Genomic DNA, 72,089 nt, shown 5'->3' on the forward strand with positions numbered 1-72,089 from the left:
ATCAACATTTTGTCAAGATATGTTGACAAAATGGTTTTATCAAATCTTTTAATATTTACATTTGAACCCCTCAATAAAAGCTCCAGACTGGAACTTGTCAGCTAGTTTAGTTCCTGGCTGTGCCACAAACCTCCTGCTTGCTCTTGGGAGTGTTCCTCAGCAGCACCCTCTCAGTTCTCTAGTGGTGATAACAAGACTATATTTTTCTTGTGTTCTGTATTTTTGTTTGTTTTGATTGCAGCTTCTCAAGAAGTTACTTTGCAAAATCCTACAATAGATTTCTCATTGCATCTGCAGCTGAAAGTGTGTGAAACAATGTCATGTAGTTTCTGTCGCAGTGGTCCCATGGAGCTGATTCAGTTTCTTGAATCTTTTTAAACTGAAGAGATGTGTAATTCTTCTTGCTTTTTCAGAAGTGCTACAGCTGCCAGACCTTAGGATTTTATGCTGTAGACAGTGTGAACAAATGAATCTATTCCCAAAATTTTAAATAGGAAATCAAAATGTTCCTTTTCAGGGGAAGCCTTTCATCTCCGTGTGTTTTCCATTTCCAACTCTAAAATCTGGACAGTGCAATTTCTTTGCCCTCTTGAGGGTCCTGAGAGGTAGTCAGGTGTTTGGTGTAGAGTGCTCCAGGTTCAGATACTACTCACGCTCTTTGTTTGTATGTGTGATTGAGGTGACGCTTGAAATGTTATTCTGAGCAGTTCTCATCAATTTGGTAATGTTATGACCTGAATACCTAGTAGTGTTTGGATCTGGCAGGCATAGAGTTAAGGGTTTTAACTTCCTCTGCCTCTAGACTACTAGATGCTCTTCAATGTGCTAACAAGGATGGGTGGATTAGCAGGTGCCTCATGCAGAAAGGCTAATGAGGTTCATTGGCAGTTGGGGATATGAAACAGCAGGGGAGGAGTAGGAGAGATTGGGATCTGGAAAAGAGATGGTGGTCTTTTCGACTGAATAAGACTGCTCAGTCTATACTACAGCTGCCTGTTCCTGTTATTTAACAGAAACCTTTTCGTTTGTGTGCTGTCTGTGACAAATATCGTGGAATTCTTTCTCATGCTTGTAAATGCTAGTGTTTGGATTAATTGCTTTGTCATCCCTTGACTGCAATTCTTACTATTTGATTGCAGCTGTTGGTAATTGTATTGCCCATGCTTATTCTGTGCACACTTCCGTAGTAGCTTTGTCCTAAGAGATTGTGCCTTAGACTGCAAATGCCTCACCTTAATGGGGTGGACTACAGATGGTGGAAGCTTCCTTTCCAAAGTTTCTCTGCTTCAGCTGGAATGTCAGTGTGTATTAACTAGATGAATTTGGTCAGTGCAGCTGAATCGATTATGTTGTACAAACACTGGTAGAAGGTACCACACAGGTGCCAAAACCCAAACTGTTCAGAATCTACATCTCTGACTCAAGAAATAAAAGCTTTAAAACTTTTTACTTTCTGAAGTTGTTTTATTTGTCTGGAGTCAAGTGCAACTTTTTTCATTTTATTCCTCACGTGTTAAACCAGTTCTTGCAAAACCCCATGTAGATGCAGGAGCTTTACTTCCATATAGGTAGAAAATTTAATGATAAGTTCTCTATTCAAGGCATTGTGCAACTGAGCAAATATTGAGTGGCAGTGGGCCAACTAACTTGTCAGTAGTATTCACGACTTTCTTTCCAGTTCGTGGTACTTAGATCTAAAATGACTTATTTTAGATCTATAGACAGTTAAGACTGAGGTGGGAGTGGAGAAAATGATATAGATTAATTTTGTATTTCAAGTGTTTCCTTAGGTCTAGGGATGAAAAGGCTCATAGGCCTTCCTCGTCACTGAGTAAACTAGTTTGTTTTTAGGTTATTCTTTTCCAATCATGGAATTGAGGTGGACAGAGTTATGTAGGCTAGGACTTTTGTATAGATAGTTTCTTTTGGAATGGGTGTTTCTCAGGAGTTTGAACAGTCTGAGATGACACAGGAGGCCAGAGTGTTCAACATGAAGAAAGTAAAGATGGCATTTGTGAACCAACTGGTTTGCCTAACCTCTGTACTATATGACAAGAAATGCCTGAATATTAGAAACTAGGTCTACTTACACAAAGAGATGATGCTAGTGAACAGCAGTGGTTGTACATCTCCAGTGCCAAGTACACTGCTGTACAAATCGGTCCCTTGTATTGCATTTTTCACTTAAATTTGTTTGGAAAGGGATTTGTTAGTTGACACAGTATCCTTACTGCTGTCCTCTTCACAGCATGGCTGTAGAAATATGATAGGGTGTACTTAAGAGCAGGAAAGAGATTTCTAGGGGACAAAAGGTACTCTATGATCCATCTATTGCAGATTTTAGAATAGATCCTAGGAGCAACTCAAATTTACAGCTGAGAAGGGAAAAAGTGAAGTCTTGTTGTTTTCTCTCCCTGCCCCCGGACCAACACCTCGCACAATTCTTCCTAATATATGCTACTCAAGAAAATACATTCTTGTAAGGAGAAGTTTTTAGGCTGTTTCTAAATAATTCTCTATCCTTAGGAGTCTTTTCCTTGTTGATGTGTACTGCTGTAAACTCAAAATTGCAGACCACTAACTCTCCTTTTAATATTATTTTTTTTCCCAGCAGATTTTGGGCGGTTAATGTGAGAAGCCAGGCATCTGAATACAAAGGAAGTTATGTCTAATAGTTGTGTTTGAAGCACAGCTCATGGTTTAAACTTACTGCGTTCCAATTCTGTGGGGCAAAAAGAACAATAACTTTCATATTGGAAAGATTTCTTATTCAAGATCTCCAAGACCTATCAAGTCCTTTCAGATGCTGAGCATTTGCTGAAAGTACATATGTTGTTCAGACTCAGGCAGCTAACTGAGATGCACTGACATTGAAGAAGAAAGGGTTTGCATTTATGTTCATGGCTTGAGTCACTCTGCTAATTCTGCCATGGACTCCTAGATGTGCAGCAAATCATGTGACCCTTCCAGTGCCCTCATCTACTTGATAGAGGGCTTTTGGGGAACTGTTTTTTGGGGGCAGAGCGCAGCTCTGTTGACTAATGCTTGTGGAAACCTTTGGGACATGCTGAATAATTAGTATATATGCTTGCTTGCTGGTGTATCTCAATGAAAAGTAGTACCCATAACCTCTTTCCTTGCAGCACTTTTTTTTGGTGGAATGCTTATGTTTTCCACTGAAGAAAATAAAAACATCCTCAGGATAAGGGTGTGAGCCTAGGTTGTAGATAGCTGCTGTTCCCTTAGAAAGGGGAGTATGGGTAGGTATGAACCTGACTCTGCAGTGATGGTACCCTTGATCTTGTGGAACTGAATAGTAGACTTGATAAGGTAAAAAGGAAGCTTTTTCTCCTTAGTCTGCATTTGAAAATATATCCATACTACTTGCAGCACTGAAGCCTTGCAGATCATTTACAGAACGGGATGAGAAGTGGGTGGATTTGCGCCCTAGGCAACAACACCCTCTAGGTTTGTGCAGCCTAGTGGGTAACTAAACAGGAGCTTGTGCTCCAGAGTTGAGCTAACTGTGTTGGTAGGACTTCAGAGGTGTTTGTCAATAGAGATTGGCTGTTACATGTATGGTATAGCTTTATGTTCTGCCAATTGCAGCATTTTATGTAAAGTATATACATCTTTAAATTACTTTGATTAACAACATCAGTGCCCGTATATCCTCCAGCAGTTTTTTCTTATTCCTGCCTTTTCAGCTGGCTCCATCTGTCCTACTTAACGTGTCCCTTTCTGACTTTGTTCAGTAAACAAGTGAGGAGATGAAATTGAGTTACCTAGAGGTTACATTCAGCCATCTGTTCAAGTGGATCTTTGGCTCACTGTGTTACTCTTCATTTGTGTGTTTTCTCCCTTCTAAAAAAAAAATAAAAATACTAATTCACATAGAATCCACGATTCTATGATTGATTTATTTTTTTCCAATAAACTTCTTGTCTGTTAACAGAGATTTTGGAAATACTTTCTCAAATCTTTCCATATTCTTAGAACTCAGAGGGAGCTGTATGTTAACAAATGAAAGAGAGTTGAGGCAGCACATGAAACAGCTGTAAGAGTTTAAGATATACAGAAGCGTGGGAAAAGCTGACAGGATTTCCCCACAGGTAGATGGAAAAATGACTGGGGAAAGGGGAAGAGAGTTACATTCTTCAGCTATAATCCTCAGCTGGACTCCTTAGTGCTGAGATCAGTGGTACTCCTTACGCAGGAAAGCACTTCAGTTTAAGCCTCATTATATTCAATTGCTGCTGGCTGCAGAGAGCAGAGCAGAGGTAACCTGCCAGCTTTGAATGAGATACCTCAATTGCTTCTAACACCTGAGCTGTAGAAGTACAGAGCATCATCTGACCTGCTGAGACCAACCTTGTTTCTGGAAATAAACTGGTGCATAGCATTTTAAATACAAGGTCAGGTATTTCCACACCCTGGGCAGTCAGTAGTTTAGACTAATCCTCAAATACATGTTTAAGTACACGGCGGCAAGCAGCATGATAAGCAGTGTAGACGAAAGGACAGAACTTTAGAGCAATTTACATCATTTGGTGACCTGTGTCTATTCAAATATTTTTTTTACACTGCCCATGGCAAGGTTAGACATCTGGGGCAAACAAACTCACGGTTTCCTAATTGCCAGCTGTATCTTAGACATCAGTGGCTCCCGGTGGCTGTAGCAGATTAGTGACTTGGTGTGATCTCCAAGTGCATTGCAGTGGCAAAAAGACAGAATTGAATGTCGGAGTCAAACAGGAGTAGCAGTTAGGGATGACATTACACCTTTGTGCACAACTTGGTACAGAATTCCAGGCCCATACCGGGATTCTCTGTGCTTGTTCCACGCTTCCAACAAAACACTGGAATAAAAAGGGAGTGTAGAAAAGAACCACAATGCACTTGAGATCTGTTCTTCAGTGATGGGTTTAAGAATAGCATGTTTAGCTCGTCAGCAGGATTAACCAGCATCTTGGTGGTTATGTTGGTACCTTTACTTGGAGGAAGTTCTAGAATATTCAGTATCTGTTTCTTCTGATGGGGAAAACATGATAAACACAGCTATCTGCAAGCTGAAGCTTTTAAATTAAAGTGAAATATGAAACAAAGTTTAGCTAGGTGAAGTTGATTAGCTGTTGGACTGAAGTGTCAAGAGAACTGTGGAGTATGTTTCTATTAATTCCCTCAGATAATGACTACCAAGTATAATTTGATCACAAGAAATTTTGGCCTTAAACATGTAGGTAATTAGTTAAGATTTTAAGTGTTATCTTGAGCAGGAAATTAAAGAATGCCATTACAGGGTAATATAATTTTCATATGTCTGATCAATTTTGTGGGGGAAAAAACCCAACAATTTTCTATGTCACTGAAAAATTATATTTCATTGGAGATTGGCCTAGAGATGAAAAATGCCATTAATTTTTTATTTTTCTTAAAGAAAACTGAATTTGTTTATGCAAGGCATTCCTATTAATTGAAAATTAACATCAATAGAAAGTGTCTTCTGTGTGATTGTAATGTTTATTTTGAAAATGCATTTCAAGAAACCATGGTGGTGAATTGTTGCATATTTGATAGCTCAAGATCAGGAAGAGAGGACTGGAGGTCCTTAGAGAAAGGTGCATGGTGTTTGTTTACCACTACTGCTGTTCTTTTGAAACGCGTCTGTGAGCAGAATATTCTCAAGGGATGCTTATAAAATAAGCCAGAAGCCTGTCAGCCACTCAGCATTTTCACTGCATTCTGGTAAGTTATATTTCCTCTGTGTCTTCCTATCCCTCTTGTAAGACAAAAATAATCTGAAATCCACAGCAATGCAGACAATTATCTGGCAGCAGGGGGCCTGGCAGCTCAAGTGTCCTTTTATGAAGAGAATTAGTCCTGGCAGTATCTTCACAGACTGGGGAGTTCTGTTCATGCTGTCTGGCTGGAGTACTAGGAGCTTCTTTCATGCTTTCATCATGCAACTCCTAGATAACGATTGCTCATTATTACAGACGGTTTCCTTAAGCCCTCACCTTATTGCAGAGTTTTGTGAATGTTTTACCATGTTGGCCATAGAGGTGTTTTTTGACTTTGGGGAACCGTGCAATTAGTAAACTACTTGCACTTGTGTGTGATATGTTCTGTGCCAGTGCTGCTTTCAGGAACTTTTTTGTTGAGTTTCCAACTATAGTCCCTATTCTAATGATCAACAGTGGCATTTCTTCAGCAGAAATGGAAAAACAATCATCTTCCAAATGATTCCAAACCCAAAACAGGGCAAAACAAACAACTAACTAACAACTAACAACAGAAAAAACGAGAACTCCCTAACAATCTGATAGCCATAGCCAACTTTCATGGCATTATCTGCCTGAAAAAAAACCTACACCATTAGTATCTGGAACTGCATTAGAACTTCAGCATAAGACTTTAGATGTCTCCTTTCAATTCTGTGCTTAGTGAGAAATAGGCTATGTAACTGTTTTAAGTTGAATTTCATTCTGTTAGTCAATTTCTACTTGAAAATTTTACCACTAAAAAGATTTTCATGTAAAATGTATGTTACACTTAAAGAAAAACAAAAGGAGAACTTATTACATTTTCCTATGCTGCTCTGACAGTGTTTAGTTTTAATTAAGTAAATTGGAGACGACGTATAGATGTAATATTTCTCAGTGAGAAGTTCATTCAAGCTTCTTGGCCTTTCTTTTAAAGATCCCGTTTTGAAAAATTTCAGTGAATGCTATCTAACTATGATAATGTGAGGATCTTAGTGCCTTTTTCAGAAGGCACTAGGAAATACCAGATCACTGGAGGTGTCTTGCATGTTGCCCTAGGCTTCAAGGTTGTTAAAACTTGATATAGAAATGTATAATAGCTGAAACAGGAGTGGTGGTGACTTGGGCGTGGGTGAAACGAGATCCAAAATAAGAGTGGAATTTCAGTTGCTCTAAGTCTGACTAAACCAGATTTGAAGTCAGTTGAAAGTCTGCTTCTGGAAATTTTGTGTGCTCTGTAAAATTCTGGAAGTTGTTAATGGCCAGTCTTTAACAAATGAAGACAACAAATGAAAAGCAACAACAAAAACACCCCTCAGAAACCTAAAAGAAACTCCTCAGACTCACTGAATTTTGTAGTAGTGTCAGATCAGTAGTGTATTGATCTATGTGAAATAAAGCACAAGTGTGTATATTCCTTAAGCCTTTGGGGCATTTTTCTGGCGTCTCCCTGGGCTATGCTTTGCTGTGGTCGTGGTGAGGGTGGAACCATGTCTGTGTTTTTACGGTGCAAAAGGGTACCTCATCCATATAGCAAGGAGCTGCAAGTGCCCTCTCCTGGGGGCCTAGACCCACAGGCCCTGAGTGCAGCAAGCAGATCTGCATGCTGGTGATGGTATTCATTGACAGACTCAGACAAGTTGAGCCAGCTATAGGGACCTCCAGTGAGGAGGGAGGCAGTATGCCAGAGCTGGGTCTGAAATGAGCTACAGAGGATGGATGAAGGGCCATTCAGTGGACTCCCATCTGGAAGCTGTTGTACTGCAGGGTAACTTGGGCAGGGAGGGGAAGCCTGGACCTGTCCTGAAATGGGCCCTGGGGCCACAGTGAGCCCTTGATGAGGTGGACCAGATCAGACAAAGGCTGTTGGTGCTCCGGGAGCCTGACAGTTGGTATTTTTCTGAGTAGAACAAGCTTTTCCACAGGATTTTCTGTCTAAATGGAAGTTTGATAATGATTATCTCTTCTGCCCGAAGGGAAGAATTGATGCATCTCCCTGCTTCTCCCCTCAGGACAAGATGGTGCCTGTCCCAGCGGTAGCAGCAGGCAGACTGCTGCCCAGCTGGGGCTGTGGTGGGGCTGTTATATTTTCCACCATGAGATCTGTACCTGGCCTCACCACCTTCTTTCTGAAACTGTCTGCGCTGATCCCTGGGTGTCCATTGATCTCGCAGTGAGGTTGAAGAGCAGGCTCTCTAAGGGCTTGTAACACCTACTGGGTGTGGTGGCTTACAGCCAGTGGCCTATGCCTTCACTGTGTCACTCCTCTCTCACTTGGTCACCTGGGATCTTGAGCTGTTGTGTATCTGAGGTATGTTTTTATTGCCACTTTACTGAGAGGATAATCTATAATTTTACACTGCTCCCTTATGAGCAAATCTTAGTATTAGCCTCAGGTTAGCCAGGCTCTGGTGTTGCTTCACAGACATGAGCTGTAATAATATCCTGTAGCGAGTCCTCAGTGGTACTGGTAACCCCACAGCGCAAGTTCTCCTATTGGCGTATGAGAGTCAAAGTTTCTGGGACCTTGAAAAGGTTTGGGCAAAACAAACTTCTATTCCAGATGTGGAGCAGTGGGCCTTGCTGTTTTATGGCCTCTATATGTACCTGCTTTGAAGCCTTGTTTGTACACGAAGAAGCTCCAAACAGAGTAACTGCATAGGTTTGTACAGACAGTGATTCATCAGAAAACTAATGATCACAGACATTTTCCAGGAGAAAATTTGGTACTCAGATTGCTAAATTAATTTAGCTTCAGGAGCTTTCTCATGTGTAGGATTGAAAGATTTTGTGTTCTGTGAGCAAAAGAACATGTATCATTCTTATTTAGAGGTGCTGCCTGAACTGAGGAATCAAATCTGAGTTGCGGTGTCTGTTTATCATGCTTTGAACTAAGAAGGTACTAAAGATATTACACAAACACATTTCCTAGGTAACAATCAGTTTTAATATATAGTTGCAGTCTATTATGTTGCTTCAGTTGAAGAAGGTGCTTTACACGACGCTTAAAGTTGCATCTGGTTGTCAGCAAGTTGTTTCATTTAGTTGGAAATTTTCGTAAAAAAGACTTCCAGGTTTTCACAGTTGTATTTGGCACATGTTATAGAGACTTCTATTTTCTACTTAACTGGGGAAATTGTATCAAAATAGCAAAAAATTACAAGTTCTTCCAGGCTTGAATTTTGATGAAGACTTTGAAGAAGCCTTTTTTCTGTACTATAGCATATTGATGCTCATAATTAAATATGATCTTCATGAAGCATAAGACCATAATCTTTCTTGTCTTGCTGCTCTAATATCTACCTAAAAGTGGTGGTACTAGAAAAGGTGGTTACTCCTGAGCTTCAGTCCTTACCAAACATGTCTACTTTGTAAATCAGGTGCATCTACTACTACAATTTCTGCAGCAATATTTGTATATAAATATCATGATGGAATTAGCTTGACATACCTGAGAAACTATGGTGAGAGTATTCACAGCAGATAGAGTTCCTGTATTTAAGAAAGGAGCTGAAGGTATTAAAACATCTTGTTGCCTTCAGTTCGTGTCTGCTTTCCTTGCTGTGCTTGCTACTGTCAAGAGCACCAAGCATCCACTTTATTATTGCCTCTTGACATACATTACTGTTCAAGATGAGTATGAGAATTTAGTTTTTGTTCCCAAAGAAATAATTTAACCCAAGCACCTGAAAATACATGTTAACTTTTGGCTGCTGTGTGAGACATGGAAGGGGTTAAATCTCTCCTTAGGACAGAATGCTGTGTAGTGACTAGCAAATGTTCCAAGGTTTCCTTTGGTCAAGGGGAAATGCCTTGTGCATGTGGATAAGCAGAATTTCATTTTTGCCTCCAGGCCCTGTGTGTTTAACAGTGTTCCTGGCTACGGCACAGTCAGGCCACCATCTTTGAGGTTATCTGATCGTCCTGTTCTAAGTGTTCCAGCCCAGTGTACGAGATGGCTTTGCAAATTAGAGGGCAGATTGTCTTGCTCAGAATTGCTTCTCATGCACACAATGGAGGTCTCAGGGCTCCGTGGAGCAGGACCAACTCCATGTACTCCTGCTGGCTGCAAGAGTCCTCACTGCACAGAGGCGACTGTGCTCGTGACCGAGGCCCAGATGGAGAGCTGAGGGGCAGAAGATACTGGTGCAGCTGATGTAAATACAAGCTCTAGGAATCCAGGGAGTATAAAAATTGAATATTTTGGCATAGCAGTGATGATGGCGTGGAACAGAGTGGACAGTGCTAATACTAGCAGATTCTTGGATTCTTGACACAGAGGCTATATAGTACTGCTGAGCTATTTTGATAGCTGGATTAATTCAAGGGAGTGTGAAACAGTCTTTAACCTCCCTCTGATCAGAGGAGTACTTCTACTGAGTACAGCTGAGATTGGAGAAGATTCCAGGAGGTGGAAGTAGGAGGGCAGGGTCATTCTCTGCACCCTAGGCTCTGAGATAAAGCATCCATGTTTCTGCACTTAGGAATTGTGGGTACTTTGGAGATGCTTCACTCTTTCACTCTTTTTTTTTTTTTACTTGGCAGTGTTTCTCTGTGGTTTGGATATAACATGCAGGTTAGTCCGAGTGGGGTAATTAAAAAAAAATCTAAGAAACAACAAAATTTGATGAACTACTATTGCCTGTCTCTTAGAATAGTGCCATGTAATAGGTGATTCTTGATTAAATCCCTTAAATTTTGTGGAATAGGAATGTAAAATCGTATTTACTTCGCAGATGGACAAGCTGAACCAGAGAGCATATTGGTTTCAAAAATCTGCTATGATATAAAGGCTTAGCTCTCAATTTTAAACAATAATTTAGTAACTTCTGTTGTATTGAAACTGTAAGGTCTTCGGCTTGAAAGAAATTTGAGTAATTCAACCTGTTCATTTTTGAATAGTAGTTCACTGCCTACTACCCAGAGTAATATGAAGTTTGTGAACTCATGCTTGCCTCACTGAATCCTTTAGGAGGGGATCTCTGACTACTGATTCCTAATTCAATTTTCTAAGAGCCTTGTGGTAATATATTGAGCTAAGTGTGTTATTTGATGTTATCAGAAATGGAGACTATTCTAATTAGCTGGTCTTGTCCCTTATCTAACTTATTTCATGTTTCACATAGCTAAGAACAGTGTTTCTATGTGCACTAGTGCTTTTGGATGAGGGATGAGAGATTTGTTTCTACAATGCTTAAATGCGGTTTTGCTGATATTTATTTCTCTTTTTGATGCAACTCTATCACTGCTGTTACCAGTATATATACTTCATGTCAAATTGTCCAAGAGAGAAATCTGAGTAAAAATAAAGCGGGATGAGGAAATTAATCCTACTCCTGCTTAGTACTTGTAGTTAAGTGCAGCTTGACAATACCTTAGGTTGCTGCTACTACAATTTATCATTTGTTCTGCAGGCTGTATTGCAGGTGTATGTCACTTGAGGATTGTTCTGTTGGATGATTTGACATTAAAACTATCGTAGAGGTATCAGGACAATAACTGGAGAGGAAAAAATCATACGTAAACTTAGTAACTTTATTGTATTTGCAAGTTACACATATTTATACATAGAATCTCCATAAAATCATGCGGTAAGAAAGAGATGAACAGGAGAAAATGTATCTGCTCAACGTAATATAAAGCTACCTCTTTGATCAATAGTCACTTCAACAGTGTTTGACTAATCTTTTCCTTACGTTCTATGCATCAAGGATATTAGACAAGTTTTCACCCAGTGCCAAAGGTGATGGGAGAAGATATCACTTGCAGTAAGAAATAGTGCCAGAGTGCTGAAAAGACAGTAGCTGTTTTCTGATTAAATTACATTTGTCTCCCCATCCTCCACTACATGGCAGTTGATTTTTTTTATGCATTTCCCGATGCTGTTTTTCAGCCAAAGGCTAAAAGGGAATGTAGGTACACTGCATACCTGTAAGAGAAGCAAGAGACTAGAATGTTCCATCTCAAAAATAGCATCTGTATTATAAAGACAAGATCCTACATCTTCTGGCCCCAGTGTCCTTGTTATTTGCATCAAGGCACCAGCATGAATCAGTTCACTGCGGCAGCAGTCCAGCTGCTGTGACTTGCATTATTATCAGGTACCTGATTGCAGTCTCTGGATGGATGGAGGGCTGGATGTGACTAGCATACCAATGTGCGCTGCCGCTGTCTGACAGTCATCTGTGATAAGAACAGAAGCCCACCCAGCCCTGCAGAAAAGTCATTTAAGGATACAAAGAAACCATTTAGTGATATCTGATCAGTCAGTATGATTTTGTGCTGTTTTGACTCCCACTAGTCCACAATATGCTTTGGCAAACGTGTTTGGGCTGTGTAGAAGAAAGATGATACAAGGCTTCAGTTCTGAAATTGCAAATGTTTTCTTCTGACAAAATTACTTTGAAAGCTGAGATACATTTGTGTGGGTCCGAGGCTATAGTGGTCCAAGTGATGGATTCCAACACGATACATTGTGATTTGCCTTTCTGTTTTGTTTTTGTTTTGTTTTTCTGTTTCCTGGCAGTGTAGCTATGTCACTTAATATAATTTTGAGATCATGCTTATGATCATGCTTTTTATATGCTCTGTTAAGTGGTTGAAACACAGGGTCTTGACTTGTCTGTTGATCACAAATTTAAGTAATGTAACTACTTCTGGTTGCCTTCAACAGAGCAATTCCTGACATGCACTGGTTGCAGACTGTATAATGTGCTATTTAAACAATACCATTCTGATCTGAATCTGATTACCAAAGCAAATACATATATATATATATATATATTTTTTTTTTTTTTTTGAGGAGTTAGGAGAAGAAAAAGCCCAGTGTATATCCTTTTCCGTGACATTTTTTCTGGAAATGAAGACTACTTGATACCAAAAGGAAACTGTCATGCAAAAGTGATGGAAAAAAAATATGTGCTGTAAGTATTAAGATGAGTGGGACATAAATAGGATCTTGTTGCTTAGTGGCTAACACACCTGGAATTTAAAGGTCATAAACTGCTTCTGCCTCTAGTTTCCACAGATATTTCCATGATTCTCACTTGTGTTCTCTTCCCTGGCTTTCTTGGGTATGTGCACTCAAGAAAACACCCAAATGCTGTATTTAGAATTGAGCAGTGTGTGTCACCCAATGAGAGCAGTTAGCACTAACCAGCATGGTGTGTCCGAACAGACCTCTGAAATCTGAACTCAGTGTTTTTTATTTGATACTACTGCATTTTTTTTGTTGTTGTTTGAGAGCTTGCCATATTCAAAGGCTTTTGAGAAGAGTCCTTGTTGTAAGACTCACTGCATATTTTGTAGGACTGCATAGTATATGGATTTGTACGTGAACAAAAAAATGTAGATTCCAAATTCCAGTTAAGACTGAAAGCATTCAATTTCAGATTGGGCTTTGAGTACAGGTTCTGTAAGACCATGCTGGTTATATTTTTCAACTTTTCCAATTACTATTCATGCTGTATTTTGAATAGTTAAGTGAAAATCTAAACTTTTTTTAGTGCTCTTTTAAACAGAAGTAAAACCATTGCTGCACCTTTTGCACCAATGAAAGTACACTGTATTGCAGTGAGCTCTCAGTTTCATCCATTCTCTGAACTACTCTTTGTTAACTACCTTCTGAATCTTCACTGAATCATATCTTTCTTTCAGCATCCCCCTTAGATGACGTACTGGGAACTCCAGGACTTCTCCAATCACATTCTCAGTAAGAAAGTGCAGGATAAAACAAAGTGAAGCTTTTGGAGTAAAATGCTGATTTATAGTGCAGGGAAAAGAGTAATTAGTAATCGCCAGAGTTATGAAAGGGAAAATCACATTCAGATGGAAGGAGATGCTTTTAATTTCTGCATGTTAAACAGGATCTTACTGCATCTTTGAAATTATCTTGTTTCCAAATATGAGGGATGTGTTTCAGTAGAGAATGTTCTACTCTAAAGTGAACTTAGGCATTTAGACACAAACGTTATTAATGCTTGCTCTTTCTCTTAATAATTTTCATCTGGTATGCTATTTGTGATGAATGTCATTGTTTTCTCTCACTCTCATAAGGTAGTGTTTAAAAAAAAAAACAACAAAAACTCTAAGGTATTAAGTTGCTTACAAATATGATCAATCCCAGTGAAATTTTTGAAGTGTCTGGTCCAAAGCTTAGGTGAAGACTTAAGACTGAGCCTATGTCAAACTGGTAATCGGGGGCTAAGAAGGACAAAAGTAGATCACTATTATTCGATAGTAAAAGTACAAAATTACATTTATGCATCTAAATCCCTATACTTCTATCCACATATAGAAGTAACAAACTGACCTTGAAATACTGGAAATTAAACTGAACTATTAATGTCAAAACAAATGTAGTAACACTGAGAAATCTGAGGTGTAGTGGGGAAGTAGCAAAAGTAACTTGAGGTATGGAGGCATGTTCTAACAGTGAGAAATGGCAGAGCTTCTGAAGAATGTAGAAGTAGGAAGGTTTAGTACCAAGTAACATTGTAACCGTCTGCACTGCAAGAAAAGACCAGATGCTGAACTTGCCGAAAGACTTAAATTGTTAATAGTGAGACCTGAGAAGTCCAAGAAGTTGAAACCGTGGATTAGGCATAAATTTTTAACCATTGGAGCAGACTTTCATGGGCAATGTAAATTGTATATTACTTGCAGTAAGTATATGAATCAAAACAGGGTACCCCTCAGTAAGAGAGGGAGCCCCGTTTGACGTATCAGATAGGAATGACTTCTTAAAACCGTAGGAAGTGAAATTTGGTGTAAGAGACTGTGATTATCTCTTGGCCTTTATTTCAGCCATTTATAACTAAACTTTTTTTATATTCACTAATCTAATGCATGTGAAATATTAATCATACAGAATAATACAGTCAAAAGGGGCCATCAAATATTGAGTCCAGCTGCCTGACCATATTGGAGCTAACAAAAGCACGCTAGTAAGGGTATTATCAAAATGCCTCTTGAATGCTAATGGTTATGGGGCATTATCCACCTCTCTAGAAAATATGTTCCAGTGTTTGACCACCCTCACAGGAAAGAAATCTTTCCTAATGTCCAGTCTGAAATTCCTTAGGTGCAACTTCATATTCAATGTTAATTGAATTGACCCTTTTCAGGTCTCATACGATAGGCTTAAAAATGTATTGACTGGAAAGTGCATGTCCATGTTAGTATTTTCTGACTTTAGGAAGGAGACAAGTATATTGCTGAAGTACCTTGGCATCCTGTTATTTGCTATTGGTAGAGTTGTTATTAGTAGACTTAATGTGAGGACAGCTGATGAGAAATCAGGAGTAATTGCTGGCTTTGACCTGCCAGCATATGTATGCTTATAACGCCATTCATTTAATTAAGGATATTGCATGTAAAGGGAATTCCCATCTATAGTGAGAAAAATCCTTTGTGTTCTGACTACCCAGATATCCAAGTAAGAATAAAACACTGCTCTTTGAGGAATCTGTACTGTACCTGACTAGTGTTGGTAACAGATTTTTTTGAGCATAGTATTCCCCATATTACAATGTGGTACTATTATTTGCAAAATTTAAGTGTGTATGTTAGTACATTGCCTTCCTATGTTTTATTAAAAATCATCGAAAATTATAGTTACTGGAAGTTATATAACTAGACAATGCATTAGATGTCTATTTACATAGCAAAAATACTTGTAATTCTCACCTTTTGGTTGACGGACAAAGAGCAAGTATTCAAAAAATAACATCTATATACGTTTCCAGTTTCAAAATCATTTTCAGTGATGTACAACTTGTCTGCTTGGAAGAGGAGGAGGAGAAATGAGAGTCTCAATACACAAAACTGTCCTAGTTCCCAGTGTTTGCTAACATGAAAGGTTTGCAAAACAAATTTTGTCCAAGGGAAATGAATTGCATACACAAAGAATGCAAACGGATGAAATGCAGAGCAAATGAAGTCAACCGAGTAGTTTGGTTCATGTTTGCTAAAAGATTCTGTACTTTAGAATTAGAAATAAGAATAATCTTGTGTGCTTAAGGAAAGCACTGTGTTCCCTTTAGGAAAGCAGAAGATAGAACAGCTTCTCCTCGGTTTTCTATGGGAAATCAGCATGCTAATTGGGTGTCTCTTGTATGTGCAGCAAGCAAGGAATCAAAGATCGATAGGATTGGCTTCGTGCAGGTGTTCTGATAGATTTGTCTGCCATCACATGGCAAATATTCCTTAAAGAGCTGCAGCACTGCAAAGCTGTACACATTGATCCAGTGCCTTCACTGTGTACCTAATGTAGCACTGTGAAGGACTGCTCAGTTTCTTTGACTGACAGCTGGAGGTAAGAATGTGCACATCTTGCTTGGTAAAGGTGTTAACACTTCAGTTAAAAAAAAAAAAACAACGACAAACAGTTAACCTCACAAACAACAAAAAGACAACAACAGCAAAAAACCTTGACAAGCCCCCAGCCCAACTCGTTGATGACTTACGCTTCGTATCACCTGCTCTGTGATAGCAGTTTCTGCAGAGTGGTCTTATACTTTTCCTTTAATTGCACAGGTCTCATTTCTGTAGTAGCCAATTTTCAGGAAGGTGTTTTGTCTTTATATGTGCATGGAGCCTTCATGCTTGCTTTGAGCTTTTAGATATTACTGGCTGCATAGCAAATTTGTGACAGCATCCACTTTGATTTATAAAGAAATAAGCCTGTAACGTTTGGCTGTACTAAATCAGATTTTTTTTAGTATCTCTTATGGAGAGAAAACACATTACTGGATCAGTTGAAATACTTGCGGTTTGTATTTCTTCAAGGTGCTTATTCATTAATAACACAAGGTGAAAATTGTAAAACAATTAAAGTCGTGCAGTCAAGCAATATCTATGAAAACTCTTGGTATTCTTCCATCTTCTGAATTCTGAGTGTACTTCTGTAACAACTTCAACAGGAATGACTAACCAAATAGTGATCTTTTAGAGCAGCTCTTTCCCTCTGAAACTTCTCTAAACAGTAACAACAAGGCTATTTGTGTAGCATGACTAGACAGCACAGAGCGATCTCTTCCAAGTGCTATTTCCTATTTTTGTGTATCTTTGTTTTTGGGTTTTTTGTCTGCAGCTGCTAACTTTTCCTTGAATCGTGCGTTTTCATTCCCTTTTGTGTTGCACAATGAACTATACATAGCGCAGACAGCCCTGGATTCAGCATATCTCAGTCACTCACAAGAACGGACAGGTTTTTGAACTGTTTTTCTCATATGCTTAAAAAAGTTAAGCTTCGTCTTCTACCTCCCTTTCCCAGCATTTTGGTGGATTTCTCCACAATACTGTCCTCAGCAAAAAGGTGTTGACTTGTGATTTGTGCTGAATTTATAGCTAGTTAACAGAAACTGCACTTTATACTCACTCTAAGCTGCTCTGTTGTATATTTTCCTCCAGAAGTTGGAGCAATTTCCATGCTGAGCACATAATATAGAGGGCCTCTTCAAAACTGAAGCTGAATTAAGTTGTGGGATCTCACGTGGAGAAAACTGCAAACAGAGATGAGAGAGGAGTGTATTTACAGTGCCATTTCTTGTCTGTTCAAATTGATCCCGATGGTGTTGAGTGCACACACAGTGTCAAGGCTGTCACAAACAAGATAGGGCCTTCTGAGCAATGCACATTCTGTGTGTGCTCAGGGTGTGCAGCACACTCCCTTCCGTGCTGTGGCCACCAGTGCAGGGTTGCAGCTCTCCAGAGGTGTGTAGGGCACTCATTCACAGAGGTGCAGTGACATGGAGGGGTTCCTGCTGTCACACACCTTCGCAGGGAGTGCTTTCCATCTTCCACACAGGGTGGGAGCCGTGCCTGTAGCACACCTTGTGCTTCCCAAGGTGACTTTCCTCCAACTGGAAGACTCTTGGAGCTCTCAAACACAGCTCTGCACCTAAATAACAATAGCATGGGCATTTCTCCAGGTGAGGATGCTCTCAGGCTGGTTGTGGTAGTGACTGGGTACTGAGCTAAAGCACCAACAAATTGCTGGGAAACAATGCCAAGTCCTGGCTGGGATAACTGAGGCTCTGTAGGAGTATCTGATCAAATAGAGCAGAGTCATAACATTCAAATTAATACGTGTGTGTTGTGTGTTCTTCACACTTGCAGAGTATATGTATATATTTGTGCACATTTAAATATACTTAAATGTATTTATATATATTATTTATGAGATTCTGAGGAACACATTTCCAATAATGGAAAAGGTTGAGAGCAAAACTCATAACTTAAATCCAGCCACCATGACAATATGTCTGAGTCTTATTTTTTCTTGGTCTATTAAGAAAGAATGCATTTTTTTGTGTGTAGAGACAACAGAATAATTAATTATATTGCAGTCCCTTCTGAAAGTTGGAAGATAGTTTAAATGCCTTAATGTGTTCTAGATCATATCATGATCTGCTGCCTCCTTCCCTTCAGTTGCTGTGTCTGACAGGTATGCTACCAAAAGCTGGAGAGAGTAGTTGGGGAAGGTTATGGGATATTGAGGAATTCAAGATAAAAGGATAAATAAATTTGGACGCACCTTTACTCTAGAAGCGGAAATACATCCCAAATTTGACTGTTCTCCTGTTGGTAATAGCTATTAATTTCTCATGAAATCTGGGATGGAGGTTTTATGTCTTTTGAACTTCTTTCCAGTTCTCTTGTTTACGGAAAAAAGTATTGTTCTTTCCAAAATATGCTTTCCTTCAAGAGTATTTCAGGAAGTTTTTCAGCAGTGTGTGTAAACTGCACTCTTATTGATTTCCAGTGCACTTTGTACCTTCATATCTGTTTACGTCTGAATTATATTTGTTTTCGTTGTTCACTTAGAGTACAATAACACCTTCTGCCACTACCAGATGGAGAATCACTGATACCTTATACATTCCCTTGCATATGGAAATAATTTTGGAAAAGGTGAACCATGGAGGAATTAAAATATGCAGAGAATCTTGTTATGATGTTAAGGAAACTATTTCTGTGCGTTTTATTAATGGTTCTGTTCAGTTATTTGCCTCTTTCTCTGTGTAAGGAAGAGTGAATTTTCTAGCTTTGCTAACTAAGCTTCCAGCTCCTGGAGCTGATGTCATTAATCAGCTGTCCAAGTATGCCATAAAGAAGTGGTTTTAAAAGCCGTATTTGTATTTTAGGCTGGTAGTACTGGGAGCTAAAGCTGAGTGTGTGATACGTAAGGCATACAGCTTTAATGTGCCTGTGATAATGCTGCGATCTTAAGTCTGAATAAGTTGTGTTGATTCTCAAAATAAATGTCCAAGACAATTTGCCAACATATTAGCATTGTCCCCTCCACAATTCAGTTGACTTAATTGACTTAAAAGTATACCATTACCTAATAGATTTGCCATGGCCTTATTTAAAGACTTCCTTTTTACTTTTTGATCCTTTGCTAATATGTATAATGTAGCAACAGATAAGAACTGAAGGATTTGCTAGACAAGAGAGAGTAGCTCAGAAAAAAAAAAAAAAAAACTGAAGGGGGAAAGGGAATCTGCAGAAACTCCTCCAGTGTTGTCTGCTTTGGGGTTTCAGCCTGCCCATGAATACGTACCAGCTAGTACTGCTCCTCTCAAGCTCCGCATTGCATTCCCCTGCTGGAAGCTCCTGCTGTACACAGTCCCCCTATTTTAAGCACTGAGACAGCTTAAACCAGGGCAAGTGTTCAGTGTAGACTGAACCATAACATTGAAATATTAATATTTTCCTTCAGACTAACCTTAATCAACACATAAAGCAGAGAAACAAAATTCTCTGTTAATCCCCAGGGTAGTTTCTGTAAAAGGTGTAGCAGCCAGACTTCTCTGGCTTCGGTTGCTGCGGTGTCAGTCTCTAGCATACACACATCATATTTGTATGATTGAAATGAAGCTGATCATACTTTCTCATCAATTTGTCTATTTTAGTTTCTTGCTAATTGGGAGCTTCCATAACTTCAGACTGCAGCAGAGATGACTAATGTGCCCCACTCATGATGTTCTAGTTCTTTGGGAAGTCTAGTGCAATTGCTGAAGTGAGATTTCTGCATTTATTAGCAATAGTGATTTTTTCACGTGTAACAGTCCAAAATGAGCCTTCAATGAGCAAGAAACAGTGGCATATCAAATAATGTGTGCCTGTGGCTATTGTCCAGTGACTTACAAGTCTGATACAGAACATTATTGGTTCCACAGCTTCAAGCAACATGTGCTGTTTCACACCCCTTTACTTAGAGCATGCTTTGTTCTTTCTGCTAAATCATATGAGAATCCCTCATGACTCTCAGGTGCACACAGTCCCACTACTCAAAAAAAAAAAAAAAAAAAAAAAAAAAAAAAAACCCAAACAACCCAATGTACTGAAGAAGTGAGCAGGCAGAACAATAGGGGATGGGGTATAAAATGTTTCCTAAGAGGTTTTTTCAGTTAACACAACAAGACTTTGGAATAGATGCTTAGCAGAGATTCCTGCTCAGGCAAGCAGGTTTCCTATGTTCTAGTTAATGAGCTATATATTTTAGCATCACTGATAAATTTGTTTGTTTTCCTATATATCCTCAATCCAGTTACTACTGAAAAGTCATGATGTTTAATGCCAAGGTTGCTATGCTAGTAACATTTATTTAAACCAATTGTCTGCATTCAGTTGTTGAAGAGAGACAAAGACTCCATTCTCAGATTCCAACAATATTACTGTTTCCACTTAAATGTTATTTCTGGGAGCCCAGCCGGCCAGGGATGCCTAGGAGAGTTGAAGCTGGGGTGAAACCTGGCTGACCCAGCCACGCAGCAGTCCCTGACTGATCTCCTGGTTCCCAGCCCTTGGGGATGCTGTGACAAGAGAGTGAGCATAGCAGTTGTTTTCTGGGGGGATGAAAGTAACAGTCTTATGCTGCTAGTGGCAGAAAAACAAGTCCCTTTCCTTTACCTCCTATGTGTTATTTTACAGTAAGGCTCCCTAGATTTGAATATCAGAATGTAGTGTAAAAATTAAATTATTATTAAAACGTTTTTGCTCTTGCAATTTATTTCCAAGAATAAAAGCTCAGTATAGAGGTGAGGATAATCTTTCATGACAAATGGATAGAAGTGACATCAAGGTCTTCTCATCATTAAAAGATATCTATTCAGTTTTTAACTATAAATCTTCAGTGCTCCTAGGCTCTTTTTAGGAATTCAGCTCTTAATGCTATCTAAGCATTAGCATTGTGCAATTCAGAAATGTAGAACTGTGGTTTAGAAATAAAGACGTCAAATGATTCTCAGTGAGGAAAAAATGTACTTGGTCACTGAGTAATCATTAATGAACCATAGCAATATCAGATTGATAGTTTATGTTCTGGTGAGTTTTTGTATTTGATTAGTGCAAGAAACACAGACTTTAAGTGTTCCACTAAAAGGAGCGCGCAGAGGAAGTCTTATGTCTTGCTGTCTGACTGAATATGATTTGAACAGGTGGTTCCCTTTTTGCTTGTGTGTATGTATAAGAAAGATTCATGCCTTGAGGTCAAGACAATGTTGAAAATGTTAGGAATATCTGTTACAATTGCACTAGCTCTGCTGGTGCTCAAATCAGGATGTCAACTTGAACAGAACAGAAGTTGCTGACTTTTTACTTTGCCTTCTTACGCTACTGTGTTTCAGAGATTTATCTCCAAGTTTCGATGTGGCACTGGAATTGTCTTTGCTAATGTGTGTTGTCTAATTGCTAGAGCTGGAGAGTTCATAAAGCTAGTACAGCCACAGGAAGTTTTTCTATTTAAAAAGACAGAGATTGAGAGGGTGTGCTTTCATATGTGTTACAGTGAGTGATGTTTTTTGTAAGTTTTTCCTGCAGGGGAACTTGCTATTGTTACTGTGATTAATACTGATCTAATTAATATAGAAGAGTCTTGGATGCTCCTTGGAACAAACTACTTAAAGAAAATTAAAACATTTTCCATGTGTTGCTCATGCACTTGCAAATAGTTTGTATTAGAGGATTTTTGAAAGCCTGTACAAACTGAATAATTCTTCATTTTCATTAGCCCTTTGCTCTAAATAATTATATACAATATTGTTTCAAAGAATATACTTGTTAGCTACTTGTTTATTATCAGTAGTGGAAATTTACCTCAAATTCTTGAGGTCTTCTATACAGAATGTTAAACAGGCCAATCCTAGAACAGGTATAACTATATGCTACTCTAAAAATCAATCATATCAATAAAACTCTGAAGTTGTCTGGGATAACTAACAACTTAAATCCTGCAACTGTCTGAGTTAATGGCACCTGTGCTCTGGAGAACCAACAAAATGAGCATGTAAATGATGTCCATATGCTGAAATAATCATTCTGTATTTAAAAAAAAATCCTCTCTTGTCGGTGTTGATTGCAACTTGATGGAAAATGACTTCAGATGTCAAAGCAGGGTCTAGATCAAAGTAATTACTAAATTCTGATTCCAGAGCCCTCTGAAGAAGGTGTCTGAAGTAGTGAACTGTTTGAAGCAGCTGGGTAGGTGTCAACAGTTTACGGGCGTTTGGCCCGGTTCCGTGACGAAGGGGAGGGGGGACCCATGGGCCCACGCCCTGGGAAAAGGGAAAAAGGGTAAGGAGATGGCCCTGAGAGCAAAGAACAGCGGCAACAATCTGAGGAGAAACAAACTAATTTACTAAATAAGATATCGGAATGCAAAACAACACACTATAATACAATATAATTATAATTTAAGCTGATAAATCCAATACAGAGAGAGAGAATGTCCCAAAATCAAGGTAGGCCTTACTCTACTATCGACGATAAGACGGCTGGAGAGCGAGGTGCTACCAGGATGAGAGACGTCGGAAAAAGGGACGAGGTCTCGTGATCTGCAAGTTTTTATACTGCGAGCTTCTATCTTTTCCCTCTGTCTGGAAATGGTAACAGAGGAGCAAAGTACCTTGGGGAATGTAGTAGTCCTTCTCTTCTGAGAACCAGGTACATTCACTACATGATGTTATGATGTGGAATACCAATAACTGAAAATCACAAAACCATGACAGTAGGACAACTGGAAAACACACTGAAGTGGAAGGAAGAACATTATAGCTAGTGAGGAAATATTGTATACTTGCAAGTGCTTGTGGACACTAGTTTGTATCTAGTCCTAAATTTGATTTGCATTTTCATTCCAATATCCGTTAAGTAAGTATCTTTGTCAAAACTATTTCAGTTACTTTTGTGTCATTATAAATTGAGAGCCCAAACCAGCTAGACTCGAGGCAAGACTTAAACGGAAGCACTTATGTAGATAACTGGAAAGGTGATGATTATTAAATAGATTTTCTTGGGGGTTGATCCATATTGTTTGGAAGAGGTCTGCTATCATGATTCCCTTACAATGGAAATGTATAACTCGAGCATGAAATACTTCAAGAACACACTTGTAATGCATAGGCTGAACTGCTGATTCCCCGATAAACTTAATTGAGTTAAAACATCTTAAAGGGAGCAAGGTAAGGATACTACAAAACGTGCATTTTCCATGTTGATGAACTGTCTTGAAAAGCTCCAGAAATGGTATTTGTTGACTATTGATAAAACTAATTGTTAAAATCAATTGCATGAGCTAGATAGAAAAACAGCTGTTGCAATATTACCATCTCTAGTGTAGGAAAGGACACACTCTAATTCAAATCTTGCATTAGGGTCACATTCTTTCTTTTTTAAAGTCTGTAATGTTCTCCCAGATCTCATGCAAGCAAATGAAATAAACTTAAAGACTGGAAAAGTACAGTATTCCCCCAAGGATGCAGAAAGGAAAAGAAAAGGAAGGGTTGAGGGGAAACACCTTAGAACACAATACGGAGAGAGATCTTCTAGGAGAAGAGAATGGCAAGTTTTGATCACAGGAAAGGTGTGATAGTGGGGGAAAAAAAATCACATCTTAAGTGATCCCAGAGGGAAGGACTGGCTTCAGTACAGAGGTACAGAACAGGTTTGCCAGTAATAAGCAGATAGTGTATTGTCAGAGTAGCTGGGCTATACGTTATTTCAATCATATCATTCGCTGTTCCCCCTAATAAATTAAATTAATAGTGGTTTGGCTGACACAAGCCTTGCAGCCATAAAACTTGAGATCCACCCTTAATAGGCAGATGAGGGACTAGCAGGTAGCATGCAGCTCATCTCCATTTGTGACCTTGTGCCTAAACAGAGACCTGCTAAAAGGAGGGGGGGGAGGCACTCTGGGACACTAATTCAACTTAATGCTTGAGCGTGATTGAAGCTGTCTCTATAGGCTGTAAAGTATGCACTACATAAGGTCTAGGAATAATGACATGATGTAAATTCATTTAATTTTAATTTTAAAAGCTTGCTCAAAGGTAGAATTACTAGAAGCACTTCAGCTTTAGCGTGGTTCTTGGGTCTGGCTTTCTTTTTTTAACCTCTTGCCTCTCCAGGCAGCAGTTACTTAATTACAGATATGGCTTTAAACATCTTAAAAACTGGATACAGACTGTGGGATCACTTGTAGCAGAAACCCTGTGAGTCACTATACTGGTTTGTGTTTTTGCATTGTTAGAAGCATGGTTTAAAAAACAAATGTAACCAGTGCTGTGTACCTGCATCTATACAGCATGCAGTCTAAATTTTGCCCATATAATGGGCATGCATGGCAGCAAAAGGTAAATGAAATGTGACCTGTTGTCATAGCAGGCATGCGTTTGCAGCCCATGTAATTGCCTATCTCCAACCAGGCTGAAAAAAACCTGTAATCTCAGAGTGAACTACAGCCCCAGACTTCCACACAACCAGCAGAAAAATGGCGTGCTCCAGCAACAACTTAAAAAAAGCAATACGGTGTCACGGTATACTCACAGGCTGACTTCATCCTGAAGGCAGGGATATTGGTTCTTAGCTTTATTGGAAGTAGAGGTTTCTACAGATTGTCTTAAAGGTTCCCTCTAAGCATTACGTGACAGTATTATGCTATTTTAAAATAACTCATTACTGTTTGCTGTTAAAGGCAATAATGATCTTTGCTGCTTGGAAACAGCCATTCTTAGAGCCTAATAGTGCTATAATTATTGCTAATAATGCTGCATATCCCACTAGAAGAATTCTCCACTCACTCTGCTGTTTCTTTATTCTCAGCTTATGAGTCCCTCTTATACAGTGTTTCAATTCAGATGAATTAACATCATTGTTGCTAACTTTGCTTTGGTTTTTGGGGAAGACCTGTGTGCATCTTCTTTGTCTGCTGCAATCCAGTGGTCATTAACCTTGACTAGTAACAAAAAAACTAATCCTTTTCACCCTATGGATGACTAAACCTTTCTATGTATCTGGCTTCTAAAGGGATGCCTCCTATTTATTTCCATGGAAACTACAACTGATACAAAGAGCACGATAATAGTATTTGATAGAGCAAGTTCTCAGCTACAAAACACTCTTTTTCAACTCTTTTTCAACATAGCTGCCACAATTAGCAATGCGTTTTCACCAGCCATGAGCAGTCACTCACTGTTTCCTATCTCTATGAAGGTGTCATTGCTGAAATGCACCACCCTCTACCTCACTGTGCTCACATCCACCATTTAGTGTCTGTAAACATTCAGTAACCACTGAAGAATGTCAGTGGGTTCCATTTTCTCTGCATAGAGGGATTAAATTCCACACTTTTGCTTCATTCTGTCAGACTGCCCCTCTGCTGCCATCTGTCACATGGCAACAACATGTAATGGAATATTGGTGGGAAGGTTCAGCCTCTACTGCCATACCACCAACATCTGCCCCTGATGTTGTGGGCCCACATAACAAAATAGGAGGCGTTACTTTCAGAGCAGCTATTCTATATTTTATATTGCTGTGAAGTGTTTTTGTTATTGTTGCAAGCGCTGATGTTATGCCATCAAAGACTATTTATTTACCTGATTCTTACTAGGTTTTTAATTAGCTCTTACAAATACAACTTTTGTTTTGAGAATATCTGCAGAAAAAATGTGGCATGGGTTTTCCTGCAACCAAACACAAGCAGACTTTTTCCACTAAACGTGATGTACAGTTGTGGTTACAGTTCATTGTGATCTCTGTTTAAATGAGGAGTGAGCTACGTGGTCCAAAGCTTTATGCCAAATAAATACTGAAAGTAAAAATGACTGCAGAAGATTCATGGACCAGTGACAGGTAGCAGCGTACCCTCTGTGGTGTGGAGCTGTGGGGTTTTGATAACTCAATACCTGTATGCTGAAGTTCATCTCTATTCTGGAAACCGGTCCTCATACACTTGTGTTTTCTAAACATCCAGAGGGGGTAATATGTCACCATGAAAATAGTTTTTAATGGTGACATACAAACTTTTCTCTTAAGGAAAGACCAGGAGGCAGCTGCCTTTTAAATCCAGGAGACTCTGCAGTAAGGAAATGTATCTGAATGTAATTCAGTAGTTCTTTTTGCTTACAGCACCAAGCCCTGATACAAATGCCCTGCAGAGAGGTAAGAGGGTACTTTTGAAATGGAATCGATTAATCAAAAATGCTGCTTTACACCAGGATGTCAGTGATGCAATGATAGGTCTTTGCTTAATGTATTCCAAATATTAGATAATTTTGCTTGCAGTAGTAGTCGTAGAATATAAAAGCTGCTTTAGAGTAACTGCTGTTAATCTCCTAAACGTTGCATTTCCAGTAGGTTGGAAGGCGTTCAGTCCAATCTTGTATTTAAATGTGAACTATGTTTCTACTCTGAATCATTAGTCTGCACCCTGCCAGGAAATAACAGTATATTGGGTGCTTCCTGCGAAGGCAGTCCTCACCTCTGGAGATGCAGAAGCAGTAATAAATAGTTGGGGCGGGGGGTGCTGTATGTGTCACTCTGTGACTGCCAAGAACTAGCTCTGTTTTTTTCATTAAAGGGTATTTGGAGTTCTGCAAGTGTCTATATTCCCAATTTCATGCTCACAAAAATCCTTTTCTGTAAGATAAGGTTAACTGAGTAGTAAGCAACATATCATTATCTGCTTTATCCTAAATTTATTAATTAGTCTTGTGGATATTATTGAAAAGATCTTCAAATACAGTTTGTTTCTCGTAAAAGCAGAAATACTTGTTTGTTTGTTCAGAAATGAATATTTATCCCTGTTATTGAGGCCTACCAAGAATCAACAGTGAGCAAGTCTTTTGTCCTACTACCCCATTCTTTTTTTGTCCTGCCTCAATAGCTGTGAAGAGAAAGTACACCTACACCATTCCACAGCATGCCTTTCATACAAGTGACTCAGCAGGGGGTGTTCAATTCTCTCTGACCTCTGACAATCCCTTAAACTTGTATAAAGGCAGAAAATCTCCTCATACGGACGATCTTGTAGTGTCCTTAATTCTAAGGAGAGGATCAAGTGACAAGAGAAGTGAACTCTGTACTTAACTCATAGCTACTTTCTGGAATAGTTTTTCCACGGCTTGACATTTCCCTTCTTGTAAAGTATATCACTCCCCATGTATCAGGCTCTTTTAATTTCAGAACCCTGCCAAGATTGATATTTCATAAATCCATCCTCATGCGGAATCCTGTCCCATTACTCAAATAAATACTTCTACTCTCCTGCTCTAAACCAGAAAACTTCTATAGATACAAAAAAATTCTGCACGTCTGCAGATGGAATGAGTCATCTCTTTACAATCTTCTAAAACTATGGAACTAGTATGCATTTTTGGAATGGTATCAGGAAATTATTGTAAAGTGAAAAACCTGTGTAGTCATGACCAGGGTATTTTTGCTCCAGTATTAGGCCTGTAGTGTAATTTTTACAAGCGGACACTGGTTTAGTCATCTTGCTGTTGCTATAGGATGTTACAATCGTTAGCTTATAAAAGCTGAGGCATTCACACCTACTTGGGCTGTTAAATTGAAAGTCTCAGTGTCTTCGGGGTAGCTTGGTATATGCAACTGCAAACTGATGCACCATAGCTGTGTGGTGAGCCAAATCCTTCCAGCCAGCGCTTACTGATGTCCTTATGTATTAAGAAGTGGAAGACAGTCCAACAGTGAGTTGGAGCATCTCTGAAATGTTTTTTTTCACCTGTGCTTTATGCTTTGTATAAATGTTATAATAAAAAAAAGCAGTAATCATATTGTAATGTATTCTAATAATTCATTTCTCAGTGTTGATGTGGGGACTATGAAGGTACTGTATACTCCTCCCATATTTTGCTCATGTGCTGTTTTATATGAACATACGATTCTGAAAAGACAGATCTTTTACTAGATGCCTGTTTTTACCTCTGTTAACATTTTTTGAAATAAAATAAAAATGTTATTAGTGAGGTTGTAATTTTTGTGCTAGAAGACGAAGCATTCAATTTCTTCTGAGGAGATGTTATAAACCAAAGAAAACATGAGATAAAAGTAGATATAATTTTATGTTTACAGTGCACAATGCTCTTGCCAAAAGGTGCCACTTCTTTAGTCAACATTCTGTGCCTCAAACTGACAGTAATTGGGATTACTGTAATAAAGGGGACCCTGAAGGATATTAAAATGAAGTCTGTGTTAAAATATGCCAAAACTTTATGGATCAGACCTAGCACTTAAATATCCATATGGAATGAGGAGAGTCCTGTAATATCTAAAACATCAGCTTAAGAAATATCCTCTGGGAAAGCAATATGCGTTAGATATTGTGATCTTGGTTTCTATAAGGCAAAATGCTATGGGCAAAGAAACCTGAACTGCTGCTTTGGGAGATGGAACTGTGCTGCGTTGTCAAAATTTTTCTGCTTTTTTTTCTTCTTCCTGAAATTACTTTGTATAAGGTACTGGTGAGAATGTTCTTCTGAAACTACTCATTAAATGGGAAGCGAAGGTTTCACAGTCAAGATGTAGCTCTATCACAAATGAATTATTGAATGCATTATATCACATGTTCCCATGCAAGGAATTTAAACCTCATAGTAAGTTTTGCTGTGAATTTGGGCCCTGTAGCCCACTGGGAATCCACTTGGTGTGCCCAGCAACACAAGTTGTGTAGGAAGTTTGGAGCAGCCTAACAGATGGATGGCTTTCTTCTGAAGAAGGCACACTGCACTGGTGCCAGATACTCCAGAGGAGATGTGGCAGTGGTAATGCTCTCACTAAGGGACTTGACAAACTTGCTCTGTCTGACTGAAAAAGGAGGAAACGTCCAGGCTGTCAAGTTGTGCAATTTGTAGTGGGGGTCTCCTGCCAGCTACGTCTTTGTTGGACAGAAATTTATATATTGTATGGTTATTGTTTTAATCGCTACTGGATTCTCTTCTGAAGTTCTTCTAATGTCTGGAGCCATAAATTTCTCTGTGTACTAAATTTGCCCTTAGCATTATCCAGTTAGATAGCTTTGTCACAGAACGGGGAGGAAGACAGAGCAAGGCCAGGAAATAATAGCCAGACTAGTAATATATTGAATCCACTGCCTTCCTCTTCTAGGAATGAATCAAACTTACGTATGTGAAAGGTGGCATCAGAAGAAATGAACATGCTTTCTGAATTTTCATTTATTTCTTAGCAGTTGAAAAAAAAATGTCCTTGGATTTTGGTGGGAAGTGTTTTTACAGGTACATTTTTCCCAGAAACTGTTTAAGATATTACTGCACATTTAAAAAAAGAAATAAAACAGCAAAAAAGCCTACACCTCTCAAAACCAAGCAAACAACCCCACATGCTTCCTCCCCACTTGATAATTCAGGCTTAGTCATACAGTGTGTCTTCCCTGATAGTAGCTACTGACAGTCAGTTGTCATTATTTTCTAAAGAGAGGAGATAAAATTAAAAATGACTACTAGCTTTACTGCAACAAGCAAGTCTCTGTTTAGTATCTCTGTGTAGTGGAAATGCTGTATCATGGCCTGAACCAGTGATTGAGCACCTGGTGGGAAGGCAGAGCCAACCCAGGTGAGCTCAGGTGCGAGCAATGCACCTGAGTGACTGGAAGGGGTGGAGCCAGGATCCACTCCTTCCCAGACCTCACCCCTCTGGAGATCCCTGCTTACTTGAGGCCTTCTAAAGATAAGCAGCTTCTTTCCTTCGTGTCCAAGGCTGCTGCATTTGGGCTTGCCCTCATTTGCTGCAGCCAAAGACTTTGCCACCCTGCTATTGTCACTGCACTTTGCATCACATTATAGTGTTACACTCTGTCTGTCGCAAATAATAGCTGGTGATTAGATGAATTTCTGTTTGTAGTATTGTCATAGTTTTATGATTTTTGATTATCGGTATTCCACATCATAGCATCATATAGTGCACTGGGAGTTAAAGAGTTAATGCTCCAGTTCTGTGGATTGTGGATTGTTCCGGGTACCTGGTTCTCAGAAAGGAAGAACTACATCTCCCAGAAGACTGCTCGCTGCTCTGTTACTGTTTTCCATTCAGAGGGAAAGATAAAAACTGGATGCAGATCATGAGACGTTCCCTTTTTCTGCTCTTCCCCTCCTGCTCATCCTGGCAGCATCTCTCTCCCTAGCCATCTCGTCACCAGCATTAGAGTAAGGCCTCTCCTCAGATCATTGCTGCTGTTTTTTTTTTTTAGGCCCATCTCCCTACCCTTTCCCTTTTCCTGGGGCATGGGTCCCCCACCCCATTAGCCACGGAATTGGGCCAAACCTGCCCGTAAACTGCTGACAAGTATCTTAAGTAGTTTTGACTTGTTACTAAAACAGCATCATTATGAGGCTGGAGGACTGATTCCAGCTTTCTATGAAGTTTTAGGCTGTTCACTTTTGGAGACAGAGGAGATAAGTTTGGTTACACAGAGCCACAGAACACTACTGGAATGTAGTTTTGCTTGCTTGGCTGTTAAGCCTCACATTACTATGTCAAATAAAGTCCTTGGATTGATCTCTCTCTGCTAATGCTTCCAGTAAAGATTGTGGAGGCGGACACAACAAGAAAAAAAAATCACTAATTGTCTTTGGGGTATCAGGGCTGTAAAGCCTCATCTGAGGACAGGAATTCCTTGCAGTTTAGAGTTTTGATTGGATATAGGAATATATTTAAACGTTTAGATGTCTTAATAGTACTGAATTCTAGAGGAGCTCAAGATGAGCTCCTCTAGAGGATGATGTGCCTCGGAAGATCATGGAGCAGATCCTCCTAGAAGACATGTTAAGGCACATACGTGACAAGGAGGTGATCCGAGACAGCCAGCATGGCTTCACCAAGGGCAGATCTTGCCTGACCAATCTGGTGGCCTTCTACGATGAAGTGACGGCATCGGTGGATGGGAGGAGGGCGATGGATGTCATCTACTTGGACTTCTCCAAAGCCTTTGACAGGGTCCCTCATCACATCCTTCTCTCCAAATTGGAGAGGTATGGATTTGAAGGACGGACTGTTCGGTGGGTTAAGAACTGGTTGGCTGGTCGCAGCCAAAGGGTTGTGATAAATGGTTCTATGTCAGGGTGGAGGCCGGTCACGAGTGGTGTCCCCCAAGGCTCAGTCCTGGGACCGGTGCTCTTCAATGTCTTTATCAATGACATAGACGATGGAATCGAGTGCACCCTCAGCAAGTTTGCAGATGACACCAAGCTGAGTGGTGCAGTCGATACATTGGAAGGAAGGGAAGCTATTCAGAGGGACCTGGACAGGCTGGACAAGTGGGCCTACGAGAACCTAATGAGGTTCAACAAGGCCAAGTGCAGGGTGCTGCACTTGGGCCAGGGCAATCCCAGGTATTTATACAACCTGGGGGAAGAAGTACTTGAAAGCAGCCCTGCGGAGAGGGACTTGGGGGTCCTGGTGGATGAGAAGCTGGACATGAGCCAGCAGTGTGTGCTGGCAGCCCGGAGGGCCAACTATGTTCTGGGCTGCATTAAAAGAGGAGTGGTCAGCAGGGAGAGGGAGGTGGTGGTCCCCCTCTACTCGGCTCTTGTGAGGCCCCATCTGGAGTACTGTGTCCAGGCCTGGGGCCCCCAGCACAAGGACGTGGAGCTCTTGGAACGAGTGCAGAGGAGGACGACCAAGATGATCAGAGGGCTGGAGCACCTCTCCTATGAGGGAAGGTTGAGGGAACTGGGCTTGTTTAGTTTGGAGAAGAGAAGGCTCCGGGGAGACTTCACTGTGGCCTTCCAATACTTGAAGGGAGCGTATAAACAGGAGGGAGATCGATTGTTTGTGAGGGTGGATAGCGATAGGACAAGGGGGAATGGTTTTAAGCTGAGACAGGGGAGATTTAGGTTAGATATTAGGAGGAAGTTTTTCACACAGAGGGTGGTGATGCACTGGAACAGGTTGCCCAGGGAGGTTGTGGATTCCCTGGCCCTGGAGGCATTCAAGGCCGGACTGGACGTGGCTCTGGGCAGCCTGGTCTAGTGGTTGGCGACCCTGCACTTGGCAGGGGGGTTGAGACTCGATGATCTTTGAGGTCCTTTTCAACCCAAGCCATTCTATGATTCTATGATTCTATGAGACCCAGCTTCCGACTCATTTGTTTATATATATGTATGTCAGAATGCTTGTTTCACTGGTTTGAGAAGCACAAAGCTGTGCAAGCCGTTCACAGTTCTTCATATTTATAGCACTTTTTTTTTTCCAATTTTTTTTTTTTTTTTAGAAAACTGACTTTCTACTTCATTCCTGCACTCTTACTTTGGTCTTTCAGAAAAGCAGTGGTTCTGAGTATAGCTTATCAAGCTGTTTTCTGAAGTTTTGGGAATCAGAACAGTTACTTCTGTTATTTACAGTAAGCTCTTTTTACATATATACTCATGTACAAGTCACTCATATGCATTGCTGTTGGAACAGTGAAAACGGAAGCCTTAACTGTGGTTTTAAGATTTTACTGAGATACGCATCCATAGTAACTGAACAGGAGTTTGCTATTATAATCAACACTTCTAGCACTATTTCTAGCTGGAAACAATCTGTCACTAAATTGATTTCTTTGAATTGCTCTTTACTATTAAGAGAAAAAATTTTAACAATTACATTTACAGTGTAAATCATAAATGTGATTTATGGCTTAAACAGTTAATTCACTGCAGTTGATTGTGCACCTCTGCTGCCAGTTACTAACTGTAGATTTACAGGATTTCAGATTAATGTCTCATGTAGCAACTTGGCACAGAGAGAAAGAATCTCAGTGCAAACAAATCAGATGGGCAGATCTTGGGACACGGAGTTTTCTGTCGTGAGAAATGTAGAGGCAGCTGACTAACTGGAGGTTTCCATGATCCCGAAGCCTTCAAAACCATTGACATTCAATGCCAGTTGCTTATGTAACATGTTGGGTGATTTCCTTAGTTGACTTTGGGTACCTTGCAGCAGTGAGCACTCTGAGGAGGAACGTATGCTCCACAGTCACTACATTGTGTTTTCATAAGCAGACTGCTGAATGAGTAAGAGTGTTTTATAGGGAAGACTTATTAGATTGCCACATCAACTGTCTAGTAGTTCAGTACAGTGGACAGATACTGAGAGAACTCCACAGAAGATTTCCTTTCCCTATTTTTCATAGGAAAAGGATGCTTTCTTCCTATTTTGATTATTTTACTCAGAAATAAAATTATACGCTGATGGGGAGAATGCATCCTTTCCAGGTTTCTGTAGGTAGCCAGTGAAGAAATCCTGGACAACAGGATTTGAGTGCAAGTATCATGAAAAGAAACTATGATCTCTCATGGTTCTCTGCATAAAATACCACATTGGACACATGGATTCAAATACTGAAATGATTTTTGTCTTTTGAAACTCTCCTGTGCTGCCATTCAGTCTTTTTAATATATTTATTGAGCTTGAGCTCAAATCAACCTCGGGTTCCTTGTACCAGTTACTCTGAAAGCATCCTCTTGCAGGATTAGTTAGAATAATATTCATGACTAAAGCATAGCTGTTTGATCCTTAATCTGTCTTAAGCAGTTTTTATCCCCCCTTGATATTTATTCCTAAACATATTTCTGAAGTCAGATATTCTCTCTCAGCATTTATTTTGCTACCAAAATAAGCTGTCCTCTCAATATCTCTGCAGACACTCAAGTTCTCTAATCACTGCAATAGGTCCTCTACAAATTAATTCTCATTTAAATTCATAGTTCTTGCACACACAAGACCAAAACTGTGTATAGTGACACTTTACTTAAGATGTGTAAATTAACACTTGGACTTTTCTGTATCAACTAAATATGCCTCATTTGATAGAGTCTAAAGTCATAGTTTCACTTGCTTATTTCAACCAACCTTATTTTTACGCTGCACATAAGGGAGAGTTTTCCTAAAGTTTTCCCTCAGTAGCATCCAGTAGCCTGTATTTACTTGTTGAGAGTGAATATATATTCTTGGAAGAGGTGTGGATATAGTGGCAATATGGATAACATGCAGCTGTATGACTTTCAGACCTCTGTTATCTCTGCTGATGGATTTGAGTATGGCTTATGCTATGATGGGTGGTGGCTTAGTGAAAATATGAACAAATTCTAATAGACAAAGTCCTATTCTGACTCTGAGATATCTGACACACTTTTATAAAAAGGGGCTAGTGTCAATTTTTCTGGATTGCTCTATAGTGAGAATGTCTTTGGGGGCACGTAATGGTGAGGAGAGACCCCTGCTGATTTACTTTAGTTAATAGCATTTTGTTTGAATGGAGGTTGCCGTGTTTACTGTCATATGGAGATGCTTCTCTGAAGGCCAATTGCCCACCATAGTGAAAACGCATTTAGCTTCAGTGCAGCCTGCTGATTCTGCCCACTTAGCCTTTCCATCTAAGTAGCACTGTTTAACAAACCCATACAATTTCACTCCCTCATACACGCTGCAGAAAGCCTTCTTGTCTGTAAATACTCAATTTTATTACAGCTGTTTCCAAGGTGGGTCGGTGGAGAGTGACCTCAGTGTCCAATTGAAGGTACCAGAGGGATTGCAGCCCAGGGAGTGAGAAACCAAGCAAAGCTTCAAGGGGCACGCTTCTGGGTTGGTGGAGTTGAGTAAGGAATTAGGCATCCCTGTCAGCCCTGTTGGTGCACAAAGTAAGTGGGAGAATTACACAGTTGGTTTCACTGCGGGGTTTCTGTGCACACACACAGATATACATCTAGGTGTACATGATTTTATACATATATATACACACTCATATACAGAAAGTGCTTTATCTCGAGCCTTTTTTATTAACTGTGCTATATTATCCTTTATCATTCTTCAGACTGTGACAGGCAGTGGTAACTATCAAGAGAAGACCCTTTGGCTCCAGGAAAGTTATGATTAGTGGCTCACCAATGCATTCAAAAGTAAATACAACTTGCAGTATGTTCCTTTACGTGATAGCCATAAAGCTAAGATTTTGGAGCTCTCTGGCTATTTCTATGTAGGTTGCTCCAAAAATAATACCTCCTGTTTATTTCCATGGAAACTACAATAATGAACACAAATAACACTGGTAGGTAGGAAGGGTGAATTCTCTGCTAAAAAGCACTATTTTTCAACATAGTCACCACCATTAGCTATGCACTTTTGCCAGCGATGAACAAGAGCCTGCATACCGTACTAGTGACAGTCTGCACCAGCGGAGGTGACCACTGTATCTACTGCTGAAATGTACCACCCACCACCTCACTCTGCTTGCATCCACTGTTTGATCTCCATAAATGTTCAGCAAGTGTTGATGGATGTCAATAGGTGCTATTTTTTCCACATGGAGGAATTCAGTTACAACAAAGTATAATAATTTTGGTGGAAAGGTTAAACCTCTACTGCCACACCAATGTGCACTGCCGATGTTTTAGACTAATGTAAAATAAGGCGTTACTTTGAGAGCAGCCCTCGTATTTATTTTTTGTTGAGGTTTCTAACAGAATACTAAAATGTTTTTAAGGTGAGATTCCTAACAGTGGATTCAGAAACTTTAGTCAGCTACTGAGCTCCAAAGCCACGGGCTCTGTCCTTCTTGAAAGGCAACTATTTCCTCAAATATTTGAATTCAGTTTTATGCACTCCTTATTTGGTTAACCAAGGTTAAGAATGCTGACATCACTATTTCAGTGCCTCAGTTTATCCATTTGTAAAAAGGAGGTAAAGCCTTCTGTCTTGACAAGAATATTCTCTGTTTTAATTTGTTCATATCTACAAAATATTTTTCTTAAATGCACAGAGATTGTCAATGCCAATTGTTAACAAACATGAGTGCTCTAAAGCTCTGCCTCCTACTGACCTCTGAGCATGAGCAGTGTGGCGTGCTCATCACATGGATTTCCAGGGACATTCATGGAGGGAAATACAGCAATTTGGGATTTTGGTTGTTGGTGGAAAAGGTAACTTCTTTGTAAACACAAGCTTTTGTTACGATGATGCGATGTTTTATGCTTGGTCATAGGAGGAAGGTTTGAAAGTGTCAAAAGATATGGAAAGCTTAGATCTCACCTAGTGAAATTATATAAGACCTTAGAGATTAGCTATTCAGAATATGAATAACCATGCAAGGCAGATTAAAACAGTCTTCAATTGAGTGTTTAGCTGTAGTTTGACTTGGTACAGAAGAAGGGATCCTTTGGAATATATGAGAATCTGGCCTTCCAGGGTTTTTGCCTGCATGTCTTATTACGTAAAGTCAGTTCACAATGTAGAAGAGCAGTGACTTTGTTTAAACCTTTTTGTTTGAATCCTACATAATAAATGTACAAGTCATTAATAGATACTTTTTTATTACTGTCACTTCTTCCATGGCTTTAAACAATTTAACCTTTGATGTGACACTTTAAGCTATAATTTCGTAATTCAGAAAAGACAAATCAATCAGCATTTAAACTGTTTATACAAAATTAAATGTCGTATAAAAACAAAAGTGAAAAAATTCTTATCGAAGTAGGATAAGAATAGAATCAGTCCTGTTAATAACAATAATTTACATATATATAGCAATTTTCATTTGTTTTAACTCATTTCATTCACAAGGCATGTTGTTATCTACCAGGCTGACGTACCTCTATGGAGCTATGATTATGCCTGAGATACAGGTGGTGATCAAATTGTACGCAGCACACATTGCAGAGTTTCACAGTTATGAAATTTCTGCCCCTGGCAGAAGGATCCATAGAGCAAACTAAGTGATGAGGGTTCTACTGTTGTGAACAGACAGGATCTCAGCCTTATCTGTTTGGTCAGCCTGTGGGAGTTAAGTGATTTATGGAAATTCTATTCAGGTGGGAGATCAACGTGTAATTTCGACATGTTGAGCTAATTTCAGTTATGTCATTATGTTAGAATGAATTGTATGAGAGTGAAGAAATATACCTTTGGGTTGTTGTGTGACCAAAAGAATTACTTTGGCTCATATTTTGCGAAATGGTCAGTTTTGTTTGTTGCAATGTGAATGAAATATAAATTACTAGATAAAATATGAAATACTAGAAAGACTTTTTAAAATCTTTGGAAACTGCAGCTGCTTTCAAAATATCTTGCTATCTCTTATCTGAGTTATGGCTGCTTAAAAAAGGAAAGTGTTGACTTTGGATGCACTGTGTAAGTATCTTAACTAATTAACTGTGTAGGTATCTTCAGCTAATTATTTGTCTTACTCATCACCCCAAAGTGCAAGCTCTCAAATCAAGGCTCCCTATCACCCTGCCTAGTTTAGAGTTTGCAGTGGTGTTTTATCTTGCCAGTTTTGGAATCCTATAGGAGTATCCTGAGAGTTTAGGTTTTGAGGGTTGTGGCTGTTCTTTGAAAGGAAAACTTTTAATATGGAAACAGCAAAAGTTCTTGCTAGAGACTGAGTAGTAACATTTCAGCTTTGTTGGTGAGTTAGTAACAAATGGTATTTGTAAAGACATTCACACCAGCATGCGTGCCCCAGTATTTGTATGATTATTTTCTTATGCAGATTCCCTGTTTCTGGATCACGGAGGCACTGAGAGCAGACACACCAGAGAAGTGCGCAATTTATGTCCCCACCGACTCCCGTAGGGATGCATGATGTTTGTTTGTTCCTTTCTTCTCTGTATAGCTCTTCAGTCTCTAATCTGAATGAGGGGATTGGCTGTATAATATTTTATTCTATGAATTGCAGGTAATGCAGAACAGGGAATGGTGGTTGGCTGACAGTGCTAACCAGTGAACACCAGGTGGCACTATTTGGTGACTTTTGCTTGAAGCGGCGTTTATTATTAAATTACACATGAATATATTGACATATGATCATTATTCTTCTGCCTTTTTATGGAAACATTAAATAAGGTACACAAGTTGTAGAGGTATATACATATGTGTCCTCCCCCTTAATGAGTAATAACTACATTGTACTTTGCTAAGCTGCTCTATATTGTGTTATTAGTAAAAAATTAGACGTATCTTGTGAATTTCTTGAGTGGGGCTTGTAATAGGTGTGACTGACTCTTGTGGAACATTCTGGAGGAGTAATAGTGTTTAACTGCCACGTAGTGTCAAGTATATATTTTCAAGTGACTTAGAGGTGGCCTGTACCATGAAAATTGTTTTTAAATGTACAGCTTTCTTTTAATGCCCTCTTTATTTCTGTTACCACAAAAGGCAAAGCCAAACCTGGTGTTTCTTAGATGATTTCTCTGCTCATGGTGGGAAGACTTGTCACATTGCTTTTTCAGCGTACTAACTCATACACTAAATACATTCCGTTAAATAATGATGAACAAACATGTCTAGAAGCATGCAGGGAAGTACACGTACTATTATGTCGTGTTATGTTCTCACAGTACTTCTGTAGCGGGGAGAATTCTCTGAGGCAGTCCAGACTAATATGGGTGTCAGTAAACAATTATACAAGAAAAATACGTATATTACTCTCAGCTAATTTCATGCTTACTATGGCTGTTCAACAGCTGTAGTAAACCTAAAAATGTCTGAAATACTACAGATGAATGGTATCTTTTTTTCTTTAAAAAAAGAAGGGGAAAAAAAGCGATGATGTGGAGAGAGAAAGTGGTTAGCCAGCATGCACTGGTTTCTGCCACTGCTCCTTTTTTAACGTAACACAGAGTTATTTTTAGCAGTAGAAAGTGCAAAGCATGTTTAAGAGAAATAGACTGGAAAATGCGACATGCATAACCCATCTTTGTGGGTGGATGAGGTTTCTCTGTCAGGGTTGCTCTGCGTGGTCTCATTTGCATCCTCTTGCTGAGTACTCTGCTCTTTTGAATTACAGATGTGTTTTGTGGCTTAGAAACCCTATCCAAGCATATCACTACATGACTGGAAAATATATTTAAATGATCTAACACACACTAGTGTTGTTATTATAATCAATTTTGAGAAGAAATAATTCCTAATGTTTTGATTCAGTATTTGTACTTTCTGTTTATTAATCTTAGAGTAAAAGTGGACTGAGAAGGAAACATTTAACATGGTCTTAATATAACTTTCTATTTTGCAGGAACAACGAATAAACAAGTACTTCATAGTTATTTTGAAGGATGAGTAGTGTGCTTCCAGATAGGACTGGGGAGGGGGACCTCAGATTTGTATTTTTCGGCTTCCCCTATCCTTAGTTCTGCCACTGGCCTCATGGGACAAGTCTCTTGATTTATGCATTGCCTCTCTTGGCCTTTGAAATGAGCATTGTGATTCTGAATTTCTTGTTCAAGCACTTAAACATCTTTGGATGAAAAGCATTTCCTAATGGTGTAGTAAATCTCACATGTTTTGCTTCTGCCATCTGCCCATTTGCTGGCCTACTTACTCTAAGGGAAGGAATCATGCTACACCCTGAATTGTTTTCTTTTTCTCTTTGGTGTGCTCAAAATAGAGTGTGGGTGATGCCCAAATAATTGGTGGTTGGCTAATTTGATTTTTAAGCAAGTAGCGTCTCTGAGGAGTACACATCACTTTGGTTCTAAGATGGGAGGGCACAAGGGAGGCTGTGTTTCTCCAGTCCTACGATGGAGATAGTTGAGAAGAAAAATTCTTTTTTATGTGTATAGCAATCTGCAGCTCCTTTGCTCTTTTGGTCAGAAAGGGATAACTTGGCTTATTGCAAACATTACTGCTTCCCTCACTGTTACATGGTCACAGGTAACATCTTTCTCTCTAAATTGGAAAAAAGTAGATTTGGTGAGTAGACTGTTCAGTAGATGAGGAACTGGTTGCAAGATCATACAAAGAGGGTGGTGGTCCACAGCTCAATGTCTGGATGGAGATCAGTGATGACTGGTGCACCCTCAGAGGTCTGTACTGAGATTGTTGATCTTTAATATCTTCGTCAATGATATCAGCAGTAGGTTCAAGTGTACCCTCAGCGTGATTATGGATGACGCCAAGTTGTGTGGTACAGTGGTCATATCCGAGAGATGGAATGCCATTCAGAGAGACTGAGGCAGGTTTGAGTGGAGGGCCCAGGAGCTCCTCATGAGGTTCAGCAAAGCCAAGTACAAGGTCTTGCACCTGGATTGTGGCAACCCCTTCTATCAGTACAAGCTGGAGGATGCAAGGTTAGATTGCAGCCCTGCCAAAAAGGGCCTAGGTGTACTGGTGGATGATAAACTGGACATGAGCCACAAATGTGCCCTCACAGCCTGGAAAGCCAACCATATCCTTGGCTGAAACAAAAAAATGAGTGGCCAGCAGATTGAGGGAGGTGATCCTGCCCCTCTACACTGCACTGGTGAGACCTCACCTGGAGTACTGCATCTAGATATGAAGTCCTCAGTACAGGAGAGATCATAGAGTCATAGAATTAGCTAGGTTGGAAAAGACCTACAAGATCACCTAGTCCAACCATCCACCTACCACCGATAACCCCACTAGATGTAGACCTACGGGAGTGCATCCAGAGGAGGGCCACAAAAATGACCAAGGGATGTAACACTTCCTCTACAAGGTCAGGCTGAGAGAGCTGGAGCCGTTCGTCCTGGAGAAGGCTCTGGGGAGACCTGAGAGCAGCCTTTCAATATCTAAAAGGGGGCTATAAGAAAGAAGGATACAGACTCTTTATCTGGGTCTGTGGTGATAGAACAAGGGGAAATGGTTTCAAACTAAAAGAGGAGAGATCTAGATTGGATATAAGGGTGAAGTTTTTTTACAGTGAGAGTGGTGAGGCACTGGAACAGGATGTCCAGAGAGGTGGTGGATGCCCCATTCCTGGAGACATTCAAAGTCAGGCTGGACCAGATTATGATCAACCTTATCTAGCTGTAGGTGTCCCTGTTCATTTCATGGAAATTGGACTATATGGCCTTTAAGGGTCCTCTCCAACTCAGAGGATTCTATAATTGTAAGCTCTGAAATGGATATAATGTCAGATTTTTTTTCCCACAACGCATCAAAGTCCTGGGTAGGGTCATTGGCTGCTGCTAAAAGTTTTTGAAGATTTCCTCTATTTCCAACTAGATGTAAGAGTTGACTGTTATTTATTTTCATAGTTGTTTGGAAATATTTGGTTTGGAATAACAGTGTTTTTCCCCCCCCTCCCCTTCATGATAAGCTCTAGAGAAAAATTATCTGCATCTAACAGTGCTTTGGAAATCCTGTGTAGGTCCCAGCATAGAACATGTACCTCTCCACAGGCGTGAATGTTCTCACTGTACTTGATGATGTACTATTTGAATCCTTAAAGGTGACATTTAAGGGCCCCTTCCAACTCAAAAGATTCTTGGCTGTGAAAAAAAATCACTCTAGAAAAGGGAATGACATCAGAAATGGGAGGTATGCCACGTCTCTCTAAGCTTGTGTTCATGCCTGATATCATCCCATTACTGCAACAACAGATAAAAAAGAGCCCTGGTGTTGCACATGCTGGGTTTTTGTCAGTTGTGTATTGGGAATGTTAGGAACCACCACTGATGTGAAAGATGTATTATAAACAGTTCTTTCCCTTCAAAACGGATCAAGAATAAATATCTATTTTATTGGCATTTTGGAGCCTAGTTTGTTAACTAGTGCAAACATTACAATGAATATGTATTCTTCCATATATAAAGTCTCACTCAGTTGTATAAACTCTATTATGTATCTGCCAACACAACTTGTAGTATAGAACTGCTAAAAGCATTAGAGTTTCAGTTCAGTACTATCACAGGGGCTGTAGAGAAAGGAGAAATAATTTAAACTTTTTTGTGTACAGGATAATTCAGATTATTTGAGCCTCCATTATCCTGAACTTCATTTACAAACACAAACCTATTAGCAGTGTTGTAACCATCCCTGATTACCAGAAATACTGGTTATCTAAATATGTTCACTGATCCCAATGACTTTGAGATAATCAACTTTATAAGGTTCAAGGAAATTAGACACCTGGCATTTGGACTAATTCCTTGTGACATCTTGAGGTCTTCATCCTAGACAGTGTTTCAGGTGTTGATAGAAACAATGGCAATGAGCATATATCGTACTTATGAGCAAGGTTGGTTTCAAATGTGGAAGTTGATAAGGCTGTCTGAAAACCTGAAGACACCGGGAGGATGGGCCACAGGATATTTTGCAGGCTGACCCTGAGCCATTATCAGCTGATAACATTCATGGACAAGCAATGTTTTTGTTGTCTTTCCATTAACTGGTCCTATCCAGACCTTACCTTACCACTAGCACAGGTAAGCAACTGTAGAACTGTAAGAAAAACAGAAGAGAAACATCTGTGAAGGAGGACAAAAACCTCCAAACCTTTAAATCATAAATGACTTAATATACAGAAAATGGTTTATCATACACTTGTATGGATCTAGGATTTTTCCCCGGCATTTTTTTAAATCAGCTTTTGAATGCTTTGAATATTTTCCATGTATCTCATGGGAAGATATTTAGGACTTCCCACAAAGCTAGTATCTCCATTTGGGTGCTTGTAAGCCCTTTTAAAAGTGCAGGCAATGTAATTTTGGTATAATACTTCATTGCTCAGTGTCCAGTGTTCTGTTTTCTATTTCCTCTTCTTTCATGAGAATAAGGGTGATGAATGCTCAGAAGGATAGGCACAAGGCAAATGAAATGAGAGGTTCATTTTCTTAGAGCCATTTGTAAAATAACCACTTTGAGACGATTCACAGTTTACATAGTGTTGCGAATATTGGTATGAATTTCTCTCTGCTTCTGCAGGTGCTGGTTTACAGAGACAAATATAACCTCCAATTCCCAGCACACTGATCTGTCTAAACACAATTTGACATGCGTTGCTATTAGCTTAGCACCTTATCAAATAATGTGCCCTGATAGAGATAAAAGGTTTTACAACCTTGCCGCCTTTGTTTCTGTGTGTGTTCACCCACAGAGACAGCTCTGCAGCAGCTAATAATTAACACAAAAGACAAAGACAAATCTATATGGCTCAGTGTTGGAGGCTCCAATGTGCATGTTAAGCAGTTGGGGAAGTGAAATCTACAGCAAGAGGGTCTGGAATGGGATCTTGAAATGAGTCTTTAAAATGAATTGACGGTCTTCCTAAAGACTCATTTTTACATGATGGAGCAGATGTCAAATAGTTGTCTGGAAATCAGCACAGTTCTGTGTGTCAGAGCGTTTACTCAAATCTTCGGAGAAGCTCTTGCTGCTCTGTTAGCAGTAACCTTGTGCCGCTTTGCATGCCAAGTGTAAGCAAAGTATCTGAGAATGGGATTAAGTGCACTGAAAAAATCAGACAGGGAGATAATTTAAAGCATTCACTGAATGGGAGCTTCCATTCTTCCTTACTAACTTATTTAAGTTTTGTGTCTTTGTAAGCATACGTGTACACAGTTTTAAGTGGTAGTGTGGAGGGGGCTGAGTCCAAGGCCATGCTGGCTTTCTCTGACTGTTTTATCTCCATTATCACTTCAGAGGCTGATGAGGCCTTTCATTTGTTATTTTCTAGATTCGTTTGCTGTCTTTAGCCTACCTAGCATTTAAAATGTGGCCTTAGCCAGCTGGCTATGGAAAATGGGAGTTATTCTGCTCTATATGGATAGATGTCCTAGTATTATACAGGACTTTGAAGCCATTTAGTCACCCTCACCTTCCCTCATAAGCTAGACGAGTTCTTCAAAAGAAAATAAATTTACTTTTCAACTCCTATGGCCGTATTCTATTATCTGAAGAAGTCTGCAATCCCAGTTAATTGAGAGCAGCAAGCTGCTTAGTAGTTCTAAAGATTGTGTCAGATTCCTAATTACATGTATATACTTTCTGTTTTTTAATGTAAATCCATGAAGTCTGACTTCCAGAGATTTGTTAACCTAAACGCAAATAGGTATTGTAGAGGATTTTCACAACTGCATACTTGTGAGTGCTTTTAAAATTCACTGATGATCCATCTACGTTTTAAAGCATGTGAATGTCTTTACAGTTTCAGTCAACACTCTGGAAAAATTTGTTCTGAGGTTAAGTGTGAATTCTGAACCATGTTATTCATATTTGTATTTTTGAAATGTAAAAAAGTGATCCTTAGTAGAGTTGGTAAGTGTCTGCAACACTTAAGTGAAAGTATTTAGTAACAAGATAGATACTGAAAAATGTGGCATCTATCTAACAAAATGAATAGGAGATACTTCAGCTCAATATCATTTACATCACTGTCACACACGACTTTGAATTCATCACGCTATCAAAATAATAAAGTGAAGCTGGAAGATCCAAATGAATTAAAGCTCCAAACGTCAACAGAGACAAGTACTGTAAGAGGAAACAGTGATACTTCTGAGGCATAAGCATATCCATAGAATGGATGTTTTGCTTTGAAACATTCTGCTGCAGTACTGTACTGCTGATCCCAACATTAAGTCAGATTTATATAATTTCAATTTGACTGTGATTACTTAAAAGGATACTAAGGAATCTTGATACCCAGTTCCCACTGAGTTTCAGTAAGACTTGAAGTTCTTTGAAAGTCTGTTGGTGGTTTTTCTCTTGAAATTTCTCTTTTAATGTGGATTTAACAATCTTGGAAAGGTAAATGTGCATGCTGTCACTTTGCTCCCTGACACATCTTTCCAGGGGGATACTTTCTGCTTGGCATTTAGTGTCTGATACTAGGCTGGTTAGAGCTGTATTGTGTTATATTCTGGACTCAGTGGTAGTAGTGGCAATTAGTTTTAATTCCATGGAACAGCAAGCACTGTTCCAAGTAGGTTTCATGCGCTGTGTAGAAGTGTAATGGCACAGAATAAAACTACTATCCTCTGTGGGACTGCTAAATGTGTGATGAAAGTAGGTTGTGTTAATGCTTACTTCCTGATTATCCCATCCCTGGAGACACTCATGGTCAGACTGGACCAGGTTCTCAGTAACCTGATCTAGCTGTACATCCCTGTGTGTTGCAGGGGAATTGAAGCAGATGACCTTTAAGGGTCTCTTCCAACTCAAACAGTTCTATGATTATATCTTTGATTTTTTTTTTTTTTGTGGGTGTATTATGTGATAGCCTTGGTAGTACAGCAGAGTTTGCAAGCCTTGGAAGTTCACCATATCATCGAGTGGCAGTAGTCCGTGTTTATCTGCAGAGCTAGACAAAATAGTGGAAAATACTTTGATCTTAGCAAGTTCTTCGTATCCTTCAGATATAATTTTTTTTGCCATCTGTTTGCATTCTAAATCACAGAATAAGACTCAAAAAAATTGCCCAGATACCCCAAACCACATATTAATCTTTCCTGAGTTGAAAAGAAAAATGGCAGAAAGTTGTACAGTCAGGTGTAGCTGCTTCCCTTTGTGACTTGTATGCTCACCAACTCTTTTCTCCTGTATTAAACTTACTAAAGTGGCCTCCTCTAGATTTTTTTTTTTTTTCGGAGATAACCTGAATATTCAGCCTCCTAGGCTCTGCATGTTTTGCTCCCACCTTTCACCGATGGTCAGCTTTCCTATTCTGGTCTCACAGTTCCTGGAAATGAGGCATTCTTAAACAGTGCCTCACTTGCATTCTGCTTCCTGAAAATCTCTCTCCTATTTTCTACTAGTTATACCTCCTTTCAATTACTTATGCCATGTTTTGCAGTGCAATAACCTAATTATTTTTGTAGATTTGTTAGTATAACATTATGCAGTGAAATCCAAAACAAAATAGTATGTAATAGGAGGTGAAGTGTAGCACAGAAAGTCTTCTTACAGTTGCAAGATGCAATGAAAAGCAACAGTGAGAAGAAAGTGTAAAGACTTCTTGGAGAAAAATCTCATAACAAGTGCAGGATCCCTGAGGACAGATTTGGGCAAGGTAATGGGAAGGGCATAATGCCCTTCCGTGGGGCTGAAGTTGGAGTTCATGACGGAAGATATAGTTACAAAATGATCTTAACAGGGAAAGCCCTAAGTAAAACAGTGGTGAAATCACAAAGCATCAAAGATTCTACAACTTCTTTCTGTAGGCTGATGTCTTTCCTGCAGATTCTACAGAGCTTGTATGCCTTCACAGAACTATGCAGTTCACTGTTGCCTTTAGGTGAAAATTGTGAAGAGAACAGTGTGGCATGAGTGAGAAAAGTGCTGTAATACTGAAAGTCGTAATGTTGTAATGAGATGGTGAAGTTAGGTGGCCACACAAATTCCCTGAAATACTGCTCTCACTGTTGATCTTTGGATCATTTCAAACCAGAAGTTGGTTTGGTGGTGTCTGCTATGTTGCCAGTTAGTTGAGGTATCACACTGTATGGCATGAAGATGGACCCTGACCCTGTAAGCATGTTCCTAAGAAAATAACCAGCTGAGCTGCTGTCATTGAAGCAGCTCTGTTTTCAGTATGTGCAGGGTATAGGGGCAGGGTAAGAGTTGTAAGAGCTTGATTCTGCATACTCTGAAGTCAGTGATAAAATGTTGTCCTTGATGTTTTGGTTGAGACTCAATGAAGGTACTTTGCTGTACTTCTCACTTTTTAAGAAAAGTGTCGTTGTCCAGTGGGACAATGAGAAGAAAGGATCATCTCACCATAAGGACAAGCTAGTCTGTGCTACTCTCCTTCAAGAATGTTGCAACAGAGTAAGGGAAAAAGGTGGAGAATGGGAAGGGTCCGGATGGGGAAACTGATGATACTAAGAGGCACCTTGCGAAGTGGTGACAAAATTTACTTCCCTCCCAGACCAAAGAGGAGTTAGTGAATCTGCCCCAGGAACGTACACAGAGAAAACAGTAATGTACTGCTTTTACTGTGTTGATTGAGGTGTTTTTTTTTTTTTGTCTGTAGCATCTTCTGATGTCAATGAATGCACTGATACTGAAACTGTCGAGGAGATAAATCTGTACCTATATGGGTCCTACTGACAGAAAGAGACAGAGGAATAAGATGGCTGAGGTCTAATTGGTCTGATCCTGAATCCCATGGGAGAAGTGGGATGTTGACAAGCTACTGCTCTGTGACTTCTCCGTACAGTTGGTAGTTTCACTTGAACTACAATTTTCTAAACTGCACAAACAATGAATAAAGACAGTTTCTGAAGCCTGAACTGGTATTTTCAGATATTTCTAAAAAGAAAGTGTATAAACTAATACCTCTTTTAAATAATTTCATTAATATTAAAGTACTTTTTATTAATAGGTTTGTTTTAATATTTTCTATTAGCTGGTGAAAAACTGAGATTTACCATTTGTGCTATGACCAACTGGAGAACCTGCTCATCTCTCTTCCTGATTTACAGTTTACAGAAAGGACAGATTATTCACTGAGCTGTGATTTATATTTAATGTCACTGACCCTGCTATGACAACTTAGCTTTGTTTCAAGGCTTTTTAGTTTGTATGTGAGGCTTTTTGAGAAGGCTTTTCGACAAAGTGCACCATCGCTTTCTTATAACTCAAGTAGTTTTCTCACATAGTTTTGCACTGTGGGGCAAGCTGTGCACTGGAAACACTGAGAGCATAGATGATTAATCATATTAACTAACCTTTTAATTTGCCTTGTAACGACTTCTCTGCGTGTATTGGAACACTGTTGTACTAGGCACTCTTCATTTTAAGAAAAGAACAACTCTCCCATTTGATTACACACTGAGGCCATCGGTGAATGCGAGACAGAAGAAAAATGCAAGAAAGTGCAGATACGATAATGGCTAGTATAATAAAATGTTTAGAGAATGCTCATTGCCTTGAGGCTAGGAAGTAATGAAAATAAAACCAGAGCCTTATTACCCTGGAAGGAGTAAAAGAAAAAGAAAAAAAAGCTGAAGCAATAGTAGTATCTCTTCCCTGTAATCTTTCCTGCGAAGTAGAAATGAAGACTGATGCAGATGAATGCCACGTGGACATGAAAGGTCTCTGGGCCAACATCCAGTGCAAATGCAGACGGGACTGTGTCCTAAACTCTTTAGGTTTTCCAGGGACTTTGAAAACATATTCTTGGAGAATTATGTGATTTCCTAACTCAGGTAACCAAGGAAGAAAAGGATCTGCATTACAGCTTTCTTCATCCTTTGTCACCCTTTTATTTTTCTGTGATGAGATATTACAGCTTTTGTCAAGTGAGCTTTCAGGCAAATGCCCTGGTGATGGCCTGAATATTTATCTTTTCACCATGTTCAAACTAACTGTGATCATCTACTATGCAAACAAGGGTATAATAATAACTAATGGTAACACTAACTCAGATGTTCTGGCTAAGTTTTAAATACTATTATGTTCAGAAGGGAAGCTTTTTATTAAATTATGAGAGACATGGTCTCTGTACAAATTTTATGATTTTTTTTTGTATTTCAGATCAAACTAATTCATTCCTATGAATTCCTTTCCCTTTAGTGTCTTGAATTTTCACAGATTTAGTTTTGTGACCATTTACATAATTATCTAAATGGGCAACTCTTTGTCATCCATCATACTTTCCCCTCAGGACCTCTTGATTCTGTCTACAATCTTTTGAAGTCCAGCCCATGATTTCTGGGGTATAGGTATTGGCTTGATTAACTTCAAAGAGACACACTACTGACTATCACATTAGCCTGTCAGTTGGCCTCCAGCAGACATGGTGATTGTGAGTAGAATTGAGTAGTTATACTATACATCTATTTCTCTCCTTTTTTTTCTTATTCTTTTTTTTTTTTGTTTCCTGAGGAATTGCAAAATAATTAAAGATGAAGGTGAAACAATGTCATTCAAATTACCCACCCACTCCCTGTGCTTCTTGGAAAGGAGGTAGTCAGGATTGACAAGTCAGGAGGAAAGTGGAGCCTGGGAAAAAGGAGGTAGGGTGAGGAGGAGTGGGTTTTTTTTGTTTGTTTGCTTTTGTCATTGTTTGTCAGTATTCATCTCTTTTATTTGGTAATAATTAAATTAGTTTTCCATAAGCCATCTGTTCTGCCCATTATGCCAATTGATGCATGATCTTTCTGTCTTTGACTCTATATGTTTATTTGCAAGTGTATAGTATCACCTATGTCTTTAAGTGGAGAGTTAGAGAGCTATGAAATGTCAAAATATTTTTTGTTATTCGCTGTTTTGAAGCCCTAAAAGATATGGAGATTAGACAGAAGTGTAACTGAACTGCTTTTGTAGGATTTCAGTAGTTTGAAATAGCAGGAGATGTGCAATTGTATCGTTCCTTCTTCTGCTAAATTAAAACTTTACGGGCAACATTTTGTTTGTTTTCTATGTAGCATTAAAATTCCAGAGGCTAAAGAAAGATTTTTTTAATTAAATTATCAATTATCCTGTATGTGTAACTTGTATAAGCTTCATATTGTTAACGTCAATTATGTGATATATTTACATTTTTTGCTGTATTGCCTTTACTACCTTGTTTTTTAATAAGATTTGAAGATATAAAATATAAAGTTACATATTTAATCATGAAGAACTAAATGTGAGAAAACATTTCTTTACATTTTTTAGGATGAGAGATTAATGTAAGCCAAGGGAGGTTCAGATTACATATTGCGAAAAATTTCTTCTCAGAAATGGTAGTAATGAATTGGAACAAGCTGCCTGGGGAGGTGGTCGTGTCACCGTCCCTGGAAGTGTTCAATAAACATCAAGATATGGCACTGAGGGACATGGGTTGGTGGGCATGATGGGAATGAATTGAAAGTTGGACTAGATGATCTCAGTGGTTTTTCCAACCTTAAAGATTTTATGATTTTATGATTTTATGATTTTGATAAAGTTAGCTGAGGAGGAGATATTTTCTTGATAGAGACTTTCTCAGTGGTGTTTCTAGGATGATGCTCTGCTTGCATCTTATTTTTCCTAATAATCATTTCTGTTTTTAATTTCCGCATGCAAATTATAGATACACAGATGTAAGCTCCTTTAAACATGATGAGGTTGAACACTGAATATGATCAAATTGCAGTGAAGTTTGTTTTGAGATGCAAAGAGGAGCTGCTAGTGGGAAGCGTGAGATTTTTGGAGCTGTTCATGTTTGACAGTAAATACAGAAGCATTTAGAGGGGCTGTGCATTGGGTACTGAGGTAGGTATAGAGGAACAATGTGGCTAAAATAGTTGCAATGGCCAACAAGAGAGATGCATAGTTATTGTCAGAAGATTTTCCTTAGCAATTACAAATGAATATAATCTAAATTATTTAGTTACCACAATAATTGTAAATGGAGGTTACTAAGGCACCCAGATTATTAGCTCACCTGAGACTACTTTAGTTTGCAGATTATCTAGTGACATGAACAGTTAAATCAATGGGGTTTAGAGAAGAGTATTTTAAGCATGTTGATGATAGATAGACCATGACTGCATATCTCTCAGTCTTCTGTTATTCATTTAATATATATCAATTTTAAGAAAGGGGGTGGATGGGATCAGGAAAGCCAAGAAGCAGATAGAATTGAACTTGTCTGAGGGATTTGAACAGGGCTCATTGGGCAGAAGAGACAGGTAAAGGAGAGTGTACTCCCTCTGACAAATGGAAAGGGAGAGCTGGCCTCCTCAGACACAGAGAAGGCTGAAGTACTTAATAAGATCTTTGCCTCAGTCTTCATAGCCAGTCAGGCATCTGATGCCTCTTGTGTCCCTGAACTTCTAAGCTGGGGTCAGGGGAGCAAAATCTCTCTCAGTGTAAGGGCAGAGAAAGTCTGAGACCACCTCATGAGGCTAAATGCGTACAAGTGTGTGGAGCCAGGTGACACTGATGCCAGGGTTCTGAAAGAACTGGCTGATGTGTCTGCCAAACAACTCTTCATTATTTTTGAAAACTCATGACTACCAGGCTAAGTCTCTGGTGACTGGAAAAAGGGAAATATCACTCTCATATTCAAGAAAGGGAGAAAAGAGAACCCAGGGAACTACAAATGAGCCTCAGGTCTGTGCCTGGGAAGATCATGGAATGGATCCTCCTGGAAGAGATGTTAAGGCACATGCGAGATGAGGAGGTGATCAGAGACAGCCTGCAGGCCTTCACAAAGGGCAGATCATGCCTGAACAATCAGGTGGCCTTCTATGGTAGAGTGATGGCATCAATGGACAAAGGAAGGGCCACTGATATTCTCTACCTGAACTTGTGCAAGGCCTTCAACTTGGTCCCACACCACATCCGTATCTCTAAATTGGAGAGATATGGATTTGAAGGTTGGACTACTAAGTGGATAAAGAAGTGGTTAGATGGTCCTAGCCAGAGGGTTGTTATCAACGGCTCCATGTCCATGTGGAGGCAGGTCACAAGTGGTGTCCCCAGGAGTCCATCTTGGGACTGGTGCTTTTCAATATCTTTATCAACAACACAGACAGTGGGATTGAGTGTACCCTGAGCAAGTTTACTAATGACACTGAATGGTACAGTTTACACAACAGAAGGGAGAGATGCCATGCAGAGGAACCTGGACACACTTGAAAAGTGGGCACATGAGAAGGTAATGAGGTATAAGAAGGCCAAGTGCAAGGGTTGAGGCAATCCCAGATGCAAGTACAGACTGGAAGAATAACTCATTAAGAGCAGTCCTGCAGAGAAGGACTTGGGGTCCTGAGGGATGAAAAGCTGGACATAAGCCAACAGTGTGCTCTTGCAGCCCAGAAGGCCAACAGTATCCTCCTCTATTCTACCATTGTAAGGCCCTGTCTGGAGCACTGGGTCCAAGCCTTGGACTTGTAGTACAAGAAGGATGCAGAGCTGTTGGAGTGGATCCAGAGGAGGGTCATGACGATGCTCAGACAGCTGGAGCACCTCTCTTATGAAGAAAGATTGAGGGAGTTGGGCTTGTTTAGCTTGGAGAAGAGAATGCTCTGAGGAGACCTCATTGGGGCCTTCCAGTACTTGAAGGGTGTTTACAAGCAGGAGGGAGACTGACTTTTTACAAGGTCTGATAGTGATAGGACAAGGGGGAATGGCTTTAAATGGAAAGAGAGGAGACTTTGGTTAGATGTTAGAAATTTTTTACCCAGAGTGTGATGAGGTGCTGAAGGAGACTGCCCAAAGAGATTGTGAATGCCCCATCCCTGGAGGTGTTCAAGGACAGGTTGGAGGGGTCCCTGGGTAACCTGATCTGGTGGGTAGCAACCCTGCTTATGGCAGGGGGGTTGGAACTAGATGATCTTTAAGGTTCCCTCCAACTTGAGCCATTTTATGATTCTATGAAATGCTTTCTCTTACACTGAAGTTTAATAGATTGCAATCTCATGCAGAGTCTTCTGCACAAATGAGTTATGCAATAAGGTTCTGTAACTGACAAATAGAACTAAAAGAGAAATGAGAAATTAAGAATTCAGACTCATGGAAACCCTTGTATGTCTCATTTCAGATATCAGGCCTAACCATAAAACACTCCAATTAATACTGAATACTGCGTATTATTTGATTACAATTCAGAAAACTTTTTTTAGTAGCTCACAGCAGGATGGCTTGATTTAAATCACCAATTTTAATCATGATTTAAGTCAGCAGGCAGGAAACCTATATTTAAATAATTAATTTTAATTTGTTCTTAATTATTCTCCTAAAGAAAGTTTCAGTCCTGTTGTTGAGTATAAACAATGCTGATATGCAGCCAGATATGTTCTACTGATAATATTTGGTAGTATATTGTCCTAAAGGGGGTATATTAGAAACATATTTAAGTGTATGTTTATTCATACTAATTTTACTTTTTATGAATGGTAAATGATGTGTTTATCTGCTTAAGGGTACTTTTTTTTTACCTATAACTGTTTTTTTTTAAGAATAATGTCTTGTTTCTTTAAATGAAAATGAAGTAACTCATCAAGGAAAATCTCCTTTTCTGGGATGGGTATGTGATTTTTAAAAGCACAAAAGCACATTCAGAAAAAGTTTGATTTGTATTTTCAACACTAAAACAGCAGAAGAGGAAGTAGCTACAGCAAGCTCAGCATGCACCAGATTTTCAAGAATGTTCAGATGGATGTGACAATATTTCAGTATAGTTGAATATTGTCTACCCACTTGGACAGTGAAATTGGTCACTCAGATACATCTGTTGATGTCCAGACAACTTCGAGTGACTTTCACTATGTCTTGAAAGTTTTAGAATTACCAGATTTTGTCATCATCTGCATTATTTATTTATTTATTTTCCTCAGATAGCAGAACATTATCACTCTGCTTTCAGCACCGAATATCATTTATAGTGGATACAAACCTAATAAATAGTCAAAATGTTGCATAAGTATGACTTAAAAATGATTAAAGCTGAAATATGGAAGAGAAATAGAAACAGGCTCACCAAGAAAACAGGTTTTCAGAAGGACAAAGCAAGGCAAAACAATGATTCCTTTGACAAATCAGTTCTTCTATGTAGCTCTGTTTCTCATGGCAGTGGTTGAATGGGCATATTAAAAGAGCCGTTAAGGGTTAACTACACCGTTTTAGATCAATGGCCTAGGAACTAAGTACTCCTGTTAGTAAGCTTCAACACAATTGCATCTAAAAAGTCTGGTTAAAATAAATGTTTTGTGGAATTTATAGTGATTACATTTTAATGAGAAGAGAATACACTCTCTACAAAGTCTGTAATTAGGTATTTATCTCATCTGTAATTAGAGATTTCAAAATATCCATCACTTCAGAAAATTTTTAGATAAAATTTTCTATGCTCATTTAGTAGTCAATTCTGGTTTAGCAATCACTAATATAAGGAAATAGAATGTTAAACCATGTTTTACTGTAGCTTACGCAAATGTTTTGGCCAGGATATATTTCAAGAAAAGCAAAGGACAGAACCTGCAATGGGCAGATAAACTGGATTAGCTTCTAGGCTGAGCTGTGATATCCATGGTGAAATGTTTCATTTTATGCTTTTCAGATGGCATTGGAAAAAATACTTTATTACTGAGTTTAGCTTGCTAACAGAATAAGGTTGGGATGTGATGGGGAGGCCCCTGCTGGGATGGTGCCCAGGTTACATTGCTGTGCCACTTCCCTACAAGAATGCATGCAGGAGAAATTCCTCCTCCCAGAAGGGAGTGACGGCAGCAGAGCTTGGTGCTGTCATTGACAGTTTCTGCACCCACTGGAACAATCTTCCATCTTGGGAGCATCTTATTTCTCTGAAATCTTTATTGGCTGAAACAAATTTGAAACAATTCTAATGACCCCTTTCTAACTCAGTCTTATCCTGGTATTAGCGGCTGAACAGGACTACCTGGAGATCTTCTGCTAAGCTGTGCATCTTGACAGTGAGGAATCTCTCATCAGGTTACTGGATTTACCATCACAACAGGGAATGCTTTTGCCCTAACAGTGCGGTAGAAAATAAAAAATTCCATCTCATCTTGTATATGGGCAGCTTTGTGAGAGGCCAGTTCAACTGGTGCTGATTTCAACAGCCTTGTGATGCAGTAAGAAGGGGAAATCTGCATTCTCTGCAGTAAGACCCTGGGAGTGATCTTGGCTGTCATGTTGGATGAAAATTCATGAGTCTGTGCTGTCACCATGTGAGGCAGCATAATAGAATATGGTCTCATTCGTATAAATTTCTGTTTTCTTCCCCTGCCACTTGTCTTTTTAGCTATTAAACAGGGTTAAGGGCCCTCTTGTCACCGTTATTAATAGAAAGAATCTACATCAAGGAGGCTTTTGCCCTTCTATTCCTTGGAAAGTTTCTCTCAATGCTCAAATTAGAAGATGAAAGCTGCAAAAAAAAAAAAAAAAAAAAAAAAAAAAAGAGATGGAGTAAAGGGTAGGTACTCAGCAGCTCTTCAGGAAAGGAAACCTGAGGGAGATTAGACATGCAGTTGGATAGCAAGGGAGAGAAGGGTCTCCAAACACATAAAAATGGGAAACTAGATTTAAACAGATGGGTGGCCTCACCATGGAGCATATTAAAAAAGGTTACAGCGTAAGTCCTCCTCTAACGAACTTCAGTGTTAGGTGTTTGTTATCAATATCAACAACTAAATGATTCCTGTTACCATAGGGATTCACTCTTTAGGCTTCCCAGCTCAGGAAACTGAACTTTTCCTTCAGGAGGATTATTGCTAGCTCCTATAGACCTAATCAACATAAACCTTGAGCCCAGCAGGCAGGTGTCACAGTAGCAGTTCGTTTACGAGGTAAGCATGTACAAGATGTGAGAAGTTCGGAATTAGTAATGCAAGTCTTCTGTCATTTTTATCATTGGACCCTGCAGGGAGGATCTGATTAAATGGATATTCAACTCTTCGCATTAATGTGCACCCAATTTTAATTTGCATATAATTAACAGCACAAAAAGTATAATTTTATTATTTGCTGTTGGAAAGCAGATCTCTGGTAACAAGCTGCACACGCTTGCTTAAGTGTGACTGTTTGCTGTCTCTTCCTTGTTTATTCTGCTTTCTCATTTATATTAATTTCAACACCTATTTTTTTTTAGCATAAAATACAACATTCAGGTCATCTCTTGTACTAAGCTGCTTAATATATTGCCTAGTCTTGTAGGTCCTTTATCTAAGAATAATGCAAATTCAAATGTAGTAATGTTCAAATACACTATATAAGTAGATCGCTCTGAAAGTAATGCCTCCTATTTATTTCCACGGATACTACAGCAGGCACAAGGAGCACAGTAACAGCAGTTGATAGAGCAAATTCTCAGCTGCAAAATACCATTTTTCAACACAGTCACCACTATTAGCTATGCATTTTCACCAGCAATGAACAAGAGCCTGCATGCTGTGCTCATAAAAATCTGTACCAGTGGAGGTGACCCACTGTCAACACCACTGAAATGCACCACCCTGAGCACGCTTTGCTGAGCTCACATCCACTGTTTGGTCTCCAGAAACATTCAGCGAGTGTTGATGAATGTCAGTGTGTGCCTTTTTTTGTGCAAGGGGGAATTCAGTTCTACACTTTGCTTCATATGCACTTCCATGTCAGATGCCATTCTGTCAGACTGCCCCTCTGCTGCCATCCATCATGGGGCAACAACGTGTAATGGAATATTGTTGCAAATGTTCAACTTCTACAGTCATACCACCAACAATTGCCTCTGACATTGTGGGCCAACATCATAAAATAATTACTTTTGGACCAGTATGGTAGTAGTTTCACTGAGACATGTAGAGGCAAGGCACATAGTGTGAATTTCAGTATAGGCATCTCATTCAGAACTCAGATGTTCTGTTTACATCTTCTGGTATCCTTTTGGGATGTGCCTGGCACCAAACCTATTCGCTTCTCTGCACCTTTGTTTCCCTTCTACTGCTGCCTAGCTGGTCAGTTTAGACACTGTACCACTGTAGAATAAGAGGAGGGGAACAGTTTCACTGAAGTACTTAGTGGGTTTATGGCTTTTGGTGGGCATAAATTGATTCTGTAATTATAAAAAATTAATTTTCTTACTTTGTTTTTTTTAATAATAAGTGCTATTTGAATCTACATGTTAAAAATATGTTGCTCTAAACAAGAGTTAAGAAAGCTTAGAAATCTTGAATTTGAGTATTTCATTTACATCCTGTATCACTGTCACAGTGAGACTGCTGTTTGTAGACTATTAGTTATCTGTATTTACCTTTCTCAATCTTTTTGCTGCTTGTTGCTGAAAGACTTGTGACAGCATTCAAAAGATTGTCCTGTTTTTGTCTTGTTTCTTTTACACATTTTCTGTAACATATGCTACTGTGACTGTAGTGGATAAGAGTGACCTTTATTTCAATTTTGTATGGCAGTTCCCATAATCTCGTAATACCAGGTGTGGTGCCAGCTCCCCAGCAGCTCTTGCGTATGATATTTCTGCTCAAAAACCACGTCCCAGAAATACACGCTATCAACACTTCTTAAATAGTATTGCATGCTCATTCAGCGGTCTTAGATCGACGGCAGTCTGCTAATGGGTCTATGTCTTGTGTGCATGAGCAACTGCTACTATTATAATACCCCTCTGTAATGTTTTGCTCCTCTTGGAATTGCTTTTGTCCTTGTAAGGACAAATAGATAGACAAAATACCAATTCCTAATCTACATAGCATTAAGGTAAAGTTTATTATTTTTATTAATTTGAAGAATGGTTGTAGAGTTACAGTACCTTGACATTTGCAAGTCGTATGAAAGGGAATAGAACTTAGTCCAGTAATTAACAGATATAAAAACATTTACAGTCTGGAATCAGGTGTTCCAATATTTGACTCTGGATCAGAATACAGATAAGAAATATTATCTCCTTAGCTCTAATATTTTGTGATTATTTCCTTATGATAATATACATAGAATTATCTTATTGAAACATCAGCTGTATGCGTGCTCTATGATGGGACTGAATGTTCACTTTGCAAAACTTCAGTTTTGCAATCTAATGGAGGCAGAAAGGCATCAACACTTCCAGCTATCCAGCAGAGGTGGAACTGAAGTAGTTCATTGAACTCAGAGCTCAGAGGGTAGCTCAGCAGCTGTTGCTTTTCTAATTGTACCAGGAGGCTGGAGCTAATTATGGTACTGTGGCACGAAACCGTGTTCTAGTCTGGTTGCATTGATTATTTTAAGAAACATCTGTAAGACCATTCAGAATTTTGCATTAATCTATTGAGCCAATTGCTATAATTTGCACTGTCTGTTCCTCATTTGGATACTTACTCTGTCTGCCATTTGCTAGCATATGGTCCTTGTACCTTGTCCTCCTTAGTGCGGCTTTCCCATGTCTGTGTGTGCTGTGTTTCCTGCAGACTACAGCAGCAGCAAATCACTGCTGGAAGGGAATTGCAGTAATTGACTAGTCTGCTCACAAACAGTTAACTCTGTGGGAGGAGTGGTAGGGCTAAATGATGTTATAATGGCATTTCTACTCAAATAAACAATACCAGCATAACAAGATTTATAAGTTTCCAAATGACCAGGAAAAGGAAGTAAGCATGCCATAAATTAGCAAACATGTTCTCTTAGCAGCAATCTGGCTGCATTGTATGCTGCCACTGGGGCTTCACTGTTGAGCAGTGCAGGTGACCTCAGGGAGGCAAGTTTCGTGCTTGTTGAGAACAAGTGACACAACATCCATGAACTGATTTTGGGGTTTTCTCTAAGCACTTGCGCTGAAAACCTTGACAGAAGATAGGACTCTTTCAAGTGCTGTCCTTGAAAAAGAGTTGTCTTACCACTGGCAGGAGAGTATCACTGAGGACTGCAAAACTTCAGTAAGGCACTGAGGCCCAGATTTTCTCAAGAATTTAGGCACTTAATTCCTGTAATTCCTATTTAAGTTCCTAATTTAACATTCCTAATGTTACTGATGAGAAATCAGGAGGAGTGATGCTGGCAGAGCTGCAGCCGTACAGTTAGTGCTGGTGTGGCTCAGCTCTTTTCCAGCGCCTCTGCACAACAAGGAGGATTGGACAGTGAGCACTGTGCGCATCGCAGTGTGATGTGCTACATGCGCTTTCTGCTGCTGCTGTGCACAGTGAGTTTCTCTTCCACAGAAGGGAATAGAGCATGACTCAAGGATGTTTTTTGCACAGTTATGGGTGCTATACTTTTTGGTTCAAACAATAACAAGTCCCTCCATAAACTGAACAGATTTCTGATCCTGTCTAATTGCTACGCCTACATCACAACTGTGTATGGAAATGGAAGCAACATTGGCAGAGATTTTATTTGTTATTGTCCTTGAGGTCACCTGCTCTCCGTCACACACTAGCTGTGACTTTCAGTCTTTTGTTACAAATCATTAACTTGCTAGTTCTTGGAAGTATTGTGTGGGGCTCGCAGTGCATAGCACACGTGAAAATAATGTTCTTGGGCTCTTCCAAGCCAAACAGCACACGTTTTACAGTGCAGTGGGCTTGACTGGGGGTCCTGAGGGAGCACTCTCTGGTGTATGTTCTCTTAAGCTGTCTGTGATGTAGGATTTTCAGCAACAGCTAAGTGATTTGGGAACATGGAATTCCTTCAGTTGAAATTGTTCCTTGATTTGTTAGGTACTCTCTAAAAATGCTCTCTGTATTGGCTATAAGTACATTTTTTTCTAAATAAGAGATTGAGAACTATTTTTCAAAACACTTAAATGATTTTGTTTTACTTATGTTTGCAGTATACATATAGTAACTGTAGTTGCATGCTGTGGTGGCAAACTTAATCTACTCAAATATTGTGCACCTTTACCTGAATAGGAAAAAATATATTTGAATGAAGACATGAATAGAAACCAAATACTACAAAACTTTGAGATACATGGGATAAAGCAAATGCAGTTTAACTACAGAAAGTTGAAGGCTCTGAAAATCTAAAAGGGAAATATAATAACCTATGTTCAGAATCTGACTGGGAAAAAAAACCAACATATTTTTTTCCAATATTCACTCTTCTAATTTAGTAGAGGGAAGCTTTTACATGGCTGTTGTTGCCAAGGTAACCACTTCCTTCATATCCATGTGTTCAGCATGTGCGTATCACTTTATCTCTTTGCTCTCAGAGGCAATATCATGACATTGCAATTGGGAAATGATTTTTTTAAAAGCATATAAAACCTCTTAACATCTAAAGAGTTATTAAATGATCTTACTCAAGAGAGGCTTAAATTATTCTTTTGGGGTTCTTTTATGCTAAAGCTCTGAATGTGACTGAGTCTTTTTATCTCTTCAAACTCAGCATAGAAGTAAATTTAAAGTAAACAAGTTGGTGTCAATGCACAGACACAACGATTTATGGATTATACATATACACACAAATATATAGGAAGAGGTGAACTCTGCTTACATATGTATGCAGCATGGATTGACTAAAAGAAGCCCGAAGAGATCTTGCCACCTTTAATGTCTTTATGGTTGGTATATTTTGGTGCCAAATTCTATTAACTGTCTGTCAACGGTTTACGGACGTCCAGCCTGGTTCCATGACGAAGGGGCGGGGGATCCACGGGTCCACACCCCGTGAAAAGGGAAAAGGGAAAAAGGGTAAGGAGATGGCCCTGAGAGCAAAGAACAGCGGCAACAATCTGAGGAGAAACAGACTAATTTACTAAATAAGATATCGGAATGCAGAACAACACACTATAATACAATATAATTACATGACACTGTCCAACTACCTGTACATGCTTGAGACAGGGCCATTTGAACCGTTGGTATCAAACAGGAATATTCACAGTAAGGGTATTATAGTACTGTAATGACTTGAGCAAAACAAATAATTCAAAATTTGTTTCTTTTTACCTTGCATGGTGACTAGCAAGGAATGAATGGTTTAGTCCATTTCGGTATTTGTTGATAATTTCCAATGTTTTTGTTAAGGGAATTTGCATACGAGTAGAAAAAGGACTAAAAATTATGGCACAGATGAGTATATTGCATGCCTCACCTGAAATGCCAGCACAACGATTTTCAGTAAAGTTGAGCAACTGCAGTTACTGTAGTACCATCAGTACGCAGTTTTTGCAGTTCGTATTTCTAAATCTTAGCCTTACAAGAGAGGAGAGTAGAAAAATAAGACATCTAAATCTAGCAAGCATGTGGACATTACTTGAAGTGTTTTTTACAAGACAAGAGAAAATTCCTAAGCCCCAGTGAGCTGTCTTCCTAATTTGATGAATAAATGACCAGATTGTGGTTGTACTTTCCACAGCTCTCCTTCAAAGATCATCCACCTTGAGTGACTTGAGTGATGGAGTAGTCTGTAATAGGGCTTCATACTTGTCATAGCTGTCCTCCATGTTCAGTTTTCTTGATCTAACAGTTTAAGAACTTGGATCAGTCTTCAGAGAATATTATCAAATACTAGAGAAGAAGGATACGTTTCTGATTATAACTCAGCTTTGAACTTACTAATTGTTAACATGTATGGTACTGTGATTAAACCTGATGTAAAGTAATCAAAGGATTTCTGTCTTTTTGCTACTGTTTAGCATAAAGGCAAAATTAGGCCTGAAGTGGATGTGAATTTGTTCTACTGTATCCCACAACCTTACATATGTTAGGAATATCATGTAGTCAACATTCTGGAAGAGTCAGGCTACTGCCTTGAGATCTACCACAGATGCTGGAATCAAAGCTGTGTGGACATGTGTGCAAAGAACATTTTAATAGTGTCTGCAGAGCTATTTAACTGCATTCAGATCCTTTCCAGACTTCTGCTTTAGCAGCTTGTCATTTGCGGTGGTAGTCAGCACTGAGCAAGTCCCCTTAAGTGAAGCTGCAATATCAGTGTGGTGTCTGTATTGGAAGATGTTTCCTTCTAGCTGTCAGTTTTGTTAGCAAGAACTGCTGTGCCACAGCACTAATTACTAATGAGTGGGGGCTGATTTTAAGTCCAATTGCTGAGAAAACTAAGAATCATCAGTCTCCTACAGTGAAGCAGCTAATCCCTAGAGGTTTTTTTTATGTCCATAGGCACAAATTCTACTCAAGTTAGATGTATATATACTAATAATTTTAACTTGAAAACCAAAGCTGGATTTATTTTTCTGCAAAACTAGGAAGGAATATGATCTTTTACTTTCTGTTATTCCTGAGCACTTAGAGCTTTATTTCTAAATCCCATTTAATTGTGTTTTTCAAGTGTGGCTTGTAGTGGTACACTGTGTTTTCTGTTTGTTTTCCTGCTTTCTCTGAAGGCATCAGGATCTCTCAAGCTCTCCTACCTCCCATTAACTGTGCTAGTGAGCAATGGACGTGATTAAGATTAGTTGCACATCGTATTATGTTTGGAAAAGTAAACCAAAGTCCAGATACTCATCCTGCCTGCTTAATGTCTGGGATGCTCTGTGGCTTTTTGTGGAGTGATTTAGAATAAAAAGGAAGCTGTATGAACTTTTGCATAGCTGTGAAACACTTGTATAAAAGCAGAGGAAATAACTTGTATCTTTACATTAAATTTCTCATCCTCATAATACTCCATTCTAGGAGAGTAATTATTTTCTGCAAATGCTACTTCTGAATTCACTTCAGCAATCTTTTTATATTTGGAATTCTTGCTATCAGATCTATTTTTAAACACTGAAGAGGTAAGCTGGAAGGAAATCTGCATGGAAGAGGGACAGTGCAGTTGGCTAGTATTGGTGGCATCCAGAAGTTCTAGCAATTCTCTTATTATGCCACCCAACTCCTGCTCAACGTGTCCTCCGTTCTGTGCCATCTTACATGACCATATTGGACTTTATTCTGTCTGTGGTGTCCAGTAGTTGGTCTGAGGCTTATTTACACATGAAAGCTTTGTAACAGTTAAAAGAGCTTACCTCCTCCTCTTCTGCCTACAGATTCTTGGATCAAGTAAATGCTCCAGAGAAAGGAATGCGTTCCATAATGGAAGGGGAAATAAGCTTGACTGACATAAAACAGGATGATGTTGGTATATTACAGTTACACTGGAGACAATGTCTAGAGAAGTGAAAAAGTTAATATGGTGATATTAGTACAGGAACAATGTCCACAATTCTGTTATGAGCATGGATATCAATTGAATGTTCAGAAAGTCACTCATCTGAATGGAAATTTTCAATTGGCTTCTGCAGGCGTTGGCTAGAGGACATGTGCAAACCTCTGGACGCATATACACACAAAATGCAGAGACCTAACATGAAATCTTATTTCCAAAGCAAGATGGAGTCTGATTTTTTTATTATTATTTCTTTTAAAGTTTTTTTTACAAGTTGATGCTCTTTGGAGCTGCATTTTTCCTAAAGCTACCTCAGCACTTTAAATCTTAATATCCAGGTGGGTGTGTTCTGTTTGTTTGTTTGTTTGTTTTGTTTTTCCTTCTATCTTTCAAGATTTCTAAGATGTTACTGTATGACAGCAAAATTCCCTCCACTTGGAAAATCCTAGAACTTGGTTATCTTATAATTACATAATTCCTAGTCCCAAACCATGTCTGCCTACATGTCACTTCACCACTGTAGTTCCACAAGGATCTCTATGGGATCTAACAGGGTGTCTGCACAACTCTACCTCAAGTACGAAGCCAATGGGTGATCAACATGGCTAGGCTAATGTTTTGGACGTAACTCAGGAGAGGCATTACTCTTCTCTCATCCTTTCTCTCCCTTCTTTTATGACTTCTGCAATAAAAGGCTGATTTCCATATAATTTTATTTTTAAGAACATTTTACGCTCTGTTTCTGTGTAACAGGTATAGCATATAGTTACAAAGCAAACTGTATTGAGTATTCATTTGAATATTTCTCTTTTAATTGGCAATTTATCCTTTTGGTTGGAAAATCTACTGCTACTGATGATGTTAATGGTAGTATCTGATTTTAATTAATGGGTGCCTGTGAATCAGGAGACTTGTAGCAGTGCATGACAAGAAGAGTCAGAAGAATCATGTAATTTTGGCCTTGGGAAGTGCATTTCAAAGTAACAGTAGATGTGCTTGTTAGGTGATTCTCTGTAAATACTTATGAAACTCTAGATTTTCACAAAATCTAAGTAGGTGTGCTGAGACAATTGCTGTGTTAGGAATACTGTTAAATCAGATTTGAGTAAGAAGAGATCACTTTAGCTCCTGTAAGGAGTGATTATGATTTTCTTTCTTATTGGCTGTGGATTTGCAATTGTCAGCCAAGGAATGAAAAACATAGGGACAATCTGTCTGTAATGACAAACTGAGATTACAACAGTGTTAAAGCAAATGTAAGTAAAACTTAACCACAAAGTGGCTGAGAAGAATGTGACAGAAATGGCTGCTGTGCTCTGATGTTACTGTGGCCCTGGTTTTACACAGTTTTTCTTTTGAATCAAGCCTTTCAAACTCTTACAATAGAAACTGTAATTTTTTCCAATATCTAATTATAGTCAACCAATAATTAAGTGTTTCAGGTTTGAATTAAAGTGTACATTCTGTATTTTGCTTTATCATTTTCTAAGAAAGAATGCATTAGTTTTGTGAAAGTAATGGCACACTTTCAGCCTGTATTAATGGAACTAAAAATGTAAAGTTTTAGTACAAATGCTCTGCATTTGATAGAGAGGTATCTCTGGAGTTGGAAAAAATGTGATCTCAGCAATAAAAATAATGACCTATGGATGTGTTTTTCTTATTCTTCTAAACAACTTCTCCTCAAATATAAGTTCAATCTAAGAATCTCCTGCATTAATTGAAGAGGTTAGGTTTGTACCTGCTCTCTTCATTGGTAGCTGTTACTAATTAGCCAAGTTTATTAATCAAAAAGCCTTCTTGAGTTAGAGGAGAGTAGGTGGTTTTGTTGGTTGTGTTTTTTTTTCATGGCATTTAAGCACAATATGCCTGTGAGTGGAAGAGTCTCATTTGAGAACAATGCGCTTTAGCTGTAGCTGTAGTCAAGTAGTCCCTTGCTGGAGGCCCAGCAAAGAGCCAGGTGGGATGATAGAGAGCAGCCTTTAGTGCCAAGGCTGTGCATGCAGCAGGTAGTGATGTGTGTCCCACTCTCTTGGGCTGGGGAAAATGTATCTCTGCAAGTTCTATCCTCAAGCTGCCTTTGGACAACAATTTTCATTAAACCCTGGCATATGGGCAATGTGATGTCTTGTAAGAGTATGGGGAGGAGAGTGGCTTCCTTATGGGATGCTGAGGGTACATCAGGCAGTGTATGCATATGACATAATCCATTTGGAGAGCCTGAGCTGGTTTCCCTAATTCATTACCTTTGTTCTGTGGAGTGGAACCACTTCCTCATTTTCCTTAATCTAGCATCCAGCTTCCCATAGACAGTGGTATACCTTGTGTCTCCTTCCAGAGCATGTTGCTCTGATAAATCGCAATACTAATTCCAGAAGCTAGGAGTTTCTTTCTTAGTGTATGTCTCTGTCACACTCTTGTACAAGCTCAGATTTCAAGTCACCTTGGGAGGTGTGAGCATGGCAGTTCTGATTAGTTTCTCTGCTGGGGAGAGATGAAAGAGGAAGCCTTTCTGCTCCCTTTCCCCCTTAAGCAGCTGTGTAGGACAGGGCACACACTGCTTGCCTGACTTCAAGATTGATGTTTGCCTCTTAACAAGGTTACTATTTCTAATGATGTCTTATTGTAATGTACTAGATCAATCATGTTGTGGGACAGTCCTCAAAAGCTGAGGGTGCTCATAGACTTTCTGGATCCATCTGGCTGTATGGTGCTTCAGACACATTCTGAGTGTAGTTGTGTAGTTTTTCCTGATGGTATACATGCTACAAGTTATATGGATTGTTTACATTAGAAACTGCCTATACTCAAAAATATAAAGTATTTAAGCATCATAAGATTGAAATAACAATAAAATAGTACTGCAGTTTGGTAAGGTCACTGGAGGAATAGTGTCATTAATAGTGGTATTTTTTCCAGGTAGAGGCAGTACTCATGGATCCAACCTACTTACGTTACACTTTAAACCACAAGTACCCATATTTAAAAGTATTTGTGATTTAGTTACTGAACTTATCCAGTAACAACAAAGCTATTGGAAACAGAGGAAGTGGTATTTCATAGATGTGCCACTAATATCAACAACAGATGATCACGCATTTCCCTCCTGACCTTCAAGAAAACATGCTTGAAATGATGTGTTTGCAAATGAGATGAGTGTAATAAAACAATAGTAATTTATTTCCGTGGTGAACCTAAGTGGATTTTGTTACTTTAACACTGACAATAAAACAGTAGTAACCTGTGGACTCTTCATGTAAAGGACTTCAGTGAGTGATTAGTTTATTTTGTTGTGATCTATACGTAATATAGTAACAATATATCATATCTTGAATTTATGTAGATACCAATAGAAAGATGGAGCCTCCTGTATCTTAAGCAGTGCTTGAAAGGCAGCGCTTTATCTCATTAAAATTATTTCTTGGGTGAAATTTAACCTCAGAAGTGATCTTTGGCAGGGATGCCTCTTAGCACTATTGAGAAGATGTTTGAACTGTATCAGAGAGAGGGAAAACATTCCCAATACATTGTCAGAATCTAGCCAATAATAGCTAACAGATCTGTGATTTCCTTTAGTTCAGCTAAATTTTAACAATAACTCTTGGCAGTTCTGAAGAGTCTTTTTGAGCACATTGCTGGTGACTTTCCGGTGCCGTGTTGGGATAGCTCATTGGAGTGAGGAACAGAAAGTTGAAGCAAAAATGGAAACAAAACTGGGAACTATGGAAAAAAATATTTTTTCTTGGAATGTGTCCACTGTAGAAATCATTGTTAAAACCACCCAATTCATTTTGCTTGGTGTTTGTTCCACAAATGCTTTGGGCATAGTGCATTTACAGCTGTGCGTATACACACACAGGTATTTGATTCATTCTGGCTTTTCCAGGTACTTCAGCCAGCACTGTTTGTGAATCTAGCATGGATTATATTATAGAGTGGTAAAAAGATATGAGACCAGACTTATCCAGTCCCTTTACAAGCTCAAAGAAGCTGAAAAGTTCCTGATTCTTTTCTGATGGCAATTCCCCAGAGAGAAGCTCCCACATATAACTTACAGCATAGTCTTTCTGGATAGTCCTTTCTAGTGCATGGACACGTGTGAGTGTTGTGGGAAGTTCCAGAGTTTGATCCTGTTTCTTGGCTGACACAGGGGATGCTGGAGTGTGTAACAAATGGGATTAGTCCAGCACCATTCCTTAAACTGTGGAAGGACAGAGCTGGCTAGGGGAGAACACTTATGTTTCAAGAAGCAATGGAAAAGTAAAAGACAAATTCTGAAATCAAAATGAATTGTTGCTAATGGTAGAATAGAAATATTTTATTTTGGAAAAATATTGTCAACATACTTTGGCTATATAGGAAGCCCCAGTGCCTCCTCTCCAAAATGTTCTCAAAATCCCCTCTTCTGGATAAAGGAATTAGGCTTTGCCAAATATTTGAGTTGTTATGGAGAACTAGAGAGACTGTTAAGCTTCTGAAGTCAGCTTTTCTGGGAAGAAAGTTGCTACAGTGCAGCCAAAACCTCAGGACAATAAAATTTTCTCATGGTGAGGGGAAAATGTGGCTGTCCTAGTTTGTTCCCCAACATTATCTCCAGCTGTGCAGCTACAGCGTGGATTGGGTCCAGAAGTAATGCCTTGATGCACGTCCCATCTTCATCTGCGATTCCAAGCTGTGTCCTTACCTTTTATCTGTGCTGTTTCCTGATGGATTATCCCATATGTCTTGTAGAGAACCTGTATCTGTCAGGAGATGCAGATTTGCTGGAGATAGTATGTTGGATATTCTGATGAGGTTACCTCGATGTGAACCCTTTCCTCAGGCTTTGGACTCCCCTGAACACTGAACAAGGACCCAATGGTTTTGTTGACTTATCAACTGGCTGCTCGCTTGCTTTAGAAGTGGAGTACAGAATGGAACTGACTTATGCCATTGTTGCATTGCTGAGTCCTTTTCACTCTTCTCTCACTCCCATATCTTTAATCTTCTTTCAAGGGAAAGTCACATAAATTATGTTGCTTTCTAGAATACTGTGTTTGCTTTGTAGATGCATTTCAAGGCTAAGGTTAAGAGAAAGCATGAAGTGTTGACCTCATTGAAATTGGTAGAAATTTTGCCTTTAGGGGCAAACATTCTCAGGAAGAATTTATTGTCAAAAAATCTGCTTAGTACTCAGAATTCTGCTCTAGAGGGTTATGCTACGGTTGCAAAGTGCACTTCGCTTTTATTTAAAAATCAAACAAACATAAAAAACCCAACAAAATCATAACCACTACCACTAGCACACAAAAAAAAACCAAAGAAACAACCCAAACACCTAACCAACAAAAAAAAAAAAAAAAACCAACAAAACAACAACAACAATAAAAAGAAAAACCAGAAAAGCAGAACTATCAGCAAAAATCCAAGACTGAAAGACTGAATCCTTAACTGAAGTAGTACTTCCCCTGGTATTTGCAGACCTGCTGCCAAATAGCAGCAGCAGCCTGAGTTAGCCTAGTGGATAAGAATGTTGCACTTTAGAAAGATGAGAGGTTCTTCACATGCTGTATAGCACTTTAAAATGCTAAGTACTTCCAGATAGGGAAGTACTTATCTTTTTGTTTCTACAATATCTTAATTTAAAGTAATTAAAAAAAAGCTGCAAGTTGTATTAGATTCTTGCAAGTGTTTGCTTTTATTTTAATAAATCTTCAAGGAAAACACTTTTTTTTTTTTCTGACTGATTTCATAATTTAACACCTGCTTCTTAAGAGAAGATATTTAAAACATTTTAAAACAGTCTTAAGCCATCACATTCATTTCTGTTGAATGCCATCATGTGGTGTTAACAGATACACTGCTCTTTTGTGGTAATTCCGTTAACATTTTAAGTCAATGAATACTAGAAAATAAAGCCACACACTTCATAATGGTACATCGTCTCTGGTATTCCTTCCTTCCTGTTCCTTTTAAGGGCACTGTAAAAATAACTCAAGTTATGATTCTGCTAATCTTCCTGCCTTGAGGGCAAACTTCCTTTCCTGGATTTTAGACAGGAAATTAGTGCTAATGAAATGTGTGCGATTAACAGAAATGTGAATAAAGAATTGCACTAAAGTGATAGAAGAGAATAAACAGGCCTGAGAGCTGCAGACCTCCATTTTGCCCCTTGGCTGAGATGCCCTGATCTTGCAGGTGGGGAGCAGGGTGCTGGTGAGCCCTTGCTGGTGTCCAGGCTCTGGGCTTCCTGATGAAGCTGAGGGCGCAGATATAATCTTGCAGAGGATTTGATGTGATGTAGTTCATCACCTTTCTGCTGTTTTCTTTTACCTAAGAGATGGTGAAACAAGATAACAAAAATAACCAGCATTATAGTATCTGAAGTCACAAGAACTATGCTGGTTTGAGTCAGCTGAGAGCCAGCTTGATTGTCTTTATCTTGGGAATGTGCAAAGTTCTCCAGATGAGGGTTGTGAGTTGTCATTTTCTTAAGCTCTGCATTTCATGCTGTCTTTTACTTAAAGAAAAAAGAGTAAAGATTTACAAAGTATAAATATTTGTATTCTACATTGGTTAGACTTGTTTTCTCAGACTTGATACTTCTGGTTTATAAATAACATTGGCAGAGTTAGAAAAAATTGGATCACCTTAGGCACACACTACACATCACTACAACAGAAAGCAGATCTGCATTATTGATTGTTGCTGTAGTCAGTATATAGGAAAAGGCAAGAGGGAAAAAGCCATGGTGATCAGACTGCAATTATTCTATTAATTAGACAAAGATTTGGTTTAAAAATACTCATTTTTTTTAAAAAGGAACGATGGTTTAAATTTTGCAGCATTATAAAATCACATTAGGCAATGTGATTTGGCTCACCCTTGTGTTAAGGTCACATTTGTGGACAGCTTTCAGATATTTTTTGATAGAATTAAATATTTATTTGATATTATTTTATAAAGATGCTAACTGAGAACCCTGGGAGACATGTAACAAGATTCTACATCAGTTTGCCTTGTGACACTTGTCGGGTCACACTCATCTCCCTTTTCTTTTAGTTCCATCTAAGTTCATGGAATCATAGAATGGCTTAGGTTGGAAGGGACCAGAAAGGTCATCAAGCTCCAGCCCCTCTGCCATGCCAACTATTAGATCGGGCTTCAAACATAGTTAGCAGTGGGGTGCTCTGTCATTCATATCCTTGGAACAAACCACCACCATGTCCCAGTGGTGTCAAACATAAAGTGAAGAGAGGCTATATAATGCTTCCTCTGATACAAATGGTTCAAGACTCTCAGAAGAAGCTTATTCTGTATTCTCTATCTTGGTTTCCATTTCTGAGGCATTTAGGGAAATAAGTTCAGAATGATACACCACCTGCTCTGTACAGATGGTAGGTTTGTGGGACTTCGTCAGATGCTGAAGATACATGAATGTTTTTTACAAACAGGGATAGAGATGGTCACTGTAACTCAGTCTCACTTCTCTGGCATAAATGCTGCATAATGTTTCAGGAGCGTATTAAACATTTACAGAGCTTACCAAATTGTCCAGCATTCATTCACTGAATCTATTCAATAATACAGCAATGTCCTATGTAGACTGATCTCTGTTACATGTCAAGATAAGAGAGCTTTATTCTGCTATGGACATGTACGTTAAAGCTGTAGAGCATCCTATTAGTGTGGACTAGCAGGGTGTTCAGCCAGCACATTGTACCTCTGACAGTGGCTCCAGGTTGGTGCCCTAATTTGACTGAGAAGCTGGCAGGTGCATGTGGCTCTTTGCAGATTCTTCCTGGTCATTCTCTGTGCATTTAATAAGCCTCAGTGTATTTTTATTTTTGTTTCTCTCTGAGCTTTTCCCCTGAGCTGGGTCTCCCTGGCTCTATTTAGCTTAAATGTCACTGTTGCTACTGGGTATCATTGGGCATCGTTAACAGCTTTGAGCGTATGTTGCACATTTTTGCTGAAGATTAAACCATTTCCTCCCTAAGTTCCTTCTGAATCCTTGGGTGAGTCCTGGGAATTTATTTGTTCAGACTTTCCCTATGTTCCTTAAAATCACATGAATTTCAGAGATCCTTTATGTTCCCCTCAAACTAAGGCCAAATTGTGAGACTAATACTTCACATATAACATTTCTAACGCATGCTAGTCTTTTCAATGGTCACTACCGCCACAAATGATTTCTTTTCTGCTTTATCTTTGAAAACTTTCTGTTCTGATCATCAGCTGGCCTACAGTTTATCTACAGATTTGTTCCTACAGTTGATCTGACAGTAATCATGGAATTTGTGTTTGAAGAAAGCTTTACGAGTAGTTAGTTCTGAGTCCTCCTGATAGGTTTTTATCATTATATTAAAGTATATGTATGAAATGCATATGTATATTAGTAAGCACAATTTATATTTTTTAAAATGAACATTTGCATATTCAAATTTTGCTTTGACTGATGATCAGTCATCATTTGAAGAAACGTGCCAAGTGCTGGAGTGTTCAAGTGGTGCTCAACTGTGTGCTAGAGGTGTGAAGGAACCAAGTGTCATGGTTTTGCAATTTTTTTGTTGTTGGTATTCCACATCATAACGTCATATAACGCACTGGCAGTTAAAGAGCTAATGTTCTGGTTCCGAGGACTGCCATTTGTGGGTGCTTGGTTCTTGGAGGGGGAGGGGAGGGCTGCATTCCCCAGAGGACTTTGCGCCAGGACTGGGAGGTGGAGCTGGAGCTGCCTCGCAGGTCTGGAGAGGCGCTCTCTGTTTGCTGTGGAGAAGCACGTGGTCCCCCTGCAGTTTACAGAGTAAGGCCTCGGTTTTGGACGCGCTCTCTCTCATTTTGTTTGATTTGTTGGCCTCAATTCCAATCGTATTGTGTTGTATTGTGTTATTTTGCCTTCCGATATCATATTTAGTAAATTAATATTCCTCCTCAGATCGTTGCTGCTGTTTTGTTTTAGACCCATCTACTCCTCCTTTTCCCCTTTTTTTCTCAGGGCGTGGGTCTGCAGGTCCCCTGCCTCGTTAGTCACGGGTACCGGCCTGTAAACCGCTGACACTTTTTTTTCTCTTTTCTTTCTTTCCTTTCCGGGCCGGTGGGCCTGTGGGCCTGCTGACCCCCGTCATAGACACAGATAGATCCAGAGATAACTCAGTGACACCAAGTGAGAACAATTTGTATGTGAAAGCCTCCTTTCATCCATATTACTTATAAAAACCTGGTTATTTGAAATGTGAAGTTCAAAGTGTTGGACACTTGGCCCTGAACTAAGAAACAGTCAGAAAATCCTTTCTCTGTGAAAGATCTTGTAAAGACCCAGAGTTATTATTCAAAAAATGTAATAAGTTTAATTGTGTTCAATAAGAAAAACATTAGATATAATGGGATAAAATGCTTAAAAGAGTAAAAAAAAATGACTTAATGGGCTGTTTACCAAAATAGGCTAATTTCCTGATAAATGAATTGTTGCAAATATTCACAGATTCCCTAAAAAACAAAATCAAAACAAAACCTGTATGTGGTTTTTAAAGGATTTCTTTCATTGTGAATTGCAATTAGTAAAACCAAGATTAAATCTTCAAATAATTTAAAGAGCCATAACTTAAGGGAAACCAATATCTGTGTCTACAATTAGAATAGTAAGAGTCTACCCCTGGTTATATTTGCATAAATTTCAGGAATATGACTGTGGTCATGTGCAGTACAGAGACCCGTGCCTTAATGTATTTGTTTGAGGAATTCCTTTATACTTGAAAGCATATAATAATACTTTAGTAGTCTTTTGATTTGTTTTCAGAAAACAGACAGTTCTGACAGAAGTTTGAGGTGTTCCTCTCAAAAAATCAGAGA

The sequence above is a fragment of the Numida meleagris genome, chromosome 5, assembly GCF_002078875.1.
Source record: "Numida meleagris isolate 19003 breed g44 Domestic line chromosome 5, NumMel1.0, whole genome shotgun sequence".
Taxonomy (NCBI): Eukaryota; Metazoa; Chordata; class Aves; order Galliformes; family Numididae; genus Numida; species Numida meleagris.